Here is a 60,948-nt window from a genome sequence, read left to right as displayed (position 1 = left end):
TATAAATAATAATAATTAAGCATCTGAAACCCCTATTTTGTTGTCCAGGACCCTTGGAAATAAAGAGTATGAGTCCCAGAAATCAGACAAATCCCTGGTGTAACACAACTTCCTACATTGGTCCATAACAAAGGTACCATTAAGTTGTCATGGTGTGATGTGTTAAACTGACAAAATCACAAAATACAATCAATAAATACTTCTATGACATGATAGAACTTTATTCCAGATATCAAATCAACTGATACACTAAACAAGTGTATAATAAATTAAAATAATTGTACACAGTCATAAATATTTAATTAAAAAAGGACAGGGAAGGCATTCTACATGATGATAAGCTAAGAATCAATAACTTCACAATGGAATGTAATAAACTTACATAAACACGTACAACAATACCAAACTTGCTCATGTATACTACTCAAAGGAAGTTTAGGATCCTTTCATACCTAACAGTTAACCTGTGATATGAATAGTCAACAATTAACTATAGCAACATGAAAGAATTAGGTGATCCTTAATTTCTTTTGAGTAGTACAGTAGTGTATAATGTACTGAATGACTAGAATTTTCTAAACCAGAAGAAATCATGATAGTGATTGTTTAGAGTCATCAACATTGTTGATAACAGCATGGCATTCTGTCACTGACAATCTCACCTATGATATCAGTCTTGATGAACAGTCAATGAATGAATTTCAACAAATGTGATTTTAATCTAAGATCTAATCTAAAATCAAGATGAAATGTGATGTTTTGATACAGGTTTATGAACAATGAAATAGAAAAAGTCCTAATTTACAACCTTTTAAATATATTTGGCAGATCGTTGATCAGTTTTCAAGCACATTAAACCCTGTTGTCTCTTCTGGGATGGGGGAAATTTTGAGAACCAGGAAAAGCATTCTGCAGAAAGGGTTCAGGGCTTGTGTAAAGGTTATACTTTCAACCAACATTTCTCTGTAAGTAAAACTACTGAAATCATATTGATTCAAGTGAATAAACAAGAGAAAATGACTTTGATAGTGAAAATATGAATTTTTAATTTAACATGTTCAGATACCATGATTTATCTTTAGAACTGCACTATTTTGGCATGTATGTATTCCATTGATATTAAAGGATGATTATGTGACCAAGGTGAAATGACATACTGTCAGAGTCTGACAGGTTTGAAGACATACATTGTTTGCTCAGCATTCAACAACCAGGTGAGTCACTCCTGAAGGAAAAGTTTTTATGGACATCACCTTCTTGTTTATTGCAAATAGGGATGTCTCAATGTGGATTCTTATACCATTATGAAACATTACTCTTTGCAACAAACAAGAAGTTGCTACCTATTGAGTCTTATGAATCATTGATGACTTTTCAGGGCAAGGTGTCTTGTAACATAGAAAGAGTCTGCCAGGACAGGACTACAACTTCAACACAAGTGTGGATTAAATATTTACTTGATTGAGACAAACAGGGTTTATCTTTACATCTATACATTTAATGATAAACTGCTTTTAACTTCATGATTTGTTTGTCCTCTTCTGGACACGACCAGATGAAACAGCATGATTTAGCAGCCAAAGATCCATTGTTATGGCCCTTCAGAGTCTCTCACAAGAAAAACATACTTCATGTATCACTGCTGAGATATTTATGTAAACAGAGATATATCTAGGCTCTGTGCAATTGTTAATATTCAGCCCCTGGTCTGCAGCAAATATTCCAAACTCAGAAGCAAACATTTTACAGTTCATTTAAATTATGACTACACCGTTTTGGCTGTGCAGACTTACCGTACACTTAACAGAAGACAGAACTCAGAGTGAGCTGGATTCATTATCACATTTAACCATATTTGTTTCCAGTATTACCTAGTCATGCACTTATTATGCCATGGAACGTAACTCTCTTTGCCATGACACAAGTCATCTTGTATGTTCATGCATGACCACAAAACGAAATAAAGTCTCAAATTTAGGTCTGAAGCCACAGCTAATTAAACTTTAGTTTCGTTACTTTTCTTACTTAATAATCTCATGAGCTAATGTGAGGGCTGAACACACAATGCAATATTATAATAACATCTGTTACTTTCATGAGATGAATGTCTGAAGGCAATCACATGTGAATGACCTTGTTGAGCAGCTGCTGAGTGTCAAGAGGGCAAAGATGGATGAATATGGCAACTGGACGATATGGATGCTGAAGTGTTCTGCCAGATCAACTGCTGAGTGTTGAGGAGCGTAGATGGATGATGTACGGCAACAGGATATTACGATCTGGATGCTGAGGTGTTCTACCAGATGACATGCTGTGTATCAAGGGGGTGTAGTTGTAATGTACGGCAACATGACATTACAATCTGGATGCTGAGGTGTTCTACCATTTCAGGTGCTAGGTGTTGAGGGGGCATAATTATTCAGTACCCCTGGTGACTGTTGACATCCGACTGAAACAAAACCCAAAACAAACACTAAATGCTAGATCATTTATACACTCTCTCAGTCTCTGATGTGTGAAAGATAAAGTGGACATATTTGTAGCATTTTCAATTAAAATACACACAAGTAGCAAACATCTATTAACCAAATTCACCCCAGATCTACTTACGAGTACCACTGAAAAAGCCACATGTTGCCATGCCAGTCAAGTTAGTTAGACTTACCTACTTATAGCTATAGTTGTCTGCCCTTGATGCATGTCTAGATTTACCAGCCCTTACAAGGAAAGTTGCAAGATCTGTACAGCAAAAGCCTGGTCATGGAGCTGTCTGTATAATCAGTGTCATCAGTCTATTGTCCATAATTCCTAACCAATAAGTACAGTGAGAAGGCAAGGAGAACATAAAGTTCTTAAATTCTCTCACAAAGTCATGATCTGACATAGAATTGTGTCAGATATCAATATCAGATGTGTCACCTAGCTTATGGTGAGAATTGGCATGAATGGTAGTCCACTTGAAAATGTCACTCTGTCTCTTATATTAATTTCAAAACCTTGCTACTGATAAAATTCACAAGCACCCAAATGTAACAGTGTTACTTGTAGATCACCATTTGATACGATTTAAATGAGTCAAATTTTAGCATGAACTAAAAAGTGGCCCATTCAGAATATTCTTTCAAATTTTCCAGTCTTGTAACAAATGCTGTACTAGCATATCCTAACTTGGTTGTTGTTTACCCAACAATATTCCAGCTATACGATGGCAGTCTGTAAATAATGGAGTCTGGACCAGACAATTCAGTGATCACTCGACTCAATTACAATACACTTATGACATGTGTCAACCATGTAAGGGATCCCGACCACTTGCTCCCGTTAGTCGCCTCTTATGACAAGCATGGGTTGCTGCAGACCAATTCTAACCTGGATCTTCAAATAATCCATAACAGCTCAATCATCGGATACGGAATAACTTGGAAGATTTTTGTTACTAAGAGAATATCATTTATAAAATCATATATACATTTCAAGTTATCTGACAGGTGCTGTTTTAGTGTGAACCTGGGAATATCCTGAGAACAGGGCTGACATCTTACAAATAGTGGACATCTGGGATTTGATCCAATGATTAAAAGATAATGACACAACTAGGGGACATAACTCTGGACAACAATATGCAACAAAAACCTGGTGGCTGAATTTGCAGCGCTAGGAACCACAGCTCTGATCCCAGCTTTCTTGTTTCTACATACACTGTTCAAAGCAGCATTAAAATCACAAATATAAAGACATGCTCTACAAAAACACAAACTGAAAATATTCTTTGTGACATTAAATCCTGACAGTTATGTCTGACTGCTACTGTGTAGTACAATACAGGTCTACCTATCCACCAAGAACAGATGACACAACACAGGATATAGTCAAATACAATGACATATCAATCTCATTTAAACCTGGTCTTAGTCCTTACTACTGGGAAACAAAATTGTGAAGACATCCCATAACTGATCACACCATATCAACCATGTGTAAACTTTGACAGATCAGTGGAGTGACAAACAAGAAGTGAACATTTGCCAGCCAGGAAGCATTTCATAAGAAAGGTATGTGCTTCATGAGAGAAGAGAGATGTGCATTAGAAAGAAAGCAAGATGTATTCTGAGAGAAGAGAAAGAGAGAGATATGTGTCGACAGAGAGAGTGATGTGTACAGGGGAAAAGAGAAATTTGTGTCAACAGAGAGAGAATGATGTGTATCAAGAGAAAAAAAAAGAGAGAGATGTGTCAACAGAGAGTGATATGTATCGAGGGAATAACAGAGATGTGTTTTTCGAGAGAAAAACAGAGAAACTGGAGATATCAATATCCTCTTCTTAACCTTTACTCGTGCATTAACAGAAAACACATTGATTTTCCCCCTTCCCTTTCTTGTAAGAGTTGCTTTGACTGGTCGGATGAAAGGTTGTAGACTAAGTGCTGTGACCTGTATGGAATAGAATCGGTCTTTGTTAAGGGGTAGTGAGAACTAAGATCTGGTTCTAATGAGCTTGAATGACATCTAGGACAATAGCTAGTTGTATTCGCTACTACAGTGCTAGCCAATGATTGGTTCACTTACTGACTGGGGGTGGACAATATGGTGTCTGGCCTGTAGGTGAAAATAAACACTTTAATTTCAGGATTTCACTTAATTAACATTACTTTAAATTATCTTTAATCATATCAAAATTTTATGCAGGAATATTTTCACAAAAAAAAAAAACGCTTTAAAAATTAAAGTTTCTTTCATTTATGGTATCATTGTTATTTAATATTATAAGACAAAGACTGACTTTTCAGTTGTAAAGATGTATTGACAGTTTACAAGCATATTGCTAAACATACCAGCTGGCCTTTTATCAAGTACAATGGGATTAAAAGATAAACACAATTTAACAATCTGTTACTGAAGTCAGAGAAAATACAAATCCTTGCAGATTGTCACAATAAGCAACAGTCATGCAAAATGTAAGAAGGTATGGTGTAAATATGTATAAATATCATGCAAGAAAAAATACTGTCTACTGGGTACACATCGCCCTAGAAATCTTCAGCTGTAGGGTCAGCAACAGGAACTTGTTTGTCAGCGATGTCAGGATATTATCTTAATGCAATGCATATCAAAACTGTCAGTTCATGCAAGATACTCATCTGCCTCCAGAAATGTATTTTGGTTCATCTCTGTGTGTGCATGTGCGTGTGCGTGTGTGTAGTGTTGCGCATATGCACATCCCCTTTTGCTGAGAGAGCTCATGAAACTCTCATGAAACTGGTGAAAATGAAATGTGCACATCCCCTTTTGCTGAGAGAGCTCATGAAACTCTCATGAAACTGGTGAAAATGAAATGTGCACATCCCCTTTTGCTGAGAGAGCTCATGAAACTCTCATGAAACTGGTGAAAATGAAATGTGCACATCCCTTTCCTCAAAAAGCAGTATGCACCTTATTACTGATATCAGTTAAGGATTTTGAATACTTTAGAAAGCGATCAATTTGACATCTGTTATCAAAGTGCAATCCCAAACATATCCAATGTTACACTACATATTTTTCTACTAACAATATAACAATCTGATCATATTTCTAATCATATTTTGGTCAATTTCCATGATGAGGGAAAGAAATCGCAAGCATATATGTCAGTTTCAAGAAAGTCTTAGCATTAAGACAAATAACACTGTACCTAGTGAAATATCATAATTGAAAGTTGAGCAGCACCACACTTCACTGATAAGAACAGGAGAAAACTTAAATGTAAGAGGATTTTGCATTCTCTGATGAACTACTCTGACATGATTGGTCACTCAGAGATGAAAACATTCACCAATACATCCAACACTAGCTACGAGACAGATTATGTCTCGAAATCTACATTAGTCTGCAAACATGAAATGACTAAAGTTTGTTGACAATAAAGTTAGACTTCACACCCAGTTATACTGACCAGATCATGTTTTAACTGCTTACTGCCAGGGAGTGTAACAAGTACCATGGGTTTGTTGTATGAACTAGGCCGAACAATACAGCATCAATCTTTTGATGATTCTGTATCTAAAGAGGACAGGACAGAAAGGGGATAGGAGAACAATGTCTGATAGATGTCTTCACGATCTGGGGCTTCTTTTATGAACACACCTTGCTCTAAGCTGGTTATCTTAGTGCCTTACGATCATTTCAGTGCTTTGCAAAAGGAGGCCCTGGCATTGTGGAAATCAATTTTTCTCTTCACAAAAGTTTCAAAACAACTTCTCCCTTATTTTGGAAAACTGATGTCATAATTGAAAAAGAAAAACACACTCAGGAATCCATTCAGATATTTAAATTTTCCTGTATCAAATCTAGCGGTGACCATCATGTCAGACTATCTAAGAAAACAGCATTGCCACGGTTACCACTCACTGAAGCATCATCAACATAATGGTTCTCGCCAAGCAGGCCCCCGCCATAAAATTGACCTTGTTGTGGGTGTTGCTGCTGCTGTTGTGGATGTTGCTGCTGCAGCTGCTGCTGGTGTTGTTGAGGATGGTGGTAGTATCCCTGTGGTGTCTGTGGAGTGGGCACAGGGCTGGAGAACTCCGAAATGTTGCTGGCTTGGTCACTCTCCGACGGAACAGAGTGTTGCGGGGGACTGCAAGAAACAAAGTAATTCGTCAAGTCACAATACACAAACTTACATACTGGGGAAGGCATCTTGTCTGTACCTTACTTATCCTTCAGGAAGCTTTTATTAACAAGAGTTTAAGTATATGGACTCTATGAGTATCATCACAGAAATCCATGATGGTGCAAGTGCATCCTTGTTTCAAGACACATGCAGAGAAATAGTTTCATATACCAGGGTATGTATTTTTTTTCAACACATTCCTGTGGATAAAAGTTTTTAGAAAAATGCCTGACCATCATCACCTGTTACGACTTCTCATTGACCTATATACTTATTCATGTATACGATGTGGAAAGCTGTGATATTGCTGTAATATTGCTATAAAACCATAAAACACAACTCCCTCACTCACTTATTTATGCACAACATGCATGTACAGGTAAAAATTTAGTTTTCCACAGCTTCCAGGATGAGAATGGGTATGAGTTAAAAAAGAGGAAAATGGGATGGAGTCATGTAATTGAAACAATATGGTGTATATCATGAATGACACCAGCACCATCAATTACACAGAATTCTGTTGATTTCGTGGAAAATTCTCATCCCTGATTATTCCAGTAATATCACAGCAGGGGACATCAGAAACTTGTTTCACAAAATGTGCTCATGTGGGAAATCAAACCAGAGTATTTGGCTAGCACACCACCCCTGCAAGAAGAGTGTAGTGAAAACCATGGTATGCCATATCTAATACCTCAAGTGTCATTGCAAGGTGTTTAAGGCTTTGTTATAAGAATGAGTGAAAGTGGAATATTCTAGCAATATTATTTCAAGGAACATGAGAAATGGGCTTCACACATTGTACCCAATGGGAGATGGAACCCTGATCTTCGATGTGATGAAAAGATGCTTTAACCATTAGACTAACCCACCTCCCCTTCCTTGGAAGGTGTTGAGATTGGTATCAGGTCTAAGGGAGGGTTACTTACTATCCAGAGACTTGCTGGTGTTGACCTCTGGCATACGTGACGTCTGCTGTTCTCTGCATCTCCTGCTGTTGTTTCTGGCTGTTGAGCCAGGATACTTGTGACTGTGTCATCCCCATAGCTGCTGCACTGGAACTGCAACCATCACAGAGATACAGTGAATGTGCTGACAGGGTTGCACATCAGTGCCTTTTGTATGATGCTGTTAGAGTTTATCCAAAATCTCCAGAAGACGTATTTTGGAAGTGATACAGAAGAATGTACCATAAATAGTTAATCAAATCCTGAAAATGTCTAATGACTAGCTATTGAAAAGTGGACGCCTTAACCAGGTATATGTACTTGTAGGTAGTGTAGTGCATCACTCAGTTGAGACTTCTTCTTCCTAAGATTGAGTTTCGAATATGAGGTGGTAAAGAAATTAAGCTTTCAGAGAACTAACATGAGACTATCTCAACCCAGGTGTAAGATTTAGACTGGATGGTAATGTTCTATCCTCTGCAGTAGTCCTCAGATGTTGAAGCTGAGGTACAGTATCAGAATAAAAATCTAAAGACAGCACTACAATAGACGTAAGTGCTAAGAGAGCTTCGAAAATTTAGGCTCTGATTTATTTGAGTGAATTAGTGATTTGCTTTTCTGTTGCTATGAACAGGAGTTCCATCACTGATCTCAACTTGATTTGTCTGAGTGTTATTTCAGAAGTTGACGGTATAGAGAAACTGTATGAGTGATCAACTTCTTTGTATTCACAATAGTGATGTTTCTGTATAGCCTCTTATATTGTTCTCATCTCATCACATCTCTTCATCTCAACTTGGTGAGAGGACAGTGATGCGGGTGTCAGATATTCACTCCTTTCTTAAGTACCGCAGCCCTGTGGAAATCCTGAGGAGAGATGCCTCAGGATGATGTCCCCTGTATAATATGTCCTATTCAAAATATCTGTGATGAGACTGCCCATGTGATATTCCCTAAATGAAACCCCATAGAAAGATTGCCCATCTGACATTGTCTACATGAAACTCTGTGGTGAGATTGCCAATGTAACATTCTCCACATAAAACCCTTTAGGGAGATTGCCAATGTAACATTCTCCACATAAAACCCTTTAGGGACATTGCCAATGTGGCATTCTCCACATAAAACCTTTTAGGGAGATTGCCAATGTGGCATTCTCCACATAAAACCCTTTAGGGACATTGCCAATGTAACATTCTCCACATAAAACCCTTTAGGGACATTGCCAATGTGGCATTCTCCACATAAAACCTTTTAGGGAGATTGCCAATGTGGCATTCTCCACATAAAACCCTTTAGGGAGATTGCCAATGTAACATTCTCCACATAAAACCCTTTAGGGAGATTGCCAATGTGGCATTCTCCACATAAAACCTTTTAGGGAGATTGCCAATGTAACATTCTCCACATAAAACCCTTTAGGGAGATTGCCAATGTAACATTCTCCACATAAAACCCTTTAGGGAGATTGCCAATGTAACATTCTCCACATAAAACCCTTTAGGGAGATTGCCAATGTGGCATTCTCCACATAAAACCTTTTAGGGAGATTGCCAATGTGGCATTCTCCACATAAAACCTTTTAGGGAGATTGCCAATGTGACATTCTCCACATCAAACTCCATAGTGAGATTGCCAATATGACATTCTCTACATCAAACTCTGTGGTGAGATTGCCCATGTAACATTCTCTAGATTAAAATCTATGGTGAGATTGCCAGTGTGACATTCTCTACATCAAACTCTGTGGTGAGATTGCCAATGTGACATTCTCCACATCAAACTTCATGGTGAGATTGCCCATGTGATATTTTCAACATAAACCATGTGGTGAGATTGCCTTCTGGCATCCTCTACATGAAATGCTGAGGTGAGATTGAGTGTGTGGCGTCCTCTACATGAAATGCTGTGGTGAGACTGCCTGTGTGGAATCCCCTACATGAAACCCTGTGGTGAGATTGCCTGTGTGGCGTCCTCTACATGAACCATGTAGTGAGACTGCCTGTATGGCAACCCCTACATGAAACCCTGTGGTGAGATTGAGTGTGTGGCATCCCCTACATGAAACCCTGTTGAGAGGTTGCCTTTGAAGAATCCCCTACATGAAACCCTGTGGTGAGACTGCCTGTGTGGAATCCCCTACATGAAACCCTGTGGTGAGATTGCCTGTGTGGAATCCCCTACATGAAACCCTTTTGAGAGATTGCCTGTGTGGAATCTCCGACATGAAACCCTGTGGTGAGACTGCCTGTGTGGAATCCCCTACATGAAACCCTGTGGTGAGATTGCCTGTGTGGAATCTCCGACATGAAACCCTTTTGAGAGATTGCCTGTGTGGAATCCCCTACATGAAACCCTGTGGTGAGATTGCCTGTGTGGAATCCCCTACATGAAACCCTTTTGAGAGATTGCCTGTGTGGAATCTCCGACATGAAACCCTGTGGTGAGACTGCCTGTGTGGAATCCCCTACATGAAACCCTGTGGTGAGATTGCCTGTGTGGAATCTCCGACATGAAACCCTTTTGAGAGATTGCCTGTGTGGAATCCCCTACATGAAACCCTGTGGTGAGACTGCCTGTGTGGAATCCCCTACATGAAACCCTGTGGTGAGACTGCCTGTGTGGAATCCCCTACATCAAACCCTGTGGTGAGATTGCCTGTGTGGAATCCCCTACATGAAACCCTGTGGTGAGATTGCCTGTGTGGCGTCCTCTACATGAACCATGTAGTGAGACTGCCTGTATGGCAACCCCTACATGAAACCCTGTGGTGAGATTGCCTGTGTGGAATCCCCTACATGAAACCCTGTGGTGAGATTGCCTGTGTGGAATCCCCTACATGAAACCCTGTGGTGAGACTGCCTGTGTGGAATCCCCTACATGAAACCCTGTGGTGAGATTGAGTGTGTGGCATCCCCTACATGAAACCCTGTTGAGAGGTTGCCTTTGAAGAATCCCCTACATGAAACCCTGTGGTGAGACTGCCTGTGTGGAATCCCCTACATGAAACCCTTTTGAGAGATTGCCTGTGTGGAATCCCCTACATGAAACCCTGTGGTGAGATTGCCTGTGTGGAATCCCCTACATGAAACCCTGTGGTGAGATTGCCTGTGTGGAATCTCCGACATGAAACCCTTTTGAGAGATTGCCTGTGTGGAATCCCCTACATGAAACCCTGTGGTGAGATTGCCTGTGTGGAATCCCCTACATGAAACCCTGTGGTGAGACTGCCTGTGTGGAATCCCCTACATGAAACCCTGTGGTGAGACTGCCTGTGTGGAATCCCCTACATCAAACCCTGTGGTGAGATTGCCTGTGTGGAATCCCCTACATGAAACCCTGTGGTGAGACTGCCTGTGTGGAATCCCCTACATGAAACCCTGTGGTGAGACTGCCTGTGTGGAATCCCCTACATCAAACCCTGTGGTGAGATTGCCTGTGTGGAATCTCCGACATGAAACCCTTTTGAGAGATTGCCTGTGTGGAATCCCCTACATGAAACCCTGTGGTGAGACTGCCTGTGTGGAATCCCCTACATGAAACCCTGTGGTGAGACTGCCTGTGTGGAATCCCCTACATCAAACCCTGTGGTGAGATTGCCTGTGTGGAATCCCCTACATGAAACCCTGTGGTGAGATTGCCTGTGTGGCGTCCTCTACATGAACCATGTAGTGAGACTGCCTGTATGGCAACCCCTACATGAAACCCTGTGGTGAGATTGCCTGTGTGGAATCCCCTACATGAAACCCTGTGGTGAGATTGCCTGTGTGGAATCCCCTACATGAAACCCTGTGGTGAGACTGCCTGTGTGGAATCCCCTACATGAAACCCTGTGGTGAGATTGAGTGTGTGGCATCCCCTACATGAAACCCTGTTGAGAGGTTGCCTTTGAAGAATCCCCTACATGAAACCCTGTGGTGAGACTGCCTGTGTGGAATCCCCTACATGAAACCCTTTTGAGAGATTGCCTGTGTGGAATCCCCTACATGAAACCCTGTGGTGAGATTGCCTGTGTGGAATCCCCTACATGAAACCCTGTGGTGAGATTGCCTGTGTGGAATCTCCGACATGAAACCCTTTTGAGAGATTGCCTGTGTGGAATCCCCTACATGAAACCCTGTGGTGAGATTGCCTGTGTGGAATCCCCTACATGAAACCCTGTGGTGAGATTGCCTGTGTGGAATCCCCTACATGAAACCCTTTTGAGAGATTGCCTGTGTGGAATCCCCTACATGAAACCCTGTGGTGAGACTGCCTGTGTGGCATCCCCTACATGAAACCCTTTTGAGAGATTGCCTGTGTGGCATCCCCTACTTGAAACCCTTTTGAGAGATTGCCTGTGTGGCATCCCCTACATGAAACCCTGTGGTGAGATTGCCTGTGTGGAATCCCCTACATGAAACCCTGTGGTGAGACTGCCTGTATGGAATCCCCTACATGAAACCCTTTTGAGAGATTGCCTGTGTGGAATCTCCGACATGAAACCCTGTGGTGAGATTGCCTGTGTGGAATCCCCTACATGAAACCCTGTGGTGAGACTGCCTGTGTGGCATCCCCTACATGAAACCCTGTGGTGAGATTGCCTGTGTGGAATCCCCTACATGAAACCCTGTGGTGAGATTGCCTGTGTGGAATCCCCTACATGAAACCCTGTGGTGAGATTGCCTGTGTGGAATCCCCTACATGAAACCCTGTGGTGAGATTGCCTGTGTGGAATCCCCTACATGAAACCCTGTGGTGAGATTGCCTGTGTGGAATCCCCTACATGAAACCCTGTGGTGAGACTGCCTGTGTGGAATCCCCTACATGAAACCCTTTTGAGAGATTGCCTGTGTGGAATCTCCGACATGAAACCCTGTGGTGAGATTGCCTGTGTGGAATCCCCTACATGAAACCCTGTGGTGAGACTGCCTGTGTGGAATCCCCTACATGAAACCCTGTGGTGAGACTGCCTGTGTGGAATCCCCTACATGAAACCCTTTTGAGAGATTGCCTGTGTGGCATCCCCTACATGAAACCCTGTGGTGAGACTGCCTGTGTGGAATCCCCTACATGAAACCCTGTGGTGAGACTGCCTGTGTGGAATCCCCTACATGAAACCCTTTTGAGAGATTGCCTGTGTGGAATCTCCGACATGAAACCCTGTGGTGAGATTGCCTGTGTGGAATCCCCTACATGAAACCCTGTGGTGAGACTGCCTGTGTGGAATCCCCTACATGAAACCCTTTTGAGAGATTGCCTGTGTGGAATCTCCGACATGAAACCCTGTGGTGAGACTGCCTGTGTGGAATCCCCTACATGAAACCCTTTTGAGAGATTGCCTGTGTGGCATCCCCTACATGAAACCCTTTTGAGAGATTGCCTGTGTGGCATCCCCTACATGAAACCCTGTGGTGAGACTGCCTGTGTGGAATCCCCTACATGAAACCCTTTTGAGAGATTGCCTGTGTGGCATCCCCTACATGAAACCCTTTTGAGAGATTGCCTGTGCGGAATCCCCTACATGAAACCCTTTTGAGAGATTGCCTGTGTGGCATCCCCTACATGAAACCCTTTTGAGAGATTGCCTGTGCGGAATCCCCTACATGAAACCCTTTTGAGAGATTGCCTGTGTGGCATCCCCTACATGAAACCCTGTGGTGAGACTGCCTGTGTGGAATCCCCTACATGAAACCCTTTTGAGAGATTGCCTGTGTGGCATCCCCTACATGAAACCCTTTTGAGAGATTGCCTGTGTGGCATCCCCTACATGAAACCCTGTGGTGAGACTGCCTGTGTGGAATCCCCTACATGAAACCCTTTTGAGAGATTGCCTGTGTGGAATGCCCTTCATGAAACCCTGTGGTGAAATTGCCTGTGTGGCAACCGCTATATGGAACCCTGTGGTGAGATTGAGTGTGTGGCATCGCCTACATGACACCCCGTTGAGGGATTGCCTGTTTGATATCCACTAAAGTCGTTTTTATTAGACAACTGGTCTGATATGTCTACTTCGCACGTACTGTTATGTGGCAATTTTAATGCTTGTACTAGTAATGAAATCAACCCTATTTAGGAAGACCGTGATGAATTTGGTAATGATGATGTCTATACAGATGTAGATAATGTTCCTATTGACCAGAGCGTGTCCATGACAGTGTGGTTAGCAAATTCGGGTGTGTGCTGCTGAATCTGTGTTATGTTTGGCGCTTATTCATAATTAACAGCAGAGTAGGAGACAGAGGTGGAGAGTTTACATTTGTTGGAGAAAATGGCTCAAGTGTCATTGATAATTTTCATGCATCTGATTTGTTTGAATTTGTAGAAAAATTAAATGTAGGTGATAGACCTGATTCTAACCATTTTCCTCTGGAGTTGTCGCTCATGTCCCCTTCTACTTACCGGTCTAACCAGATAGTGGATTGCGCTGAGAGTTTTAGGAAATTTGTATGTTATGCTTCCAAGCAGGATGATTATATAATGTTTCTCAAAGGAAGTCTGGATGCCAGTAAAGAGTTAATATTTAGTAAATTAGAGACTTCTCTTGAAGAGGGCATAGACAATTTTATAAAGTGTATTTTAGATTCGGCAGCTTGTATGAGGAGTTTGGAAAAGTTGAAATTCAACGAGGAGTGTATTATAGCTAGATCGGAATCTAGGAAGGCCCTTAGGCAGTTTAGACGTTATTGCTCTGTCTAAGAGTGCTTGTAGAGCTTTCAAGCATGAAGTGCAAAATACAAGGCTATCTCGACTGAATAGTACCCACCACAGTCCAAGGCTATTTTGGCAAAATATTTGTACCCTCCAAAGAGGCTCCATACCCTTATTGAGTATATCACACGCAGAATGGTTTTGCCACTTCAGGTACTTGTTTTCATTACCTATGATGCATATGATGATACAACAGATGATAGATAGTGATGTTGAGAAGTCTCTCCTTGAGTCTCCTATTACGGAATTAGAAATACTTAACGCTGTATCTCGTCTTGAAGCTGGGCAGATAGTGCTATTCCAGACATGATCAAAACTGCCTTGCCTGAGATAATGACGCTCCTTGTTAAAAGCTTTAACCTGGTATTTGACTCTTGATGTTTCCAGTCTTAATGGGCTAAATCAATAATTGTTCCAGTATTTAAAAATGGAAACACAAATAACCCTAACAATTATAGGGGCATCTCTCTGACAAGTGTCTTTGGTAAAATGTTTGTATCTATTATCAATAATAGGCTAACACAGTGGTCAAATATGAGACTTGATTCCAGATTCACTGGCTGGGTTTAGAAAAGAATACTCAACCTTTGATCATATTTTTACTCTATACTCAGTAATTGAGCGATGTTTAACTTTTAGTAAAAGAAAATTGTATGTAACTTTTGTTGATTTTAGAAAGGCTTTTGATTCTGTAGATAGAAATAAACAGTGGAAATGTCTTAGAAATAGGGGAGAAATGTTTGATATTATCAGATCAATGTATTCAAATGTAAAGTCTTGCGTTTGATGTGATAATGTTTTCAGTGACTATTTTGACTGCCATGTTGTTGTACGACAAGGCTGTGTTCTGAGTCCCATACTTTTTTCATTCTTTACTAACAAACTATACTTTGACATTATACACTGTGGCAGACATGGCATCCAATTATCTCTTGATCTTGTTGAACTCTTTATTTCACTTTTTGCCCACGATGTGATCCTAATGTCAAGCACTGTTATTGGCCTTCAGAGGCAAATTAATAGACTATCACATTCACCAGATAACTGGTGACTTGATGTTAATCTTGAAAAGACCAAAATTGTCATTTTTTTGTATGGGTGGCCCAACGGCAGCTATAGAGAAGTGGTACTTTAAAGGTGAACGTATGACCGTTGTCAACAAATATAAATATCTAGGGATATTATTTACACATACACTAAACCTGAATAAAACTATTATCAATCTGGCAAGTAGAGGGGAAAGGCTTTACTACAATTGCTCTCTGTTATACTGAAGTTGGGGGTTGTTGGTCCCAGTATATTTTTCAAGTTGTTTGATTCCCAAGTGCAGCCTATTCTCCTCTATAGATCTGAAATCTGGGGCTTCAAGAAATTTTATGTCATTGAAAAGGTTCACCTTCTTGCATGTAAATGGTTTTTAAATGTTGGTATGTCTACCCCTAATAGTATGGTGTATGGTGAATGTGGGAGATTCCCTCTGTACATAATTTCTTACTCTCGCTGTTTAAAGTACTGGTGTAAAATAATAAACATGCCAGAACAAACCTAAAAAATCTAAAAAACCTACAATATGATTGTTCATCTTAATAATATCTTAAAAAACCTACAATATGATTGTTCATCTTAATAATATTGGTAAAAACACTTGGGCAACCCATATTCGTAGTCTTTTGTTTAGATACAGCTTTGGATTTGTCTGGTTATCCCAAACCCTGGGCGATGTTAATGCATTTATCAAACATTTTTGTACCACGGCTATTGATATCTTTGAACAGGACTGGCATTCATCACTATATGAAAGTTCAAGATATGACTGTTATCATGAGTTTAAATCTCTTCTTGAACCTGAGTCATATCTATACAACCTGTGTAATACAAACCTTCTTAATGCTTTCATATGCCTGAGACTTGGTCTAAATGAGTTATGTATCAATCAAGGAAGATGTTCATCTATTATAAAATCACAAAGGCTCTGTCCATTATGTAACACTGTTGAGAATGAATTTCACTTTTTATTTGTTTGTCCCTTATATAATGATTTGAGGCAGATGTATTTCCCGCCATGGCTACGATCACACAAGAATGCTAGAGAACTTGCCTTCATGCAATAAGCTAATTGAATTGAATTGATATCCACTATGTAAAATCCTGTGGTGAGACTGCCCATGTGACATTCTCTACAGAATTCCTAGGGTGAGATTGTCCATGTGCCATCCACTACATAACATCCTGTGGTGAGATTGCCCATGTGCCATCCACTACATAACATCCTGTGGTGAGATTGCCCATGTGCCATCCACTACATAACATCCTGTGGTGAGATTGCCTGTGTGGCATCGCCTACATGAAACCCTTTATCGTGTGATAACCCAAGTAAGATCTCCAATGAGAAATACTCATCATATGATAACCCAAGTAAGATCTCCAATGAGAAATACTCATCATATGATAACCCAAGTAAGATATTCAGTGTGAAATCCTCATTGTATGATAACCCAAGTAAGATCTCCAATGAGAAATACTCATCATATGATAACCCAAGTAAGATCTCCAATGTGAAATCCTCATTGTGTGATAACCCAAGTAACATCTCCAATGTGAAATCCCTCATCATGTGATAACCCAAGTAAGATATTCAGTGTGAAATCCTCATTGTATGATAACCCAAGTAAGATCTCCAATGTGAAATACTCATCATATGATAACCCAGGCAAGATCTCCTATGTGAAACCTGCTGTGCAGAGATATTTACAGTGGCTGATCCCGAGTATGAAATCCCCTGAGACCCTTGTGCTGGATCTGGCTTGAAGTTTCCCACGTTAAAATCTATTCTGATTGGTTGGTTTATGGTTTATGGTTTAATGCCACATTCAACAATATTACAGTGATACGATGGTGTGAAATCTATTGTGGAGAACGCCCTGTTTGTGAAATCCGTTGTGTAAGTCTGTAAGAAACCCTCTGAGTGAGATCTGTCAAAAAACAATTTATTGATATCTTGTGTGGAAACTCTTGGTGTGAGAAACCCTTTGTAAGGTCTGTGAAAAAGACTTTGTGTGTGATAGCCTTTGTGAGATCAGTCAGAAAATGTATGTGTGAGATCTCCTGTGTGACCCCATGTGCATGACACTTGTGTACATCTCAGATCAAGAAATACATTTCAGAGGGAAAGTAAGCAATCCCTACCAATGCAAGAACAAAAATATTACTTGCCTATTTATGAGCAAATACAGCCAGTTTGAAAACTGTTTCTTGATCTGCTCTGATCATTTACCTTTCTTAATACTACAATTATCTGCCGTGCTTTAACATCGACTTACGACATCTGTGTTGCAAACTGGCCTTGGAATGTGTTCGAAACAGTGATCTTTGCTTAAAGGTCACATGCAATGAAAAACACAACTTAGCAGATTCTGATACCATTCGGTATGCACTTACTGAAACAAATCATCAAAAATGCCAGTTCAACTTGAAATAACATGCTCGCCCGGAGTATGAGATCGTGAGCAGTAGTCTAATCTTGGTTGTGTACAAAAGTAAATTATCTCCTCATTACATAAAAAAAACCCAAAACCATGTTGATTGTAACAAGGAGATAAGTCACAGCGAAACATCCATATCTGGTTCATTGACACTTATATGTCTGTCTGCCTGTCTGCTAATGACAATATGCAATGCACAACTTCAATCATTGACCACATCCAATTTGATTTTAACACCTATCGGCCTTATACGTCATGAACAAAGACCCGGCTAGACATATCGGCAAATGAATCAGTGGCCAATGAAACAGCTTTGTCACAACTGAGTGCGTTCCTAACAGCTCTGACTGGGTTCAGTATCGCATCTGCTTCGTTTCGAGGGAAGTAAACCGAAGTACAAAATACTGCACTTTTGATTGGCGATCATGCGCTTATAATTTTGTTTATTTGTATTTTCTTAATCAACAATGCATTTTACATATCATCAATAATATATAACTGTATTTTAATTATGTTTGATTTTTTTTATATTGCATGTGACCTTTAAGGACAATCATAGATACCATATTTTAACACTGACTTACAACATTCAAAGCGCTAATATTGCAGGGTAGACTAGGTCCGTCATCTCTGGCAGAATGAGGCCTATGTTTGACCACTCACTGTTTCATTCTTTTTTTATCCATGCACACGAAAGGGTTAAAATCACCATGGATGAAAAGTCAAAAACAAACATGGAAATAAGAACAAAAGAAAGAAATACAAAATGAGCATTTATTTACAAAATGCATCTTATGAAAATGAAGCCAAAATGAAAGGTACATCGGTGGGATTTACAAAGCAACAGAAGAGACAAATAATGAGAAACTGAAGTTCAAATAATGTGACAACAACCCACCACAGTGCTTCAGTATTTTCCATTCTTAACTACACATGAAGGACTAGCACCTTCATCAACTTTACAGATATTGGAAAGTTGGTTTATGAAAAGAAGCTCAGAGTCAATGAGTTATTTCACAAATATCTGATATACTGAGACTAAAAAGAAATCCAACTGTCATAAAAACTGGATACTTCTTACAAATTAACATGGGATAAGATAATATTCCCTTTTAAATTGCATGTGATATTCTCTATAATACAGGCAATATTTCCTTTTATCTGTGTAGGTATTACTGCACAAAATGAATCCCCTGTTCCCATGATGTTTCATAGAGACAGCCCAAACATACTGAAGCACTGTGTTCAGGAATGACTGGCAAGACAGAAAATCAGATGGACAAAATGTGATTAATATTCCTTGTTTGAAAATGTTTTCAACATGACATAAAGCTGTGACTTGACATCAGATGCAGAATTCATTGAATCACTGTGAGGATTAAGTCTCATACTGTGTAACTCGTGTACAGTCAAGTTTTATTGAACTTTCTAAATCATTACTCCAGTAACCCTTCAACAGCTAACTTACTAACAAAAAAAAGATTTTACCATACAAAACTAATCAATCAAAGATAAGAGACTAGATATCCTATTTGCATCAGCTTGAACAAATATCTCAATCTTAAGAGTTGATTTACCTATATAAATAAACTTTGATTTAACTTAATTTAGCTGAAGTTCTTCATGATCCCACATACATCAAAATGGTTACTATGATTGGCAGTGTCTGAATACTGGTGAATATGAACATTTATTCCATGTCTATTATTACATCTTTACATATGTACATTTATCTCACACTGTGAAAACTTGGGACACATTCTGGGATCTAAAAACTGAAAAACAAACATCACAGAAAATGAGAAAATAATAATATATGACAATATGAATTAACAAAACTTAAAAGTGAACAAAAGGTATACTAGAAAGTGGAAAGTATAATGTGCCCAATGTACAGTTAAGGAAAGAAGGGTAAATGGAAAAGACAATGTTTGGATTCATAAATACCTGCTGGTTCATGAATTTAATTTCAACTATGTTTTCAAAGAAGGAATAGCCTATTTCACTCTTTCATTGGGCCTGAAATAATGGCTCACTCTCAAACCCACCATTACTGTTTAAAACTGAGAAAATCCTCGGATTTAGGTGCACTCCCACAGCATTACAATAAGGATGTCAAGGTTTTCAAATGAAAGGAAATGAAAACCCTACCTACCTAAAACACAGCGAAACTGTATTACCACAAATCCCTCAAAACCACTAACAGTCCACCTACCTAAAACACAGCGAAACTGTATTACCACAAATCCCTCAAAACCACTAACAGTCCACCTACCTAAAACACAGCGAAACTGTATTACCACAAATCCCTCAAAACCACTAACAGTCCACCTACCTAAAACACAGCGAAACTGTATTACCACAAATCCCTCAAAACCACTAACAGTCCACCTACCTAAAACACAGCGAAACTGTATTACCACAAATCCCTCAAAACCACTAACAGTCCACCTACCTAAAACACAGCGAAACTGTATTACCACAAATCCCTCAAAACCACTAACAGTCCACCTACCTAAAACACAGCGAAACTGTATTACCACAAATCCCTCAAAACCACTAACAGTCCACCTACCTAAAACACAGCGAAACTGTATTACCACAAATCCCTCAAAACCACTAACAGTCCACCTACCTAAAATCCACCCACAACACCTACCTACAATCCACCCAAAACACCTACCTACAATCCACCCAAAACACCTACCTACAATCCACCCAAAACACCTACCTACAATCCACCCAAAACACCTACCTAAAATCCACCCACAACACCTACCTACAATCCACCCAAAACACTTACCTACAATCCACCCAAAACGCCTACCTACAATCCACCCAAAACACCAACCTGTAATCCACCAAAACTACACTTTACCTTAGAACTTAATAATCATAAAAGGTGTAACAATGACAGGTTTGTCGACTGTCACACATTGAATTATGGGAGTGTATTGACACTGTACAGTACAGACTGATAACATTAGGAAACAACTTATTATATTTTGACTCTTGTAATGTAGTATTTCAAGCATGTAGGTAATAAAACAAACAATCATGGACAATCCAAACAATGCTGCCTCCTCTACAAACTTACTCCACCTGAATCCAACATCCAACCCCACTGTCACCCAGATCATGCGGGTTGTGAAGGTTGGTGATGCAAGGTATTATTGCTTTGTGAAAAGAGAACAAGAAAGTACACCAAAACAAAAACACTCACGTATCCTCCACATAGTCTTGCTCAGAGCCTGGTTCTGAGATAGTCTCCTCTATTCTCCGTCGCTTCTGGACAGTAGATGTCAGGGGTGGGACTGTCATCGGTGCAGGGGTCTGGGGTTCAAATCCACTATCGTCAGCTGAAAGTTGGATACACAGTGATTATCATCAATGTGGAGCAATTTTCGTTTTGCAAACATTTTAATCATAACAATATACAATCACATACAAAAAAAAACTGTGAATAAGACTACCAACAGCAGTTTGTGAAAAACTGAAAGTGACCCCTAGCATTCTAGAAGCCTTCAATGTTAATATATGAAATATTATTTAAGTGAATGCAAACAGTTAGCTTTGTGCCACTTTTTGCAATATTTCAACAATACTACAGTCTGGGACCCCAGAAACAAGCTCCCTGCCAATAGCGTGAAGAGCTAACATTATAACCATGGGGCTACCCCAGTGTGTCCCAGCTAGTATCACTTCTGTGGGGAATCAAACCCAGCCTTCAGCATGACAAACAAATGCTTTAAACAGAAGACTACCACACTGCCCTACAAATGTCATCAGATGAGCTTCGAAGTCAAAACAGAATTATGCTACACTTGAGTTCTCAACTATAGGCTAACCTAAACCATATTTATCTAAAACTATGACATTAATGTCAAATATAACTTGTCACAACCATGCCCATCTAACTACAGACTTATCAAAAAAAATAAATCAGTGAGTGAGTGAGTATGTTTAGTTATACACTGCTCTCAGCAATATTCCAGCAACATCATGGTGGGGACTGGATGAAAACAAAAATAGAAATAATTCACAATTTGACATCACTGCTGCAAACTACATAGATACTGCAGTATCAAATCAAAATGCACTTTCAAAACATTCAGGAAAGAAGTCAAAATTCAACATTAATAGGTTATGATATGAAGAAAGTGCAATGGCACAAGAGCAACTTAGTTCATCAGAGATTTAGATCAGACACCTGGAAGAGGGCATTCTCAAGATGGATAACTTGTGCTTAATCCATTTCATTTTGAATAAAATATGTTTAAAGCAAGAGTTTTACTGTTTTACAGCACAATGATTATCCCTCACAACATAATAACCATATGTGCTATTTTAAATACTTTTCAGGTCAGGCAACATTTTTTCAACCTTCTTTGAGGCATCTGACTGCCCTAAAATCCTTATTATATGGACACAGCAAAAGAGATTTAAAACTTTATGAAAAGCGCTGCATCTGAAGGACAGCTGTTATACTAGACAGTGGCAGTCAACAAGATTGGTCTCAGAACTGTGTAACATTTTGAGAAAATTTCGTAAAATGCATAAATTAACAAATTACCAGATTGACAAGTTGTAAATTAATATCCAAAACATATAGGACAATAATTTAAACATATTAAATTGTTAAATGTTAGGATTACTTTACATTTTAACTTTGGAAGAACGTATTTGGAAAAATATAACTGTCATAGCTTTACCAACCCCAACTGTGTTTTGGCGACACCTCCCCTTACTACTTTTACTTTGTTATGGCTCCATCCATCTAAACAGTATCTCGCTGCTTCCAGAGGTGGAAAAGATACAAAAACAAATCCACCTTTAACTGTCTCCCTGCAGGTACCACAGCAACTAACACATGCTCACGAACCACCAAATGTTCTTTTAAAGCTCAGATGAATATTTTGCATAGCTTGACCACAAGCCCAAGCAGTGCATGGCTGTGCTGTAGTTTGAATACTCCTGTCATCTTCCAAAAAGAATTCCTTATGAAAAATGTAGAATTATAAAGATTCTGTTCAATTTTCCCCATACTGCTAACTTCACATTTTAGACAAATTTATTCAAAGAATTTTGATGTTATTTTGTGATTGGGAAAGTAATCAGTGCTCTCTTTAGTAAATGAGTGAGTGATTTAGCACCCATTTAAATAGTATTTCCCTCTTTATACAACTGGGCCCTTGGTGAGCCAACACCTATCTGTGAAAAAGAAGCCTCACCAAAAGAACAAAACTACACGAAGTGATGCAAGCTGATTTTTCCTCTCATGCTTTAAGTAAGTAGTTAGCAATTTTTATTACTGTTGCAATCACAAATCAACACTAACTCAACAAAACAAAGGAGACACACTCAAGTACGTATAACTGCCGGTGAAGTACACAGTCATAAGCTAGGTTGTTGCAAATATAACAGATTGTTCCTCTACATGAAATTGCTGATTCCATGAACTGACCTCAACAAAAATGGCAGATACTCTGAAACCAGCTCAAGGACATTTTCTTGACAACAAAAATACATTGCAAAACATGGTGCATGTTAACCCAGCTGAGCAGGCAACCTGGGACAACACAGGGTACAACAGCTTACAGCCACTGACATGCTACGACGATGACCTCAAGCGCGGCCAAAGCGGCATGCCAAGTACCACTAACTGGGATACCTTTTGGCTGGGACCCACCATCTTGTTTCCGCTTGCCGTAGCGGCGTTTCGTAGCTTCCTTCAGTGTGATGGGGTTAATCTCCCCCTCACCCTGCACCAAGCTGTTCCTGTAGGTCAGTAATGGCTGCCACTCCTCACTACCGCTTACTGGCATACCCTGTGGCAACTGCTTGTCTAGATACTGAACCCTGTGGAGGAACATAATACAAAGGTGAGCTACTGAAAACTGCCAGGAGCAAGAACCTGGGATGGCAACAGGCAAAAATGATTTAGGCGAATCTAAAGATCGATTGATTTGCACTTATGTCAACAGATTTCTGCGGATTTGCAGAAAATTGCCATCTCTGAAAAACAAAGAACTCTGATGTGAACAAGAATTAAATGGATGTACTACTAACCACACAAAAAATGGTAAGTGTAATGATACAAAGATATTAGCTAGTGTATTACTGTCTCTATAATGGAGTTGTCGTCCTTGGCAACTTGGTTTAGACAGTCAGTTTGAGCATGATGTAGCACATTGCCAGTATCAGTCATTAACGGACCAGTGAATAAGTGAACTACTGTACATAACAACAACATAACAGTGTGAACACTGCAGAATACAAATTAACAAGACTGATTGATGCTTGGAGCAAGTCACGATACATAAAAATTACCAATAATCAAGAGTTTTCTCCCCTGCTGTTTCACATGAACCTCAGTAATTAAGCAAAACTGGGTTCTACCCTCAAACTGACGTTTGTTGTGTAATCAAACATGACTTACACTGTCTTCTTGTCTTGTTTCATCAGCTTGTTTGTAAATTCACACAGGACTTCTAGGAAGGCAATGTTGTGAGGGGCGTCAGCAGGGTCACGCCCCTCTTGACTCAGTAGACTGAATATGATTCCCTCCCTTTACAGAAAGGAAAATGAATGAGTGAGTGGGATTTGAGTGAGTGGGTTTTGAGTGAGTGAGGGAATGAGTGAGTGAGTGAGTGGCTTCTGAGTGAGAGAGTTTGGGTTTTATACCATTTTAGCAATATTCCAGCAATATCACAGCTGGGGTACACCACAAATAGGCTTCACACAAAGTACTCATGTGGGGAATTGAATCTGGGTCTTCAGCATGACTAGCAAGTGCTTAAAAGGTCACATGCAACCCAAAAAAACCCCAAACATAATCAAAACATAATTATCACTTATTAATGACATATACCTAATATATATTGCTGACTGTGGAAAATTTTTTTTTACAAAATTATAAGCGTACAATTGCAAATCAAAACTGCAATATTTTGTACTTGGGCTTACTTCTCTCAAAACACAGCACCTGGGAGACTGAACCTGGTCATAGTGGGTGGGTGTGCACTTAAGTGTAACAAAGATTTTAAATTGGCTGGTTCATTTGCCTACATGCAGAAGGCTCATTGTGTGTATATAGAGATGATCTGTTTTATTAGCATTTCGGAATGGTTAGTAATAAGAATTTTCAATGGATAACAACTTCTTTTATTGTACACGATGTGACGTTTCGGTATGGATTCATATACCATTGTCAAGCAAGAGTGATAACAGTATAAGAATCCATACCGAAATGTCGCATCAGATACAAGAAGAAGTCATTATACATAAAAAAATGTATTTAGAGATGTTGGGTTTTGTAAATACATGCCCTTTATTTCCGTTTGGTCCAATCACCAAATACTCAGATGGTGAACTACCGCAAGGCGGGAAACTGTCATTTGTCCAAGTACAAAGCACACCTTGAAACTGACAATGTCAATTTACACCAGTTTCCGTACGTTCAAGTCATCCAGGGAAAATGCATACAGTTTGTTTGCAACCCACGGATCTAACAACATGGCATGTGTACAAGTATCACACCTGCCTGTCTATGTAATTGCATAACTGTGTCAGAGACTGAACCCAGGTGCACAAACCAAAAATCAATGTATTCTGTTTATGGCGCAAAGACTGACAGGTGTTATGTTCAAATTGCACATGGTCAGTGACTGAAGTTGTGTATAACATATTGTTATTAGCAGCCAGGCAGGCAGACACAAAGGTGTCAATAAAACAGACACAGAGTTTGTCACAGAGACAGCCTATCACAATCAACATACTTTTTTATGTTTCTATAGAAATGAATCATAACATTTAAGTTTTTAACCTAAGCAATTTTTAGCAATGAAACTGGTATTTCTAATGCTACTTTCTTGAAAACTGGGTTTGCAAATCTGCATCTATAGGGCCAGTATATATTTATTACTGCAGACCCAAGATGCTTGTAATCACTAAAAACATCTCTTGTTCTTAAACTTCGACCATTGCGACAATCCTTGCATGCATCACATGCTGTGTTTGTATGAGTTGCATTCATGGTGCAAGCCGCACGAGCCTGCGCATGTACAGCTAGTGAAACCACTGTTTCCCCCAGCGCTGAGGGAAAAATTAGTGAATCGTTTGAACTACAATTTCATGGACATTTCTTCACTGCATTATTTTTCAACTTTATAAGTTGAATTTGCATTTTTGATAATTTGTTTCTGTTAGTCCATACTGAAAGGTATCAGGATCTGCTATGATGTGTTTTGCTTTTCATGGGACCTTTAACCACCAGCCTACCACACAGCCCCCAATGGGTAGGTGAACGAGTTAGGGTCAGTGTGAGGGAATGTGCAAGTGTGGAGTGATGGTCTTTGTGACAATGAAAAAATCCCAATTTAGTAATCAGTGGAGGCATATTAATTAAGATGTAAACAGCATACCATTAAAAAAGTTGGGGATACTGCATTACAAGACTGACAAAATGCAAATGATGAAGCCAAGGAGAAAAAAGATGGTGAATAGAAATTAAAGGAAAATGTGACAATTTATTTCATTCCTTTGGAAATATTTTCTCTCTATGGATATATATTACTTTATATACATACCACCACTAGAGAACTGGAATATTGCTGAGTGTGGCGTAAAACTAAACTCACTCACTCACTCACTCACAGACACTGGCACTGGCTCGTGGTATGCTCTCAAAATGGAATATCCCCTACTTTTTTGAATGGCATATGTCACTCATAACAGGACCAATAGGCAGAGGTTTCCATACTACTGCTCTTAATACAATCTGATATCAGGTGAAAATACCTTGGAGTCTACGGAAACAGGGAGAGAGGGAGCAGCCAATAAAACTACATCTCCGAGGACACATCCTTCCTTACCTGTGCATGGCAGCAACAGCCTCTCGATTTTTCACTTGATCCAGACCAAAAGATAATGCAAATCGTCTGGCCAATTCCTGAGAAAAAAGAAGCATTTTCTACAGCTCTAACCATTTCATAATAAAGATAAATCCTAAAGATGAAATCCTCAAAATTCTGTCGAGGAAAGACTTCAATCTTAAAACAGATGGTGTATAAAATGCCATATTTCTGTCCTACAGAATATTGACAACAATTGGAGTTATGGCATTCACATTATGCATGTCCTTGTATATTCTATAGCAGTTCTTGAAAGCAGGAACTCTTTACATCTTAAAACACTTTAATTCTTCATTTTAAAGCAATGATATGAGCCTGTGACTTTCATGTTACGACCAAGTATAACGCTGCTTTTAGCAATATTCCTGCAATATGACGACAGGGGACACCAGAAATGGGCTTCACATATTGTATGCATGTGGGGAATCAGACCGAAGTGCTCGGTGTGACGAGCCAACACTTTCACAATTAGACAACCCCAACACCCCTGACAATGCTGAGAACTAGAGGTCTCCCCAAGAACATCAAGGAAGTCTCACCTTTATGGACTGGAATGCATCAGACGATCTCTCAATCTGACCCTGCTCCACTTGTAACTCTTTGAAAAGCTAGAAACAAGGCACCAGACTTCAGTAATTGTTTTGTTCATTTTAAGCAGCAATCATCAATACTCAAGACAAATCAAGGTATTTCTCCTAGAATATTCTGACAATATTCTAGATACATCTCTTGGTTATCTCTATACATCCTCTACAAAGACTGAAACAGTTCACTGTTTGGGTTTTAAGTATAAGTGATATCACATTATACCAACTAAATGTGGGTAGAATATCAAAGAGATAAACGGCATAGACCATCTTGCTGAATTAGACAAGCATGGGTACCATGCTAACAAAGTAAGAATCATATCTTGGGAGCACTCTCGTCAAAGGATTCTGTCACAGCTAAGGTACACAACTCTTGCATTACTTAAATGTTAGTTTTCCTCATTGTTTACCTGTGTTAGACTGAGGGCTAGTGTTTTGGCTGTTGTAATCTTGTTGATTTCTCTGGCTTTGCTTAATGTAGCCTTGATGATGTCTCCATAATCATTGTAGAACTGGAATGAAGAAAGCGTGTTTGCACAAATAGTAATATGCTTTGTTGCATTGTTGCACCTTAGACGTCAACTATGCTCCCTATTATGACATGAGACATCATCAGTACTGGTTAAACACAAAGTTTCTGTAGGGATCTTGAACTACATTTATTAGGGATCATTAATATTAATGTTGCTATAATGGCAGAGTATGTTCTCTCCAGAGCATTAACATCACTGACTTACACATTGTTTAAGGATATGGTAAGATAGTGGAGGTGACCTCGAAAGATACTATTCAATTTAATCATCTTCTTGTACATACCTTCATGTAATGTTTGAACATGTCAGCACCGACTTTGATAGAGACGATGTTGTAGACGATGAGCTTACAGAAACAGGCCAGGAAGTTTCTTCTCTTGTGGAGTTCCTCAATCTTCACATTCTCATCAACATCATCTGGAATAAGATACAAGAAGTAATCAACCAATTGTTTACAAATGCACAAATCTATGTGAAAGGAAAATCAGTTACACACATCAAAATAGAGCAAGAAGGTTTACATAGTGCCACTGACCATCATCATCTTCCACGAACACTTTCTCAGACAGGAAGTTGCTCAGGTGAAGATGCATGTTCTTGTCTGGTTCATACACGAGAGGCTTCATTACAGCATTTTCTCCCAGATGCTTGCTGAACACTACCAGAAGGTCACAGATAGTCACATATGCCTGGAATAACAAATCAAGAGACGAGAATACATCAGCCGTGTGACGTCTCACTGAATGAACAACACAAGTCACGAATACATCAGTCTGGCCATGCCTCACTGAATAAAAAAACACAAATCAAGTATAAACAAGCCAGGTGATGCCTAAATGAATTAAAAACACGAGAATACATCAGTCTGACCTCTCATTGAATAAAAAACACAAGTCAAAAATAAATCAGCCTGACAACACCTCACTGAATAAAAATCAAGTATACCTCAGCTTGGTGCCGCCTAAATGAATAAATGACACAAGTCAAGACTCACACCGATCTACCAAATTGGGATATGATGACATGAGTCAACCAAGTCAAGTCTGACTACATGACCTCATGATCATTTCAGCTGCCTCTCACAACAAGCATGGGTTGTTGAAGATCAGTTCTAACCTGGAACTTCACAGGTCTTGTAATAATGCAGAACCTATCAATGTCTCTTCCATGTTTTCAGTGTCCGTCATTCATCTAGTTCTAACTTATCTGACCAGCAGCAGGCTGACATACCTCCTCATTCACTCTGGACAGTTGATGAAACATCAGATCGTGACAGTTCTTCATCAGTTCATTTAAACGTCGTTTAAGCAACTTCATTTGTTCCTACAGAGACAGAAAGTAAAGTAATTGAAAGATTACAATAAAATCTATCACAAGGTAAAATGACAGACTGCATCAGTTTGCATGGTCTTTGATGCTAAAATCATTACTTGTTCCTCTTTTAATGACAACACAGTATATTGCTGTAGTTTGTTTAAACTTTCAATAGCTGGAAAGGACATGTCTTGACTCGAGCTTCCCCTTTTTACAATAACATAAATGTAAGGGTGCTCTATAAACTCATACAATGATCTACAATGAAACTGTATCACAAAGTTTTTGAACCTATGTGATCTCACTGATTATGATGTCACAATGTTAACATGAAATGTCGGGGGTCATTTTCAGATGGAAAGTAATCTACAGAGATTTACACTGGAATCAACGCAGAAACAAAAAGTCTTACCTTGTCTGGATTGTGTTCATCCAGAGCTTGTTGTCCCCACAGTAGGTACATGGAACATGTCGACATAGCACTACAGATGATCTGAAAACATGGCAATGGGATAAACTGGTAAGTGAATGAGTGAGTGAGTGAGTGAGTGAGTGAGTGAGTGAGTGAGTTTAGTTTTAACTGCAATCAGCAATATACCAGCTGTATGGTGGTGCTCCGAAATAATTGAGTCTGGACCAGACAATCCAGTGATCAGTGACGTGTCAACCAAGTCAGCGGGCTTGACCACCGAAACCCGTTAGTCGCCTCTTATGACATGCAAAGTCACCTTTTGTGGCAAGCATGGGTTGCTGAAGGCCTATTCAACCCTGGACCTTCACGGGTCGGGATAACCAAGTACAGGTCTCATGTAATTGGGGGTAACCTGGATTCAAATTAAAGACCATCAGTTCAATTATATCACAACTCAAAAACAGCATACATTGCATTAGAAATAGTTCTATGCTAGGAACACATCCTTACTTCCTCTGGCATGCCACCGTGTTCGTTGGCTGTCTTGACGATGTGGAACACGTCCTCCCAAACATCCCAGCTACTAAGGTCATGACAACTGAAAACAATAGCTCAAACTGAATAGAATAGCTCATTTTATCTCTAGAAACTTAAAAATCAACAATCCACACAATAGCTCCTTGCACTGTTAACAATGTATTACACCGAGTGCAACAACCCTAACACATTTGCAAATGTCGATGATACAGGATGTTTTTGTTGATTCACTGCTGCCCTTTTACAACCAGTAAGTTGTGACATGTTCAGTATTATGATGTCACAAATTTTACACAAACAAGGACAAGTTATACCGCCACAGAGAACGCATTTATGAGAAGTAGGCAGTGCAAAGCAATGAGCAACCCAATTTACCTTGTGAAATTATATAGCAGATGGAGGCCAGTGTATACGTAGTACATGATGATGAATTGATTCCATGTATAGCTGCACACGCCTTGTTCATAAGATTCTCATGTGATCGTGAACACACTCGTTCATTCTGCATAAAATCAAAGTCCTTACACACTGAAAATGAGTTGGACACTTTACATTAATCTGTCTGTTCTTCAATTCCTCAATACTGCAGACTGCAAATCAAGACAGTTCTGTTTTGACTTCCAGACACCAGACCTTTTGTTGATTAAATGACATCATGCTACTAAAATGTAAGCACTAAAGACTGACCTGTTGAATGCATACATCCTCTTTAAGCTGGCTGCTAGAGCGAAGGTTTCATCATCATCTGGTTGCTCCCCCTTGAAATAATTAATGAGAGAAATCTAACATTGTCTTACATGTTTGCAGTGAGTTAGTAGAGGTTGCTGTTTATGTGACACACAGTGGCAGAAATAAATAAACGAGCTTGTGATGTTTAATACTTTATAACACAAATTACAGAAAGAAATTGTGTTTTAGGAACCATCTGTGACATTTTTAGATGACAGAATTTAAGAATGACATGACATATTCAATATATTTTGTTTGTTTATGGGTGGTAATATCCTGCATATAGGAGTAAACTGACCAAAAAATACTGTGCAGGGATAGCCTAAACTTAGCTTGAAGTCATAGTAAAATGTGTCAGTAAAGTCTGACTAGCATACATAATCCACATTATTTCCAAATGATGACAAAAATGCCTGTTGTGTGAAAGAAACCAAACTCATCCAGCTAAAGTTTAATTGCTCAGACTACCAGCCCCAAAGCATCATTTCAAGTAGAATTTAGTGTCATTAACCAGGCGTGGATGTAGAGCTCTCTTGAATGACTTTTCAGTACTAACCTCTGCGAAATAGTCTTGCAAAGCCTCTCTGAACTTAACAGTAAGACCGTCAATAACAGTCTTCCGAGACACATCACATTTGCCTGCAACGGCATACTCGTCACTGCAGAAAAACTCAAAGCACTTGGCACACGCCTCCAGCACCTTAAAAACATGGAATAGGAACCGATCTTCAACAATATCTACTGATTTATTTTGAACAGTTTCAGGACATGGCTTCTAACCTACATACCCACGCCAACCACTCTTCCATCCCTCTCTCCACCCATCCATCCCTTCCACCCACACCTTCCTACCACCTACCTACCCACGCCACCCCCACTTCCATCCCTCTCTCCATCCATCCATCCCTTCCAGCCACACCTCCCTACCACCTACCTACCCACGCCATCCGCTCTTCCATCCCTCTCTCCACCCATCCATCCCTTCCACCCACAAATCCCCACCACCAATCCACACACCCATCCATCCCTATCACCCATCCACACCTGTCGCCACCCGTCCATCCCTACCAACCACACCACCCTCCCAACACCTTCCTCCGCTCCTACCATCCATACCTCTCTCCACCAAACCATCAATCTCTACTACACCGCCATCTACCCTTCTACCCCATCACTCACACCTCCATCCATGCATACCTACCACCCACCCACACCTCCCCCCACCCATCAATCCCTACCACCCATCCACACCTCACCACCACCCATTCTCATTTCCTGCGAACACTTTCAAGTCTGTGCAAAACCCAAACATACAACACTCTGTTCAACACAGCAATACCATGCAGGAGTTGCCTCCTCTTACCTCTGTATCCGTGTGCTTGTCCACAGTTTCTTGCAGATAACGCAGCAACAATTCCAAATGCTGGAATGGAAGGAAACATTGTTAAACAAAACAGCACAAAGACCTGATCTTCACAAAAAGCAATTACTTTTTTTCCCCCAATAAGCATACAAGGAGGGCATTTATGTGTATTATGTACACATTGTTCAGGATGTGTTTGTTGAAGCATGGCACTCAATATGGTAAATACAGTATTTATCTCAATGTAAACCTCAAGTTATAAAAAGCTCTGGGAAAATATTCTCTTGATACGCAAAATTGGTATCACATACATATGATAACAAAGCAAAAGTGAATAATTGTCATATTGTTGAAAACAAATTACTTAATTTGTTTTCGTGTTCACAAACATTAGCTTTTGTATACATCAACAAGATTAGTATACTTCAGGAACAGGCGGAGTAACCCCTCTTGCTCCACTTATGAAAAACAGGAAGAGTTACCTTTTCCTGCCGACTTGATGTGTAGATGTCAAGGTCGAAGTACAGGGGGATGAGCAGGAGATTGGCTACTTTCTCAGGGTCCATCAGGTACTAGAATACAGGAGATGGGGTGAAACTGGGTTTGGTGCACAAACACATGGTGCAATTTAGGAAGCAGTCATTGCAAAATGTTATATCTGGGATTACACTTTCTCAGTAAAGTACAGACTATAGTATTTAGGGGGTCTGAGTCCCAGTTGGGACAAATCCAGCAGTTTTGACAACCGTAAGACAGAAGTCCCCAACCTGCTTTCCCAGTGTCTGACTGAATATATCACAATAACTTTGCCTGAAGTTGTTAATTGTGGCATGTGACACTTGTTCCCTGTTTATAAATTTATGTTTACAATGTCTGTCATTATATAATGTTAATAATTTCAATGCCAATCATGAGAAATGTTAAATCTGCAATCTGTGTTTACTTTTATTCTGTGGGTCCTGTGGGTCAGACAGACATCTGAAACTTACAGGACCCAGTGTTCTGTTACTTTGAAACACCATTCATGAACACTGAATAAGGCACCAATACATCGGCACACAAAAACAGATGTCTAACCCACTCAGCCACTGGGACTTCTGGAAGACGACTAGAAGCATAGACCATGGACTTTCACAGTGTTAATAAATAATGACAGACCCGTAACCATATAACTGTAAAATGAAATATCATTGACTTTTATCCTCCTTGGCTTGGACATATTCCATTTTGCATACATCGCTTTGATAAATAACACTAAAATTCAAGTAAAAACGTCTTTTTCAAAAATTCATGAATAGTGAACAAGAGCAAGTCATGAATGTTACAGTGTGATTCAGAAAATATGAGAGTGAATCATAACAGCAATAGTTAGAGTACAGAATGTGTTTTCTCTAATAACATCACAAGACTAAGGCCAATGAGCCATTTTCAACAATTAACTGAACTGATAAACAAAAAATCTTCTTCCAGAGAAACTGCAACAATTTTCACAGTTTGACAAAAAACACCAAATATCAAACACTGACAAGATGGAATCCCTTTCAGTGAAACCAGATGATTTTTTGAGAAGATGCTCCCTACCTTCAGCAACAACTGTGGTAGAGTAACGATGAAGTGCTCCGTCAGCCTCGTCTTGTCCTCAAGCACCTGCTTGGTTTCCTTAGCCGTCAGCTATCAAAACAAAAAAATGGCCAATCACATTTATTAGTTTTTATGCCATAAAGAGTTTTACTCTTGCTGTTGCACAGCAGTCATAAGAGTAGTCGTTGATTCATTTCAAGAATGTACAATGGCCCTAAATCTCGGACCTGAGTGCCTGACTACGGAGAACATCACAGAGCCTGTGTACATACCCCAATTTCAATGAGCTCATCCAGTCTTACATACCAAAATATGGAAATGAGCATCTCCTGACTGTGTAATGGGGAAATCATGAATATATCTCAGAATTATGAGGAACTGGCATAGAGATAGGGAATGTCATTTTTTGCCAGAATTGAGACATGTTAATAGTTCTAGTTCTAATTCACCATACTTCAGAGGATCAAGCACTATTTGATATGCCATATTCCACAGTCCGTGGCATAACAATAGTTATCACATACCTTCCTGTTGGGTCCTCTGCCAACAGGAGACTCCCCAGTTGCTGCCTGCTTCACACAACACACCATGATCTCAATGAGGCTTGTCTCCTGTCTGTCATCTAGGGCTGGAACCAGAATCAGTATTGGGAGGAATATGTTCCAGTATAAGGGCTTTACATGCATATTCCAAGACCGCACTATACAGAAATAATGCAAAAAAAATGACTGAAGGAACAAGCAAATGTAACGAATGAATAAGCAAAAAAAAAAAAAAAACGAAACGACCAAGAGGATGAACTGAAGGAACAAATAACTTACCTTCCTCTCCTCTGCCCGGTTCCTCCAGCAGCAGATCCGTCATACATTCCCAATCCTTCATCATCTCGTTGATCTCCCACAGGCTGTCCACCAGGTACGCTGCATGTTCGTGGAGCTAAAACAATCACCGTCAACAGATAATTGCCATCTTATCTGAGTGTCTGGAGATCATATCAATTATCAATGAGTGTTGAAATGCAGCTAAACACTAAACCGTGACAAATTAACTTTCACAACATGCATCAAATAGCCCATAAACTGCTTTAGGCAGTATATTCTCTTTAAGAGAGGGGTGATGGGGTAGCCAAGTTGTTGAAGCGTTTACTCGACATATTGAAGACCTTGCTTCTGTTCCCATATGGGTACAATGTGTGATGCTTATTTCAAGTATTCAACCCTTAACAATACCAGAACATTGCTACAACTGGCCCCAGCCTCATACCAAGAACATTAAATGGTGGATTCCAAAGGCGATGAGAAATTATTCTCACCTCACTCTCAATGAAGAAGAGCACCAAGTCTCTGATGAGTGGGGTGTTGGGACTCCGTTTCTTCCCCTTAGCTGACTTGAGATTCTTTGTCGCTTCATCGTCACGCTTGAAGAGTTTGGTGTTCAGGAAGTCTCCTGCCGCCTGCGCCACCTGGCGGTGGGATGAGTAAACCAATTCGTACACATTCTCACTGTCCTTGTCTGACAACACATTATCGCTGTACCTGAAAACACAATCAAAATACTGAAGAGAAGATATAATAGTTTATTACTCACCTGTTGAGGATACTGCAGTGTAATATTTTCACTTCAATATTACACTAGTGTAATACCGCTTGACGTATGACGTCAAAATGGTTCAAAGTTGTGACGTCTTAATGCTAATGTTGATGTCACGATTTTACTAGACCTTGCCTGACTTGAAAGCTGAGAGTCCTCACACGGTAGGCAATTTCGCCGCAGTTTCTGTGAATTTATGTTGGCGAGTAATAAACAGAATACTAAACTCGCTTCCGTAAAATACCATTTTCATTAAACTCGTTAAAATAATTTAGTATCAAACTCGCTTTCGCTCGTTTGATACCAAATCATTGACTCGTTTAATAAAAATTGTATTACATGGAAGGTCGTTCAGTATCCTCTATGAATCAAATAAAATACCCTTCATAGCTAACATAGTTATACTCGACAGGAAACATTGCCAACATTACACATGTAAATAATATTGACTATGCATTGGATGTAAAAGATTCTGGAATGATTGAAAACATTTAAGCATGTATGTATCATTTATCATGCATATATTATTGATAAAGAGTATAACCCATTCAAAGTCTGAACACCTAGAAGATCAAACCCATCCATCCATCCATACCTGAGAATGCTGACCACCAACTTGACAGCCTGCACAGCAACATCGTACTCCTTGTCCAAAGTCATCTCCACAATACGGTCCTGATGGAAAAGGGGAGAAAATTACCGTCAGAACCAGACATTCCTTAAATATTTGTGAAAAGGTCACTAAACCTGCATATGCTATATTCTTCCTGCATTTTAACAAAATTAACAAAGACACCAGAGCTAAGGAGCAACCTAAAACTTCACTTAACAAGACCTGCTACTCATTTGGTCAACTCTCATGACAAACCGATGTTGCCAAGGACCTATCCCTGGAACTTATGAGACGCAAATTCCTGTGTCCTATGTGCATAAAAATTTACAATGAACACAAAAATATTTATTAGCGCATCCACAAGGACGCAGAAAAAGTTTCAATACTTTTTGTAAAAATTTCAGTCATGTAAGAATAGGTTATCACTGAGTCTGCTGCTGGCCAGGTTATGTTATCTTTTGCAATTTTATTACTGTAGCAATGTGATGATCATGACACACAACAGAATAACAGTAACTGAATTGTAACAATATTAGAACACAGTATTAAGAATACTATTTATGTGTCAGTGACCCTAATTTTGTAACCAGGACCCCTGAAAAATAGGAGTATCCTCAAGCTAAACCTGTGTTATTCAAAATCAAATTGTTAAGCTATCAGACTGAAATACATGATGGGACATATAAGTCACTAACATGGTAGTGGAAAAAGAATGAAGGATTTATAACAGATTCACTACTTTTTACTCAAACACAAGATGCATGAAATGACTGGTGTCTGGATAATCACTCAGTATAGGCTGTTGACAAAACTGAGGACACTGGTTGCAATGTTTTATGGAATATTGAGTTAACAAATGTTCGAAAAGGGACAAAATGTTATGGTCATATTGAAAATAAGATCAATGTCACCCAAATTGACTGGTGTCTGCCTAATTCCCCAATGTAGGCTGTCACCAAATTTGAAGACATTGGAGAGACACATTGCAGCAGGGTACAACAAACACACAAACTTGTTGGACTAATGATTCAATATAAAGGTCAGTAATTCCTCGGCCTACCTTGAACCTGTTGGTGAAAAGTTCCAGTTTCCCTGACAAATCGTAGGAATCATAGAGTGGAGACAGGGTCTTCAAACACCACGATCTCACGTCACCAACCTGGAGTGTCAATAAAATATTCCCTGGTTTTGTCTGGCCACTTAAAATACAAAACATCTGCACAAAATTTGGGAAACAATTGGTGGTTGTCGCCCCAATACGACAAGAATAAGTGTAATTTTTTACATTTCAGGAAACTCTTGGGTTTGTACATGTTTGTCAGTGCATTTATAAACATGATGACATTGCATACAAAAGGGAGTGCCCAGTACTCCTGAAAAGTTTGTAGCCACAGGAATTCTGAACTTAACAAGTTCATTGGGCTACAAACATTTCAAGAATAGTTCGCCTGAACATCTGGAATGTCACAAAAGACTTAAGGAAATGTGCAGCATGGTGTACAGTTCAAAGGATAGACTTTGCAAACATTCTTCAGCTGACATTAGTGACAAACTGACCCAGAAGCTGCAGAGATGCTGACAAACTACCACGTTCCTGAATCATTACAGCTATGGCTAGAATGGCAACCAACCTTGTCATACAGCAGCCAGCCAACATATTTGAGATAGCTGTCGTCAAGGAACATGAAGGGGTATTTCTTCATCCACACGCCGATCTCCATCATACAGATAGATCTGATCTCTGGCTGAGTATCTCTGCAAAAGAGAGAGAGTGACTAAGATGCTTTGTACACTACTGAGTGAGATTAGTTTTATGCCACTTTCATCAATATTTAAGCTATATGACGTCTGTCAGTAAATATTTGAGTCTGGACCAAACAATTCAGAGATCAACAACATGAGAATTTATCTATGCAATTGTTATATGATGGCATGTGTAAACGAAGTCAGCAAATCTGCTTTGTAAGGTAACTAACAGGACTAAATAGTATTGCAAGTATAAAGCAATAGACTTTTCAAATGTAACATATTTCCTGCTATTCAGGTAAAAAAATATATATATATCAGGTAAAAAATTATATATACTCTTAACCCTAAAATAACAAAAAATCATACACTAATGTCACCCTCTGAAAGTAACAAAACTGGAAAAATGTGAAAGTGATTGTCCCCTCTATAGTTATCTCCCCTGAATCCATGGTAGCATCCGACCAGGGGTTCAATGCAGCTTTTGACAGTTTTCCATAAAATGGCAGGGTGTCAGCATAACATGGGAGGAAACATGCCATGCTGAGTAACATTTACTTGGCTACACAAAAATGGGATCTGCATGTACAATAAGTGTCAGTCTTTTCTAATGCATTCACTCAAAATATACTGAGGGAAAGAAATAAAGGGACACACTTCATGGCAGTAGTCCTTAATCTTAATGCTGGAGAAAAGTTGATAGCAAAACCTGAAATCGCAGACAGGTGTGAGATGAGGGACCAAGTATGAACTGGAATTCATCTGGGATTCAAACCAATGAACAGCAGATATTGGCACTGAGAACCCAGAAAAGCAAAAATTCAGAAAACAAAAGTATCATTGCAATACAATATCAGTATGTCCTCAAAGACACACCAGTCTTCTCTCCACATACCATGTCTAACAATTTTCGGTGATAGAGTATGACCAGAAATTATTGAGAATTTAAAGACTCTAACTTCATTTATTTCTTTTCACTCATTAATCCCGTATTAAATGTGACAATTAGCACAGGATTCAAAGACAGGTGAGCACTTAGTATTTTGTCAAGACACCATGGGCAGTAATGCAACCTTCAATGCGGCGGGACATACTACTGATTAAAGAAATAAGAAAGTCATGCTGTCCCAATATCGGACCATTTCTTTCATTTGAGCGATATTTGTCAGATTTTTCTTACTGACACTTTCCTGCATGAGTTCCAAAACAATTTCTGTTGGATTTAGGTCAGGGTCTACAGTTTGGACAATCTAATAATGTCATATTTTGGGTCCGAAACCAGGCCTGTGAATGCTTTGAACAATGTTTTGCCACGCTGTCCTGCTGGGAAATCAAAAAATTTCCATAGAACACGTGAGCAGATGGAAGTAAATGTGCCTCAAGAATATAAGTGTAGCGCTCACTGTTCATATTACCTTCAAATACACAGTAGGGTCTTGCAACTAACACAGATATGCCACCCCACACATTAAATTTCGGACTGTTCTTTTGCGCTGATACAAAGCTTTTTCAGTTTGTTTGGTCCAGAATTTCAGTGGATTAGGAAACAGCCACACAGAATTTTCATCTTAAAAAATCACAGCTAAATGTTCTATGCTGTAAGCACCAGTTCAACATTAGCTCTTTTTGTTGAGGTTTCATGCTCGGTGATGGAATTCCTGGACTTTTCTGCCAAACCAATACAGGCAGCACTATTCTAGTTGTCTCCTTACAGACAGCCACAGTTCGTCCATCAATCATATCCAGCCTTAACTTCTTGGTTTTGTTTTTAGTAACAAACACACCAAGCTCTCTCCTGTCACCGAAAGTCAAATCTCTGGGCCTACCTGCGCCTCGCTGGTGCTCAATGCCTTATCCATTTGCAATATTTTTCAAAACATGATAAACAGTGGACAAAGGAAGGCCTGTTCTACTTGAAATCACCTTAGCTGATCTGATGTCGTTGTTATAATGCTCTACAATCAACTTCCTCTTCTCTAATCATCCATACTGAGGATCACTAGGGGACAAGAGGGATAAATCTTCACAAACTAATGAAAAAGGATTAACAGAGTTGTCTCTCCTGAATGAAACCAAGCATCTGGTAGCTGGTCAAGGTAGTGTATGCTTGAAGTCCAATTAAAAATATTTCTAAGATTGTCAATAATTTCAGGTCATCCTATATCAAATACAGCAATATTGACACTTACCTGTATCTGTGAACAAACACGCCCTTGAAAATGTATGTCAACATGTTCCTGATTTCGGCCTGGTTTTCTTCCAACTGAAAAGTAAGAATGGCAAGTGTGATATAGTAAGAGTGGCTGAACAATATTTACATCAAGAAAAGGCCAAATGTGAGAGTACAATCTTGTAACTATTACTTCATAAACAATACAAAGATAATATCTTCATTTATCTCTACCAGTTCGAGAATAAACTGCCTGTATTACATCTGAAAACCACAGGAAAGTGTTAATGTACATTTTCTAAACTGTTATTTAACAAGGAGAAGGCAGATAACAGCTTATATCATACCTCTTGTCTTTTTGTCATGAGTAGATCCAACCTGTCAGTGGCTCTCTTGGACTGTTGCTTGGCACGCTCAGACTCATACTGTCTCTGAGTGTTGTCAAGGTTGATGCTGAGATTGAGGGCAACATCTACCAGTGCCGTCATAAGCTTCATAGCTGTAACCATGGTGATACAATTAGGAAAAAATATAGACAGAATCTTCATCCTTAATATGTTATCATGCTTATACTCGAATGGTACAATTTTGGAAAGTATTTTTAATATTTAATATTTTTCTCCTTCTGAAAAAAGGAGCTGTTTTGAAACATCAAGATAAATTTAAAATAGTTGTTACAACTCATTTCATGTGATCCCAGCATGCTTAAAGCAATATTAAATGAAATCTTACTTTGGTTGGAGTAATGAAATCTCACCAAGATGGTCATTAAACAAAAGTTTACTGACTTTCAAAGCAAACACTGGGGCAAAAATCTGCCTCTGAGTGAGTGAAGTTGTACGACATTTATCCAGCAATAATCCAGCAATATTACAGCAGGGGACACCAATGGGCTTCACACATTGTAGTTTGTACCCACGACAGGAATCGAAGCTAGGCCTTTGCTGTGATGAGCAACATCTTTAACAACTAGGCTACCCTCCCTATCCCAAAGTCTCTGAGCATGTGTAGATATCTTTGCCTGAGCAAAATGACAGATGGATTAATCAGTCACCAATACAGAACATTACCTGCAAGGGTGCTGGTATGTCGGAAGGCTCGAACCTGGGAGTCAGTGAGACCAGTGAGCAGTGATATGACATTGTCCATCATATACTGGTCATAGATGATGCTGTACTGACACTGACGAACCAACACCTGAACAAACTCATTGAAGTTCTGCTTAAACTTCTTCCACTGCGGCCCACTCATGATCAGAGGGTAGTCACCGCTGTCCTGAAAGTAAATGAGTTGGGTTTTAACGCCTGTATTTCTGTATCGTGCTATTAACTAATGGGAATCCTAGTGGCATATGACAAGTACTCTTGGCTTTCAAGCTCCAGGGATTGGGTAAGGCAGGGACCATAGGCCATTTTGCACAATAGAATAAAATATGGTCCATTAAAATTTTGAAGCTTACAATTGATACAAGGGCAGTGGTCTATTCTAAATTCAGAAAATGGCAAATAATCTTGAAAATGGCCCTTTATCAAAGTTCTTTAACCCAATCCCTGAAGCTCACTTGTGATAGCTGTTTTATGAAAGTGTATTTTGTTTGTGTATTTGCTCTACGTTGAACACAGTGATATTCCAGCTGTATGACAATAGTCTATAAGTAATCAAGTTTGCACCAGACAATCCAGTGATCAACATCATCAGCCTTGACAGCAAAACTGGGATTCCATGTTGTGCTAAACAAGTCAACAAGTCTGACACTTAATCCAGTTAGTTGCCTCTTTCACAAGTTCACAGCTATATCACACTATGTAAGCTTGATGTGGGAATGAAGTGCTGCAAGTTTAAGACTGGCGAAGAGCATGAGCATGGTGTGATGCTAACAAACCTGGAAACATAATCAGTGCTTTAACCCATGACCACAAGTTCCTGGCATGCCCAAGGGACACAACTCTGCACAGAAAACTGAAATCCCTCGAACCATATTAATCAGATAGATCTCAAGCTGCTTCTACCAGTAGTCCATCTGCTTCATCAAATTTATAATTTACAATGAAATTCAAGGGGTCACTCTCATACAGTCTCTCAACATAACACAGAACTTAATTCCTACTGACTTCCTGAACAAAATTGAGAGTAAACCCATATGCTAAATGGAAACAGTTCAAGCCCAACACATACTTCATCAAACTCTTCAGTCATTTTCCTGATGATCTCTGCATGTTCCATGTTGGCATACATATACGGAGTTATCTTCCCCTTACATCCAGAGCACTGGATGAAGAACTGGATGAGCTCAAGAAGAGCTGCATCCCTATCCGCCTTGTAGGACTCAATCCAGTCATCCACAACAGCCTAAAACAGAATGACAGAGATGAGAACTATTATTTAGAGGTGGTAAACAGACAAAGTAACCTGGAGTTTTTGGACCATCCATGATATCTCATTTAATTCCAATAACTTAAAAAGCTTCAATGGAAAAGTTCAGGTATACCATAAAAATGGATTATAAACAAGCCACTGTCCAACTATAAAGTGAAGATTTGCCACTGACCAATAGTTATCAAATGCACTAAATACCTGGAATTACCTACCTGTAATGATGCTTTCCCAGCTCGGACCACATCAAACAGACTGCCTTCTAGTAAATCATCATCCGATTTGCCGCGACGAGAACCTGTTCCATCTCCCTTCTTCTTTTTGCCAGACTGCGGATTTTAGAACAAACGAATTAAATCTATTAAAATGCATATGAGTTGAAGTAGTATCACATTCCAGCTATGCAAATAGGGATGGCAATCACTTTTCCGTATCCTGACTCATATTATATGTTTCTCTCCCCATTCTGCCTTTCATTTTTCATGCAACAGGGCACAAGTTTAGATGTGCCTATGCAATAACAGTGTGCCAAACAGGAATATCATCTCCAAACTCAGAGAATGTATTCACATCAAAGCTCCACAAATGTGGTTTAAACTTTTGAAAGCATAAATTCTCATCAAGACTGATAATCAGTCTGTAACCAACATTCTTATGGTTACAAGTCCAAAATTCAATCTTAGTATATTTTAGTTAAAAATTTCCATGGTGAAGATGAAAATGGTCCAAAAACATTTGAAATACTCAAAATGTATTTGGACTTTGCAGGTGTCAGAAGACATCTGCTTGAGCTCATGTGGAATAATCTTCATACAGAAATTTTCTGAATGCTTCTTTCACAACTGACATCACTCCCTCAGTGCTTCAAATGCTATCATATCATTTTGATGTGACTACTCCCTGGACGGTTTACCGGCCTATGGTGTCTGGTGGCATCTTTGTTGGAAAACTGGGCTACGGTGTTGAATGGGTACGCAGACACAATCTTCACTTCAAGGATTAACTTGAAATTCAAGGCTGTTTTGAGGCTTTTCAGTCTTTTTCCAGGCTCTTTAAAGCAAAAGTAGATTTTCCAGGCTTTCTAAGGCCAAGTGCCCAAAATTCCAGCCTTTTTCAAGATAGTATGAAGTTATGAACCTTGTGAATTATATGGAAGATAAGGTGTTTGGTTGATATGTCACTGTCAGACACTGTGTACCACAAAAATGAGTGTGCACCACTAAAATTTTCTTTGACTGAAATGTTCCCTTATACAATAACTTACCTCATCTTTCTTTTGATTTCGTTTTCTCTTGGGTGGTGGTTTTGCTGGAGGTTCTTCAAATGGATCTGTTGTCGTTGTTGTTTCAGGCTCAGGTGCGGTACTGAGAATTTATGAAGCAGATCAGTGAAACATTGCGGCTTTCAGAGTTCCAAAATATGCGAGAAAGTCAAATGTCCTTGCAACAATGAAGTCTTAACAAAGTAAGATTCTATATGATGCAATGTTTTGGTATGGATACTTATACCGCTGTCAAGCAAGAGTGAAGTACTACAACACAGAACCAACTCATATACACATCATATATATGAACATGGCCTCCTCTTACTGTCACATCACTACCACCATCCACTGTTGTTCTTGTTAATCCCTTTCATTCATAACTACATGTTGTTAATACTTTATCCCTGAGTCTGAGCTGTATTGTAGTGCTTCATTCTCGCTTAACAATGCTATTAACTTAGGAATCCATACAGAAATGTCACATCACATATAATAAGGAAGTTGTTATCCAAAAAGAATCTTACTTTCTTATTATTCCCCATGTTCTAAAATGCCAATCAAACAGAACATTGAAGTCTGAAACAGATTTGCACACATATTCTTATGATTGTGAGAGAGTGAATTAGATTTTATGCTGATTTTAGCAATATTCCAGGGATGTCACGGTAGGGACACCAGAAATGAGCTTCACATATTGTACCCATGTGGGGAATCAACCTCAGATCTTCAGTGTGACGAATGAGAGCCTCAACCACTATGATACCCCGCCCCCTTTTCTTATCACTCCCCAACCAGACTTAACTTACAAAGCAACCTCTGAAGGTGGTTCACTGATAATGTCACTCGGGACGTCTGGAACCTCAGATAAATCTGGTTCATCTGTCATTCGTATCTTCTTCCCTCCTCCCGCGCCTCCGACACGTTTACGCTGACGAGCTGCCGGCATTCTGGACAGCTTCTACGTCTCCTTTTATCTAAAATACCCTGTAACATTAGTGAGAGAAAAATACTTTCCAAGTGTGTCAAAAACATGTTAAGATACAGTGGAAGCTGTTTAATCCGGCACTCACAGGGACTGAAAATATAATCCATTTTAGACAATGTGCCAGATTGTAGAGCTGATGATAAATGTACAAGCCACAAAAGCGACTTAAATTTTATGCCAGCGTTGACAACTTGCAGGATTAGACAGGTGCCGGTTTTGACAGCTTCCCCTGCACTTCAGATGTGCCTTTTGAATATGTTTGCTTTTGGTTATTGGGAAAGAGGCAGCTCTCATTCCCCCATTTATAACAAGTCAAAAGAATTATGTCTGAACATTTAATACACCAAAACTGAAACAAAACAGTAAAACCAATAAAAAATCCCTACACTGTACATTCACAGATAAAGTGAATGCTAAGACTTTTCTATAAATGTTTTCCCAATAATGGAAGTTATTTCTGAATACTAACTTAACTTGGCTGGTACGCCGGGCGAACGTCTTTGTCCCTCAACAAACACCTAACCAACTGCTAGTGTTCAACTCATTAACACTGTCGCCAGGTATAGCCACGAAATGCACAGAATATTTCAACCCACATGCATGTAAATATAAGGACAGGTGCATTCAGGCACCATCACACGCTAAAAACGAAAACATCAGTCTCCTTCTGTTCAGTTATCACGGTCATATACCTGTATGTGAGCTTGAATATGGAGTGATGTTATCTTAACACCGACTAACATAGAAACATAATCAGGCTGAACAAAGATTTGAAACCAAGATAATAGGATTCTGGCTAGACCCAGGAGAGGGTAAGTGGGGGGACAATAGTTTCGTGAATTCACGTTATGAATGGATATCTGTGTCCCCTTAAAAGATAAAATGTGTGCTCTTGAGCATGTTGAATGCTATCAAAGTTGAGATGTGCCCTTGAGTGCCAGGATAGTGAAATGTGACCATGTGGAATGTAAGTATAGTTAAATGGACTCAATTTAATACACTGCTACATGGACTGATGCAACCCAATAATACCAAGTGCAACCTAGTTATTCGTCTACTTTGCATGCGGTGCAAGTCAATTTTTGAGTGAAAAACTTCTGAATAAAACATCTAAACAATTCAAAAGCATATTTCTGTCATTATCCATTGCAATAAAAGCAGTGCATCTGAATTTGTCTGGTGCAACCAAGGGTTAAAAAAACCCATCACCCAATGCCTGAGACAAGTCAGTTTTCGGTTCGGGCAATCACATAATGGTATCTTACTTGTCTTGTCTGATACTAGATAATTTTCACTTTTGATTTCAAACTGCAAATAAAAGAATGCCCTGTGGCAAGTGGTTTTTAAAAACAATTTGGAACCCATATGCAACTTGGGCTTAATCTTAGGTTGCACCTGGTGCAAGTAGAATAACATGTCTAAAATTGACATAGTTAAATAGTTGACATGTTCCCTTGTGTGCCGGCCAAGTTAAGACGTGCTCCTAAGCATGCTAAGAGTTCACACATCTCAGTCCATGAAAAACACATTCACACACAAACATACAAACATTACATAATTTATATTGCAGCTTATCTAAGATCCTCCTTGACACATTCCCAATTATCCTTTCTGAACTGTTATCTCATATGTAACATAAAATTACCAGTATTCCCATGCTATGGTTTTCTGTCACTTCAGAACATACCATTATCTCAATAATAGCATAACCAGTTGTATAACATGCCACTATCTTTATCTTAAACACATAATCTCAGTATTTACCATGTCTCCATGATGCAACCTGCAAGAGTAAACTGTTGTCTGAAGGAAATATTTACAAATACACCAAGGTTCGAACAGTGTACAAGAAACATCCCTTCCATTCCATTGGGGACAAATCTGTTTGGGGAAGAGCTAAATTCATTTTCATATGTACATTTTAGTACTGGCATGAGGACAACACCAAGTACAGTGAGTATCAAATCTTGTTTTTCTTCTGACTATGGTCTTAATGTGGGGTTTCCTCTAATTTTGGAATGGCATTCTGTAAGGGGTTACTCAAAACAAAAGCAAGTCACTATGTTACAAACTGTTCTGATTCACGATGTACAGTAATCGCCACAACCATGCCACCAAATAGGCTGTTAAAGTTCTACAAAAATATAACAAATGGCAGCTGGTCTGATGTGTTTTGCTTCAACAGAAATTCAGAATTTGCATTTACTGCCGCGATTAATGATATAAAGGGGAGATAATTTCGGATGCAAACGAGATTTTCCCTAAGCTAGCGATCTAAGAACTCTGGTTAGCCATACAATATATTCCTCTATACATTTGATACACATCCCTTTATCACGTGCATTCAATGCACTTGATCTACTCTGTACATTAAATATATCCGGGGGAAACAGGTAATTTGTCGAAGCCATATTTCCAAAGATGGCGACCATCATTGTTGATATTCCGGTAGTTGCAATTTTGAGGTGATCATATTTCACCTTGCACTGTGAATCGGCGCTTGTGTATTCAAAGAATTTTGTCTGATTGAATTCATTTAAGCCCATAATTCATTAAAAACTGAACAATCTATACAATAAACAGATACTTGTCTGAATAACCCACCTTGTCAAAAGTGGCGGGGAATGCCTCGCGTCTGCCCCGAACGTGGTCACGTGACTATGGGATTCCCCGACCCGCGTGACGTATTAGCTGCAAGGTCATACTCGTTCATCCAGTCGATTGGTTTTGCCTTGCCCCAAGGATGTACTAAGCGATAAGTCTGTGGATGCAAAGCAATTCTGTTCTTATAAAATAAGGCTAAATTTAAAAAGTGAAACGTTTATCGGGAATCTGCGCTTCACTTTTGTATGTGCGCGAAACAATTTTTTATTGCTATTAAAATAATTTTGAGAGGGCCGCGTTCCGATCATCCATTTGTCCACTAAAAGAATGAGTGTCTGAAAGGACGAGGGTGACTGAATCCACAACTCATTAACACATGCTAAAGTTTCCATGCTGTAATTCTGAGAAGAAAAAATAAATAAAAATATGTTCCTTCCGCGTCACCTTTTCTTCTATCAAACATTTTTAAAAATACTACCGCCCTCGTCACTTTTGAATAAAATGTGCCCGAGAAACATTTATTTACTTCTGCTGCCTAATCGCTGCGGGCAATCTATGAAATCCACTTCTTTCTTGAGGTAGAATGTTTATTTATACAGACGCACGGAGTGAAATAGTCAAAAGAATGAAATGAAAACTTTGAAAACGCCAAAACAAACCAAACTCGCGAACTCTTTCACCTGACTAAGGAGCAAGAACTAGCCCTAGAGAAATGAAATAACACAAGATTTTGTTATCCATAAGATTTGTCTTGTAAAACTGTACGTTACTCACTTGGGTAAATGAAGTATGAAAAAGAAAAATTAAGTTATATTAAGACTTCACATGTTTGAAAAGGTACAATATAGGGCCTATATATGAAAAGCATGTCACATCACTGTAACAACAGATTGATTCTACTGAAGATAATTCCTCTTAATTATATTGCGAAGTTGGTTATCGCTGCACTTAGCAGTATTCCAGCTATATAGCGGCGGTCTGTAAATACTAGTAATCGAGTTTGGACCAGGCAATCCAGTGGTCAACAACATGAGCATCGACCTACGCAACTGGGATACTATGACGTGAGCCAACCAAGTCAGCTGGCATGACCACCAGATCCCGTTAGTCGCCTCTTGCGACAAATTAAACATGGGTTAATGAAGATCAGTTCTAACCCGGATCTTCATGGGTCTCGTCACGACTGACTCAACGTAAATTCTTGGGGATGTTACACATTGCTTCATTCTACTGACTGTTTGATCGTGAATTTGCATGATGACAATTTATTGGTTACTGCGCATACATCTTTATTACGAAGCTCCTGAAGGGACACTTGCGTATCCAAAACAAGTTAATAATCTCGTAATAATGACATCTCACTATAACTTTTTATAATTTCGTTATAACGCCTATAAATAACTCGTTATAACGACTTTTACATTTTCTACATCGCCGCAGCTAAACTAGTGTCCAAAAGAAACGCCACCAAATTTTATTCTAAAACCACACTTATGCAAAATATTATAACATTAAATATTATTTTCTAAAAAAGCAATCATTCATCAATAGTATTTAATGGATAACAAGAAGGAAAACGAAGTAGTTCGTGATCTATCATCTCATAAATGACATCTGGGTGCATTATCCAGTATTCGATCACCAATGCAAAATCGACTGGGAGCTTTTACAACTTTCTGGGCAGCCCGTACCGGGTGTGGCCACCCCTAGCAATGATGCAGGCCCGAACCCGACGTCGAACTGAGTAGGTGAGTCCCCTTGCTTCTTGATCAGGGATCCGACACCATTCCTTTGGCATGGCAGCTGCCAAAGCGTTTCTCATCAGTGGCTGATTTTGGCGTTTCCGAATATGACGTCCCAGTTATTCCCAAAGGTGCTCATTTGGGAACAGGTCTTGAAGAGCTGGAACTTGCCTTCGTCACCAAAGTTCACTCTTCGCCTGTTTCATGCTGCCAGTGTGGCACAGTACGTCCCGGTTCATCTCAGTCTGGCACGTCAACGTCATGCCCTTGAAAGGACGATTGGCACGGAGGCCATGAATGCGGAGTAGTCAGGCCACAGTCTGTCTGCTAACGGTGTCCAATGCTGTTAGTGCTTGATGACGTCATAGTGACGAATAGGTTCCTCAAGTGAGACACCCACAAATACCGGTCTTCTTGTTGGGTAGTGACTTAGCTTCATAGCTAAGTCAGTGTAATATTGTGTTTTAGAAGACATTTTGACTAACAACGTACCTCTGTAATGAACATGAATCACAGAAAAAAGGTCATAATGAAAAAGAAATATATTGAAATGAACAGGAGCCCTGACACTTTCTTCAGTCTGTGGAAATTTAGACTTGCCACATTTTCTTTTTCTAGACTTGCCTGGGCTTTCTTGGATACTATATTTGCTCCAGGGTCTCGAAGACAGACAAGGAGACATCGTTAGACCGTAAATGCTCACACCAGAGCCTCACAAACTGTTCTGAGAACTTATAAAACCCATTTTCCCTTTAAACAGTCCCTAACAGGGCGCTGGCCATAGACCTGATGTTTGAACCTTTTAAACAGACATGCGAGTGTCAATAAAGACACGCACGCGTTAAGAGTGGAGCTTAGTCATTGGTATCACTTCACCATGTGTTTCTACTTATCTCAGTACATTATGGCGTGGTCGGACGCACTAACGAACCCGGTATGACAGTTGTATTACAAAAAACATTGACATTCATGATAAATTAAGTTGTATCAATCTTGCAACGCTCTTTTTCACAATTTCCAACCATTTACACATGTACTAAATATATGCCAAACTGACAAACCTAATCCTGGTCATACGAGATATTGAAATCATGTCCTACAATCACAACATTTACATATGATACACATGCTAGAAAACACATGAAAACAATGGCTAGATTTACAAGCCTGCGAAATACATGTAAATACAGAGTTGAGTGTTCATATATTTAAAAACCCTTTAAACGTATGTAAATCTGACAAGCAGATGATACGTAGACTTTAAACGTTGTTCATGTGACCACCGGAAGAAACGTATACATTGTATTACCAAACATTAGTACATTTGGGTAGTACAGTTATTTCGTTTGGTGAAACAAAACCACAAAAACTCCAGCCAGTGGAAATATATAACACGCATGTGCACAATTCTGTTAGCAAAATTTTATAACTGTACCCAAATGAATGAAAAACAATATTCTTGAGATGCTGCAACCGGTCCACCGTAACAGAGGTCACCATGCATGTGTGTGGCCTGCTGCACCTGGATATCGATCGGTCCGCTCTATTCCTGACAATGGTCAGTTATAAACGGTCACAGTGAGTTAAATGTAGCCTATGACAGCCCCGAGACACATCAACACGGTCGCACCTGTTGCTCCTCGTATAGTCTACCTTACAGAACCTAGAACAGAAAATGAAAACATGGATCACACAATTTCATTCCTAGACCATCGTCCGCTAAAGTACTTGATCTGAACTCATTCACATTACAGCTCAAGCAGGCCATACTATCCACCATTTTAGCTCAAGCAGTCTGTACCTATCTCTATCCCGGCGCAAGCAGTTTATTCTGATTCCCATCCTAGCGCAAACAGCTTATATTCCATCATTATTCCAACATCCTACACTCATTCACCATCCCAGGTCAAGCTATCTATACCTGTCTCCCACTACAGTTCAAGCAGTCCATACTATTCCACACGCTAGCTCAAACGGATAGTACCTATCAGGTTCAAGTTGTTTACACGGATTCCCATCCTATAGGTGGCACAAACAATCTATGCTTGTCCCCATCATCGCTCCAACATACTACACCTGTGTCCCATCCTAGCCCAACCAGCTTGTACGTATTCCCATCCTAGCCCAACCAGCTTGTACGTATTCCCATCCTAGCCCAACCAGCTTGTACGTATTCAGATCCTAGCTCAACCAGCTTGTACGTATTCAGATCCTAGCTCAAGCAGCTTGTACGTATTCAGATCCTAGCTCAAGCAGCTTGTACGTATTCAGATCCTAGCCCAACCAGCTTGTACGTATTCAGATCCTAGCTCAAGCAGCTTGTACGTATTCAGATCCTAGCTCAAGCAGCTTGTACGTATTCAGATCCTAGCTCAACCAGCTTGTACGTATTCAGATCCTAGCCCAACCAGCTTGTACGTATTCAGATCCTAGCTCAAGCAGCTTGTACGTATTCACACCCTTGCTCAAGCAGCTTTACGTATTCACATCCTAGCTCAAGGAGCTTGTACGTATTCACACCCTTGCTCAAGCAGCTTAAACGTATTCCCATCCTAGCTCAAGGAGCTTGTACGTATTCCCATCCTAGCTCAAGCAGCTTGTACGTATTCCCATCCTAGCCCAACCAGCTTGTACGTATTCACACCCTTGCTCAAGCAGCTTAAACGTATTCCCATCCTAGCTCAAGGAGCTTGTACGTATTCAGATCCAAGCTCAAGCAGCTTGTACGTATTCAGATCCTAGCCCAACCAGCTTGTACGTATTCAGATCCTAGCTCAAGCAGCTTTTACGTATTCACATCCTAGCTCAAGGAGCTTGTACGTATTCAGATCCTAGCTCAAGCAGCTTGTACGTATTCAGATCCTAGCCCAACCAGCTTGTACGTATTCAGATCCTAGCTCAAGCAGCTTTTACGTATTCACATCCTAGCTCAAGGAGCTTGTACGTATTCACACCCTTGCTCAAGCAGCTTTTACGTATTCACATCCTAGCTCAAGGAGCTTGTACGTATTCACACCCTTGCTCAAGCAGCTTAAACGTATTCCCATCCTAGCTCAAGGAGCTTGTACGTATTCCCATCCTAGCTCAAGCAGCTTGTACGTATTCCCATCCTAGCTCAAGGAGCTTGTACGTATTCCCACCCTTTGCTCAAACAGCTTATACGTATTCCCATCCTAGCTCAAGGAGCTTGTAGGTATTCCCACCCTTGCTCAAGCAGCTTGTACGTATTCCCATCCTAGCTCAAGCAGCTTGTACGTATTCCCATCCTAGCTCAAGGAGCTTGTACGTATTCCCATCCTAGCTCAAGCAGCTTGTACGTATTCCCATCCTGGCTCAAGGAACTTGTACGTATTTCCATCCTGGCTCAAGGAGCTTACACGTATCCCCATCCTAGCTCAAGGAGCTTGTACGTATCCCCATCCTAACTCAAGCAGCTTGTACGTATTCCCACCCTAGTTCAAGCAGCTTGTACGTATTCCCATCCTAGCTCAAGCAGCTTGTACGTATTCCCTTCCTGGCTCAAGGAACTTGTACGTATTTCCATCCTGGCTCAAGGAGCTTATACGTATCCCCATCCTAGCTCAAGGAGCTTGTACGTATCCCCATCCTAGCTCAAGGAGCTTGTACGTATTTCCATCCTAGCTCAAGGAGCTTGTACGTATTTCCATCCTAGCTCAAGCAGCTTGGACGTATTCCCATCCTAGCTCAACCAGCTTGTACGTATTCAGATCCTAGCCCAACCAGCTTGTACGTATTCAGATCCTAGCTCAAGCAGCTTGTACGTATTCCCATCCTAGCTCAAGGAGCTTGTACGTATTCCCACCCTTTGCTCAAACAGCTTATACGTATTCCCATCCTAGCTCAAGGAGCTTGTAGGTATTCCCACCCTTGCTCAAGCAGCTTGTACGTATTCCCATCCTAGCTCAAGCAGCTTGTACGTATTCCCATCCTAGCTCAAGCAGCTTGTACGTATTCCCATCCTAGCTCAAGCAGCTTGTACGTATTCCCATCCTGGCTCAAGGAACTTGTACGTATTTCCATCCTGGCTCAAGGAGCTTACACGTATCCCCATCCTAGCTCAAGGAGCTTATACGTATCCCCATCCTAGCTCAAGGAGCTTGTACGTATCCCCATCCTAGCTCAAGGAGCTTGTACGTATTTCCATCCTAGCTCAAGGAGCTTGTACGTATTCCCATCCTAGCTCAAGCAGCTTGTACGTATTCCCATCCTAGCTCAAGGAGCTTGTACGTATTTCCATCCTAGCTCAAGCAGCTTATACGTATTCCCACCCTTGCTCAAGCAGCTTGTACGTATCCCCATCCTAGCTCAAGCTGCCTATGCTAATCCGCGTCTTAGCCAAATGATTTTATAACCCAGAGTTTCCGTAAAATATGTCTCGCAGTGTTTTTGTCAGTGTGTAATACAAAACGGAGATGTTTGTCAATTGTTCTAAGGCTAAACAAAATTTCGGACAGTAGAGTCAGTTTTTCAAACCGAACGACTCTTTGCGGTTGAATATATACTTTCGGATAGGAAATACCATGAACAACAGATATACTATGCTCTACATTCCTGTGCATTCATTCAGCGGCGAAAGCGCAAATAAAGCAGTAAAAAAGAACAACAACAAAAAGTCCGGAAATAACGAACTTGGCATCTAAGGGGTTAAGAGGAATGAGAGTTACTTTATAAATATTTTTACAGTATGTGTTTGTCTAGCTTAACGCATGTGTATCTTTCGAGCAATTCCATGACTGATCGATTTAATCTGGGAGACCATCCTTCTAGATCCATCCAGAAATGGACATTAGGTCACGATGCCTCATTGTCGAAGAAGGGTGATGCACAGTCTGTCGTCAGCTATTCATATCTTTAATTACACGATATACGTACGTGCAACTGCACCCAGATGTACGAGTTAGTATCCGATATGAATTTACAGCATGCATGCAGTATTAAGGAGGGAGACCAAAAAAAAAATCGAACTTCACGTGCTGAATGCATGTGATTAAGGCACACACGGACTTTCAGTTAAGGCATCAACCACAAGGATTTTCAATTTCCCGTACTCGAACGTGAATCCGGATGATTTCGTTGGTAACATTTTTTGTATAAACGAGCGAGTGAGTTACATTTTGCGCCGCAATATTCCTGCGGCGGAGAACACCAGACATGGGCTTCATAAATTGTATCCATGTGAAGAATCAAACCCGGGTCTTCGGCGTGACCTCTAGGCTACCCCACCGCCGTGTGTAAATGAAGTTTTGAATACACAAAGAAGCAGTTTGGATAACAGTGCCATTAAACAGTGTTGCGATATGCAGAAACTGACACCCTTAACAGCATAAATGATGTTGGTAACACCTCGTAAGGATTTTATTATCAATACCTTAAACAGTGTCCGGTATCGGACACATACCCATAATTCATATCGATTCCATTACTAAGATTTATTACACCTAACCACATCTACCAATAGAAACCGAACGCTCGGGGAATATACCACTCTGAGAGAAACTGTAAACTCTGTCGATCTACATCTGTTGGTGATGAATTACTTTTGAATGCCAAAATCTTAATAATGCTAGAAAAATGTGTTTACCATCCTCCGAAACAAAATCTCCAAATCCGGAAAATTTTGTTAAATTATTCTCAACTAATGACTAATGAGAAATTATTAGTGTGTCAAAGTTTGTATCAAATGTATCAGCCTTTATAAGAAAGATTTACTGAGAATAGTTACAACCATTTTGTATTACATGTCTGTATTTGTATAAATGTATTCTGTATAATATTATTTACCTTTCCATATGTTTTGTTAGTATAATACATGTATGTGTATTCGCTCTTGTATCACCAACCGTGGTTGTTTTGGGAAAAAATGATTGACAAATTATTGTTGCACTGGTCTCAGGTGGTCGGGGCGGTGACGTAGCCTAGTGGTGAAAGCCTTTGCCCGCCACGCCCCGAGTTCGATTCCACACATGTTTTCAGTCAAAGGCATTTCAGTTTGTGAACTCCTTTCTGTCAGTATCAATCAACGGGTCAAACTGTAGAACAAACAAACCATGCCCCACATCATCATTTGTTAATTCCTATACATCGAGGGCCTGTGAAATCGGAACCCGAGTCAAAAGGAAGTTCCATCTCCATGGAATCGGCTATTTGTGACAACGTTGAGTCGTCGATGTCATTTTCCATTCAGACGTCTTTTTCGTCCTATTTGTTCAATGACAGTGATTTAAAATGAACGGGCAAATTCTGTATGACATAAGCATGTGAAGGCACATGACAACATGGTACAAGTCACTTACCTCACTCTCATCGACTTGAAAGACCACGATTGGTCGGGAGATCTTGATTGACATATATAATAAGTCTCGGGCTACGCGGATGAGAAGTGAGGTAACTACAACATAAACACCAAAAGAAGTAAATTGGTGCCTCACAATCCTGTGACTGACATTGTGAGAGTGCTACGTCATCAACCACATCACCACGCGGCCGATGCCTTTTTTCTCCTTTATTGTCTGTAGACCCGTTTAACTCGGAATGCCCACGAGGCACGCGTGAGCAGTGTAAGAGCAACGTTGTCATCTGTGAGATCGCTTGGGGAATCGATTGTTTTGTTCCCTTCACTGCCCTTGGTATATTCATATCTCTGTCGCAAGAATAGAGTGTAAACAAACCAAAGTAAATGGCGAGAAGCTTTGGGTGTCAGCTTCTTTCTTACGAGGGACACAATGTTTGTGCATATTCTTTCACTTTCATCAGAAGAAGGAACATAAAGAAACAGTGTTCATTACCTACCAGGGCCAAAGTATCGGGTTCATAGTTTTCACACGATGCCCCTGGTCAAAAATATCACTTTGATATGGTGACCTGACGTCATGAACAATGCTATGATGTCGCGTTTCATAGATATGACGTTGCGTTCTATATATTGTGACGGCGGATGGCCACTTATATGTGAAGGTACATTATAAGTTGTTCACTGGTCACGAGGGGGCATGGGCTATTATCTTACCTCACACATAAATGTCGTTTTTTGATTGGCTGAGTGCCCCGATTGAGGGGAAATACCCATTTATCTTAACTCACACATAAATGTCGTTTTCTGATTGGCTATGGGCTTTGCCGTTATTTTCAATGTACCCAGCTTACAAATGAGGTACATTGCAATGTACCCCGCTGCCAATGGCAACTCATTCGCCACTTCGTGGTAGTACTTCTTTACCCAGAATAACATTGAATAGCGCATGATGCACTGAAATTACCGATGTTTTGCGAAAGCAAATCGATGGAAGGGAGGTAACTCTAAATTTGCTTTTCTTCTGTCGCCTGCAAAATCTTTGAAAAGATTTGCCTTGCATTTCAATACATAAATTTTGAGAGAACTTTCAAATGTTGTCTCTGTCAATATTAACAAGGGGAATTACACAGCGGCGTTTTACTAAGACAATACCTGCGGGGAAAACAGCACATTAAAGCTTATAAGTGAGGTACATTGAAAATAACAGCAAAGCCCATAGCCAGTCAGAAACAACATTTATGTGTGAGGTAAGATAATTGGATATTTTTCCTTCAATTTGACGACTTCGGTAATAAACAGAAAAGTATATCTGTGCCTATATCATACTATAATTACGACACTCGCACTTAAATATCGTTATAACAGGAGCTCTCTCTCGAGAATTACCTGCATATAGGCTCTCGTGTCGCAAACATAGCATGACATGGGCACTTATTTAATATCTTTCACATATTCTTACGCCGTTATTCGATGAAGGAACACGAAGATTCGGATTATATTCACACTCCTTCCTCGGGTCGAGCAAAACGACGGTTTGGAGAACAGTTTTACTCCTTCATTAGGTGAAGGAACACGTTGTTTCGAAATACAACAGAAATGTTATACACACCTTAATATCGAAACAACTCTAAATTTGGAAGTTGTGACAACATTGACAGGCTAAATCAGGATCTTGCAATCGTGTGTTTGACGTGATGTGTGGAGTGAGGAGGGAAGGTCAGCATAGAAGCATTCAAATATGGCCAGTAAAATTTTAATTTGAAATAAATAGACACGTAGGATGTAAAAGGCGGATGTGTGGGTGTTTGAGTGTGTCTGTGTGTGTTAGTGGTGGTGGTGTGTGTGTGTGTGTTGGAGGGAGGGGGAATTGTTGGAAACACCGTCTAATGCATTTTGTTCTTTTCGCGCTGCTCCCTCTCTGCATAGGTTTGTTAGAGTTTAGTCGGATTGTCTTGACCATAATTTAATGGTAATGATATCAGGTTTAACTCTAGCGACACAACTAATTTGTAAAGAGTAAATATACTTAAAATATATATGGTTTCAACATTTTTCATTCAAGAAGATTATACATTGGTATCCTACAATATTATGAAATGCTATTACAACTTAAGTTCGGCTGTGAATCATTCATTTTCTAAAAAGTGAAGAAAAACTCATCGCCGGCGTCCGCTAGGCAAGATGACAACAAGTACCACCTTTTACTGTCTCAGCTGGAAAAAAGGGTTGATATTGGTTTGACGTGTCAGTTATTACTGTTTAAAATTCATAAAGGGAAATTTGAGTTACAATCGTACCTATTTTACACTTTGAATATGAGTACATGACCGAATTTATTGTTTGTAAATCGCTATACAGAGTTGACTCCCTTATCTACACCATCGGTACACAGTGTGAAGCCCGCTTCCTGTCCACTTTGTCGTGATATTGCTGGGTAGCTGTTACAAGTGGCGAATTAGCAAACTCACAACATCTAGATTATATTCTCACTCTCCATAGCAGTAACAAACCCACACTTGTCGCAAGAGGCGACTGACGAGTGAAGGTGGTCAGACTTGGGTGAGGGTGGTCAGATGAATTGGTTGACACGTCAAAGATACCAACCGCGTAGATGGACTCATGCAGTTTGATTTCAGGATTGTTTGGTCCAGACTTATTTACAGACCGTCGCGATATAAATAGAATATTGACGAGTGCAAGGAGTGTAGTAAAACTAGCCTCACTCACTCTTACTGTCAGATTATCTTATTCAGTTATGTGTCACAGAATACACTGTCAGTGTATGAAATAAGGCCCGTCCGACCGTCCGTGAAGGACTAGCTTTCTGACGGACGCTCTAAATTGACAGTAGCCAGCCCGATGGTCTGGTAAAAATGTTAAATAACATATTCCATACATCTGGGTAACTGTCTTTGGGTTGATTAGTCTGGTTAAATCCATTTTTGACTGTTAACATTTTTAAGTTACCAGTCCTGATGTCTTGCAAGACCTTTGGCTTATTTCATACACTTATGCTCTGTATGTACACTTGTCATTACTTGCTTGTAGTCTCGTATAGACTGATCACAGGAATCTACACAGAAACGTCGCTGTGTAAGATAAACAAGCATGTGTTATCCATACAGTCGGATGTCCCATTATTAACTCACCAATTTCTAGGATGCTGATAAACAATTAAGCTGAGATCACGGAGAGAGCGACATATTTTCTTGACCTCTATACAAATGAGTCGACCATTGTTTAGATCGCAGCATAAATAGACGAAGACGCGATTGATCCTGTGAATGCTGTCGTTGACTGAGATAATGACGTTGTGTGCCTCATTCCAATCCCTTCCTCGACACATTCAACTTCGATATCCGCAAACGATGTTGCGTGTTTAAAGTCGAATTTCGAGAAAAGCCGCAGTTGTCGTTAATGACACGTAAATCCTTATTTTGGAGTGTGTCAGTGTTACGGCTTCTGAAATGTGACTCAGAGGTGAGGATATAGGGTCATACAATAACTATGTCTGTAACGACGTCAGACAACAAGTGACACGTTAACCCCTTAAATGGTAACCCCCGAAGTAACCCCTCCACCCGACCTACGTTAGAGATCCACACGTGGGATGTTAACCCCTTTCATGGTAACCCCTAACTAACCCTTCCATCTGACCCACGTTCATCAAAGCATGCCCCCACACAGAAAGACCGGGTTTGATTCTTGTCACGAGTGAGTGAATGAGTTTTACACCGCACTCAGCAATATTCCCGCTATATGGCGGCGGTCTGTAAATAATCGAGTCTGGACCAGACAATCCAGTGATCAACAACATGAGCATCGATCTGTGCAATTGGGAACCGATGACATGCGTCAACCAAGTCCGAACCTGACCACCCAATCCCGCTAGTCGCCTCTCACGACAAGCTTAGTCGCCTTTTATGGCAAGCATGGGTTGCTGAAGGCCTATTCTACCCCGGAACCTTCACGGGTCTCTTATCACGAGATAGATGTGAGAAGGACATGTCTGGTGACCTCCACCGTGTTAATTCTAGATTTGTGCCAAATGCGACAGAAAATCTACCTTAATCTTTGAGAATAGTTGTTGACAGGAAAACAGAGACATGTGGTTTTATCAAACATCGTATTCTTTGGCCATAGAATTGTCCGTAAAGGAGACGTCTTGTTTGAAAAGAAACCGTTTAGATAAATTTACCTTGATACAAAATTATGATACATTTTGGTAGATCGGGTACAAGGGTAACACAGTATGTTCTGCAAGTTCAGACGCCACTGGAGGCAAATGGAGAAAATAGATCATTTTAGAATGGTTTGCTAGTATTTACAATTACTATCACGTTCATGCAAGCATGGCAATAGCTGATGCATGTAAACTGTTTCACACCCAGGGATTTGGTGGTGACATAAAGATAGATAGATAGATAGATAGATAGATAGATAGATAGATAGATAGATAGATAGATAGATAAGGATGAAGAAAGGCTTCATTACAGTTGGAGAAACATTTCGGCGGAGGTTCTATCGTAGTTTAAACAAATAGATATGTTGCTGTATAGTAGTTTGAGCAGTATGTTAGGGCATGACAAGATACAGACCCTTTGCAAAAACAGTATATGATTGACGGAAAGAAGCCATGCCTTGCATACACCACTAGCTCCTCACAGAGCCGGTTCAGCCCTAGTACCCAGCCCCATCTTTGAAACCAGTTCCGCCAACATCAGTAATCCGATTTTGTCATAACTAGCCTAAATATAAACACATAATGCAGCATGTTGTCGCCGATGTCGCATCTCGAGGCATGAGGGATGGTATGAGCCCAATTTCCGCGGAGGCAAATCGCCATATCCGCTCATATCTGGCCGGAAGCAGTTGACAGATATAAAGTCGTTTGCTCGCGCTTCCATTCAGTAATCGACCGTGGAGCCGTAAGCAGACGACCGTTCTCCGATAAGCGTTCAGCCCTAACGGTAAGTTTCGTTAGAGGGTATTTAGACATACAGCTTCTCATGATATACTGTTTGAAAATATTATTTATTCGTTGTTGATATAATTTTAACTTAAATACGTACAGATGAAAATACACAGGTCTATATATACATTTTTTCGAACATTTATCGGAAAGTACTGCTTGTAAGTAAAAACAAGTTATTTTTGTGAATTGGGTGAATTCTTAGTGCTGAGAAAATTATAGGTTTGTAGAACCGTACCCGTGCCCGTACAATAATATTGTGCTATAAGGTATCTTTGAAACCTGTTGTTGTCTTCAATATGTTTTAGTGGCAAAAGAACTGACTTTATATTTTTTTAATGACATTTATATAGTCAGTTGAAACCCAACAGTCAACCTATTCACGTCTTCATTGTCCTTTCGAATTTAACTATGACCAATTTTCAGTTTTGATATGTATATATTAAACTAAACTATTACATTTATAGCTCATAACCTTGCTATGAACCTCTACATTTGTAGCATGTTAGGGACATAGAGAAAGACATGAAATAGAAACGAAGCTTACAAGTTGATTGTTTTAGAGAACGTTGTTCTGGGTGCAATTTAGATTATACGTTTATATACACATATATTTAATTAAGATACCGGGAAGTCTGGGAGTACATTTAAGTCTGGGAGTGAGAGAGTACTCTCCGACATGTCGTTCCCCCTTGTTGAAATTCTAAGATTATTTCAAAATATTATACAAGCGATTACATCAAAATAATACCCATTCTGTTTTCTTCGCCTTTCAATCACATTTCCAACCGGAATATCTATTCAAACAGCACGGGATCGGGTGGTCAGACGCGTTCC

General features: G+C 39.8%; 1 protein-coding gene and 1 long non-coding RNA gene across 12 annotated transcripts in view; one reads left to right on the top strand and one right to left on the bottom strand.

Annotated features, from left to right (window-relative positions):
* Nucleotides 1–200: 200 nt before the first annotated feature.
* On the bottom strand, nt 201–47,142 carry LOC137281869 (cohesin subunit SA-1-like). 11 transcript variants are annotated; one of them, XM_067813536.1, is made up of 34 exons: nt 47,085–47,142; nt 44,302–44,479; nt 43,496–43,595; nt 42,447–42,560; nt 42,034–42,207; nt 40,929–41,133; nt 40,206–40,357; nt 39,878–39,951; nt 37,574–37,697; nt 37,003–37,101; nt 35,925–36,004; nt 35,052–35,274; nt 34,561–34,675; nt 34,264–34,367; nt 33,740–33,829; nt 32,641–32,730; nt 32,159–32,218; nt 31,352–31,495; nt 30,754–30,824; nt 30,040–30,127; nt 29,530–29,610; nt 29,034–29,126; nt 28,339–28,492; nt 28,087–28,220; nt 27,681–27,782; nt 27,223–27,291; nt 26,645–26,721; nt 24,211–24,339; nt 23,443–23,630; nt 20,995–21,130; nt 7,582–7,713; nt 6,444–6,616; nt 4,567–4,596; nt 2,315–2,449 (listed from the first exon to the last, which is right to left on the bottom strand). In XM_067813536.1, the coding sequence occupies exons 2-34, from the start codon at nt 44,439–44,441 to the stop codon at nt 2,388–2,390; spliced, it is 3,807 nt and encodes a 1,268-aa protein (XP_067669637.1). In that variant the 5' UTR covers nt 44,442–44,479; nt 47,085–47,142; the 3' UTR covers nt 2,315–2,387. The 11 variants fall into 11 exon arrangements, with proteins under 11 accessions (XP_067669638.1, XP_067669640.1, XP_067669639.1 ...); XM_067813533.1 differs by having other exon boundaries at nt 2,328–2,449; nt 6,388–6,616; XM_067813534.1 differs by having other exon boundaries at nt 2,328–2,449; nt 6,388–6,616; nt 23,461–23,630.
* Nucleotides 47,143–60,061: 12,919 nt separating this feature from the next.
* The window catches only part of LOC137282725 (uncharacterized), a 3,187-nt gene continuing 2,300 nt past the window's right edge, over nt 60,062–60,948 (top strand). Inside the window, exon 1 of the long non-coding RNA XR_010956837.1 lies at nt 60,062–60,109. This is a non-coding gene — a long non-coding RNA (uncharacterized lncRNA). The remainder of the gene's footprint in view (nt 60,110–60,948) is intronic.

Source organism: Haliotis asinina, chromosome 4 (assembly GCF_037392515.1).
Source record: "Haliotis asinina isolate JCU_RB_2024 chromosome 4, JCU_Hal_asi_v2, whole genome shotgun sequence".
Lineage (NCBI taxonomy): Eukaryota > Metazoa > Mollusca > Gastropoda > Lepetellida > Haliotidae > Haliotis > Haliotis asinina.
This window is presented reverse-complemented; position numbering and strand designations above follow the sequence as displayed.

Bases quoted from the DNA above. Each gene is read 5' to 3' on its own strand.
- LOC137281869 (XM_067813533.1), bottom strand. From the start codon at position 44,441: ATGCCGGCAGCTCGTCAGCGTAAACGTGTCGGAGGCGCGGGAGGAGGG. The intron at 32,219-32,640 runs GTAACTCTTCCT...CTTCCATTCCAG, and splicing joins CATCAAGTCGGCAGGAAAAG to CATTTGGAATTGTTGCTGCG. The intron at 21,131-23,442 runs GTATCCCAGTTA...TCCAACTTTCAG, and splicing joins TGGTGGGTCCCAGCCAAAAG to CTGACGATAGTGGATTTGAA.